This window comes from Glycine max, chromosome 5, assembly GCF_000004515.6.
Source record: "Glycine max cultivar Williams 82 chromosome 5, Glycine_max_v4.0, whole genome shotgun sequence".
NCBI classification, from domain to species: Eukaryota; Viridiplantae; Streptophyta; class Magnoliopsida; order Fabales; family Fabaceae; genus Glycine; species Glycine max.
In genome coordinates, this window is record NC_038241.2 from 17766562 (window position 1) to 17838650 (window position 72089).

The following is a 72089-nucleotide window of genomic DNA, read 5'->3' on the forward strand; positions in this document are numbered from 1 at the left end:
AAATTGTGACAAATGAATTTGTCTTATCATATTTCTTATTATGCTTTCAAAAGTCCAAAGAAACAAAACATAGTATATTACAAGGTAATCAACTAAAACATATCCAAACCAACAACATTTTTCATCTTCAGACATAAATGAAGAGACAATTCCGTCATAACATCATTTTAACTTCAAAATGAGTGCACCCAAAGCAATTCAAAGATAACATTCTCAAATAGCAATCATGTAGAAAATACGTAGTAATAGGTTGTAGGTCATTCCATACATTTCTATGATTCCCTATTCAACCCTATTCTACACTATCAACCTAGAAGCACCTAAAATAAAAATACAAACACAAAAAAATCAATTATAGTGACCAACAAAATAAATGAAATGACTCATCCGAGGCTGACATGAAATATAACATAAGACAATAGCACATGCCCCTTTCTTTTACCTAACACTACTACAAAATATAGATTTAAATCGATGTTAACAAAAATGCGGTGGCACAATTGTAAATAACGTGACTTCATTAATACCAGTTTTCTGAAAAACCAATGTTAACATGACTGAGTTAACATCAGTTCTTACTAAAAATTGATGTTAACTATGTGATGCTAAAAATCGATGTTAACATGACTGAGTTAACATTAACATCACTTAGTTAACATAAGTTTCAGTAAAAACCGATGTTAAAACCTACATTTAAAAATATTTGAATTGCCTCTACGAGTCCTATTTTCTCTCGCTCGCACTCTTCTTCCTCATGTTCTTGTCTATTCGCCTCCTCTTGCCTATTCACCTCCTCGTGCCTCTTCACCTCCTCGTGCCTCTTCACCTCTCTATCGTGTTTGCACCATTAGTAGGTAAGTTCGTCAGCAGGTAACTCCTCGCACATCCTCTTCCTTATGCCTCCTATTCCTCGCATTCTAATGTTCTGTCGTCACCACCTTAGTCGGGTTTCATCTTCTCCATACCTCGTGACAAATAAGCCCTATTTTTTTTCGAGAGGACAAAATGGGTGAGGTGGTGACGGCATCACAACACATTTGCTTTATGTCTGGAAATGTGCTCTCTGAAATTGATAATGGTGTAAATGTTAGTGTTGTTGTTATTGTGATTCTTTAATGAAGCTTGTGTTCATAAGATATGGTAGTGTTGCTATTTGTTTTTAATTTTTGCTTGGTTTGCGGTTACTACCATGGAAGTTAAATTATACATTTGTTTTTAAGCTATGGTAGTGCATCATGTTGTATATAGCTATGGCCTTCTGGGTCATGTATATGGTAGTAGCTTCATGTACAAACTTTAGAAAATAGGCTTTGGTTGCATAGTTTTGTTTCTGGTTTGCATGGTTCTGTGTGTATGTGCTTGTTAATGAGACTTTGTGCTGGCGTGAGAATTCTGTCATAGCCTTAGGCCCCCAAAATAGGAATATCATATTGGTATCATATTGGTATGTCAAGTGTATCATGCATATTAATGTCATATTTATATTATAAATGGAGTTTAGAAACCATGGATGAACATCAACAAAACTAGAAGGAAATGACTAACATAATGATGAAGATTAACAAAGAATCAGATGAAATGTGCAACACTGTTCATGTTATTGATCAGGTTAGAAATTATTTCAAGACTATTCTAAAATAAACATGACTTGATATATAATAGTATTTTTGCTTATATTAATTTGTTTGTTAAATGAATCCATATGGTGAATTGAGTAAGTCATTTGCCATAAGATGGAAGGTTGAACTAGAGCCTACATGGCATCTGCTACACTCTAGTGGCAACATGCACTCTGTCACATATAACCAAGATTTGGCAAGCCCAACTCTACTTGACAGATGGATGGAACTTAGAGTGTTCTATGGGCTCACTAGAAATCATCAGGTCACCTTGACCCACTATGGACAGAGCGTTTTCCTCCTCACCATCTTTGAAAGCAGCTTTGAACCAAAAAATTTCCCTAAATGGCACTCCTTGTACCACCAAGTTCCTAACTCAGTCACTTTTAAAGTCCTACTCATTGTAGCTTTTTGTTGAGTAATTAAGCACTCCTCTATGTATGTCAAATTTTGATATCATATAGTTATCTAATATGAATTTCTTTTGCATTTCAGGATGTGTCGAGTACCATGTACTTATTTATGGAAGCTGCAAGAGTCACTCATCTGAACTAGGAAGGGACATAGTGTAGAATGCTTTATAATCATCATAGGAAGACCACAAAAATTGGAAATGGATGGAGGACTTTTGCACAAATACAGAATTTGCTTCCTAGAACTCAAATTATATTTGAGTTTCCAAATGCAACTTCTAACTTTGTTTTATTCTGGCTTTGTTTGTAATTAAAGTACATTACTACTCTAATATATTATCAATTTGTAAATTTTTGTTTATAATATGTTATTTTGTTTAGAAATGTTTGTAACTACCCTTGCTGCATGATATATTGATATACTTTGTTTATAACTTTTGGTGCATGGCTGATGTTGTTGTTTACTGACAACATCAGTTTTTTTTTAAAAAATAGATGTTGGTAAGAATACAACAACATCGGTTATTCAAAAAATTGATGTTTTTTTTTGCTACAATAACATCGGTTTTTAAACAACCGATGTTAATGTTGATAAATTAACGTCGGTAGTTTCAACATCGATTAATAACCAATGTTGAAAATCTTTAATAACCGATGTTAAAAACCTATTTTCTAGTAGTGTAAGAAAATAATTTTTAAATTAGTAGTCATCTACATCTACATGATAAACATACTTGTTTTTGATGTAACTAAGTTGGCCTCATAGTTCAAAAGCAATTTACTTTCATTTTGTTATTAAATCAAAATTTTTGAGTTGACAATAAGCTAATATTTCCTAATTACAATATAAATACAGGCTTAAATGAACTTCATAAGAAATTAAAACGTATCCTGTCATCTTGATGGTAGATGGAGGGACGATAAAATGCATCGACAATATCTGGCACAAACATCATGAAATATTACACAACTCTAATAGGATCAAAGAAAGTAACAATTACCCGGTGCATGGTAGTACATCACTTAAATTTGAACACCTTGTATTGCCTATGCTTTCATAAACTCTTGTGCTTCAATTAAAACATCATTGGTAAGTACGATAAGTTTTTTTAGCAAGTGCTTATGGATAGGTGAACAATAAATCACCTATTAAATTTCTTGGTTCTAGCTCTAATTGTAATACTATGATGTATCTCTGTTGAATTTGGGTCAAGAGCTAGTTGAGATATCTCCAAACCTTCTCTCTTTATAATTTAAACACATCTAGAAAAAAAACTCTTTGATTTGATTAGACAAAAGCTTGTAAGAGATGTTACTGACTAGCCTTACAATTAGAACAAGTTTAAGAATATAAACCCAACAAAAAACCTCTATTGTCGGTTACCACCCTTGACAAGCAAAGATTTCTTAGCAACCTAATGTAAGCTTAACAAACCTAATAAGGATTAAGGATAATACAATCTTATAATGCATGGTAGAAAATTCAAAGTCAATTTTCATTCAGCTATCAAATTTTAAAATGGAAAAAAATAACATATCATCATGTAATAAATAAAATTGGATTCTTTTTTCATAAAATTAACACCAATATTGCATGTTCCCGGTAGCCTATATCAAGGCAGACTACACACTTGTATCAAAATAGTAGTAGTAGGAAAGCAAAGAGGCATACTGTTGGATTTCCCCTGCAGTTACTTTTTGGTCTACTTTTTCTTTATGCAAATATGTTCAAGGGAAATCCGGTTTGCCGGAAAGCGCATCGGATCGTTAAGTATTTAAAATTAAAACAGATGAATCCGAGTATCAAACTCTGGGAACTAGTCTTAGACAGGGTTAAATTCAGACATAAGGCATTGTTGAAAGAAACATTGATAATTGATGATTTAGAACAGAATTAAACTAAGTCTAGGCTAAAAATAGTAAAAAATGCAAGTAAGTAAGATTGACAACAGTATGTAAAGATGTTGGGTCTTTCTAACAAACCAGCTGATGTATATAAAGATGTTTCTCTAATCAATCATGCTTTAGTGTTCTATGTTGTAGCCTAAATTACTAAACCTCGATCCCTAGTTAGACTGAATCAATCTAAGCTTCGTCCTCAGATCCCTCTTGTTGGACTAGATTTTAGCTTAAATAGCTTACGAAAGTTTAGACTAATTTAGCCTAAGCTTTGTCCTTAGATCCTTCTTGTTGGACTAGACTTAAACCAAACAGCATTATTGTGACAGCATATTTAAAACCAAAACTTAATCCGCAAATCCCTCATTTAAGACTAAGTTTCAATCCTACTTCATTCACGTTCTAAGGCAACAATACATTTCCAAATGCTAGAGTCACCTAACCAGGCACACAAATGGTTGATCAGATCAAGAGCATACAGTATTTAAGCACTGAAAGAAGCATTGAACACAAGAAACACAATCAATTAGATATTAAAGTAATTACATCAGCTATTGTTTAGAAATCCCCAACAAGGGTGTTTAGCAAGCCATCTAGAGCTCTTTTCCTGAAATAGGAACTGTGGTGTGCTCTGGAATTTTACGCAAATCTTCTCCATTTAGGTGTCAAATCTGTTGTACCTTAATTCTGCACAAGACTGGCTTTAACTAGGCTTTGAATCCGTGATGTTGCGCTTAGCGCCACCCTCGCGCTTAGCGCGAGTAAGTGGATTTAAGCTTAGCGCCAGTTGTGCGCTGAGCCTGGCTGAAGAAAATTGTTGTGCTTAGCGCATTGATCTTGTGCTTAGCGCACGACCTTGATATTGATGCTCTGTCAGATTCTTCTGTTGCGCTAAAGCTGCGCTTAGCCCAACTGATGAGCTAAGCTCAACTGTCACTTTTAGCACTTCATGACTTAGCCTCTTTTTCACCTGAAATTGCACATATTTCATCATTAAATCCAATGGAAATATTCTAGAGACAACTTTAACAATAAAACAAGATTTATTTACAAAATCACTACAAAATAACCATAAATTGGGGGAACTATACAAGTTTTGGAAAATGTTTTCTACACAAAAGTTAGTCATATAAGACGACTAACAAACTCCCCTAAATTTACAGTTTTGCTTGTCCTCAAGCAAAGAAAGAACAGTTCACTTGTCCTGAAGTGGCAAACTGCAATGATCACTCAAAATGGTGTTTGCTTCATAGAGAAATTCAACCATATGAACTGAATATCATGGACTCCTTCAATCAATTGATTTTCACAAACATGCAGCTTTTCAAAGATAGGAACATACACATTAGAGTCACAACTAAAATAAGCTAGTAAGGATGGCAGACATCAAGGAAGGATCATCAACCAAAACCTCATAGTCATTGTTTCACTCAAGCTCAAGTGTTTAGGCTCATTCCATCATAAACAACTGTCATACCCTAATTTCGTCCGGGGACCTTTGCTTGATGACATGCAACTTTTGCTTGGTCCTTGTGAGGTGCTTGGCACCCATCATTAGGCAATTTGTGAAATTCCGGGACATGCCGGAAAGCAAAAGAAAATATTGATGCACAATCCGTAAGGTTCCGTGACACACCGGAAATCAAATGGAAGCATCGTTGCACAATTAGTGAGGTTCCGTAACGTTCCGTAAGTCAAAAAGGGGATGATTATGTAATCCACAAGGTTCCGTAACATTACGGAAAGAAAACAAGTATCGTTACGAAATTCGTAAGTTTCCATAACTTTACGAAAAAAGAATCACAAAAAAAAAGGCAGGGGGGTGTACTTAGTAAAAATGGGGGTGCAAATAGCAACCAGGCCCACTTGGCCCTCCAGAAGATTCCTCCAGAAGGTTGTTGCTTCTGGAGGAAGCAACCCTGCTCGCCTGGGCGAGCTGGGTGGCAAGCTTCTCCCCCAATTTCCTATAAATAGGGGGAGAAGTGAAGTGAAAAAGGGTTCTGGCCCTTAGGCACTTCTCTCTCTTTCGAATTTGCTTGGAAAAATTGTTTCCGTGAAGAAAATCCAAGTCGAGGCGCTTCCGAAACGTTTCCGTAACGTTTTCGTGAGGAATTTCGCGAAGGTTTCGACCGTTCTTTGACGTTCTTCATCGTTCTTCGATCTTCAATGGGTAAGTACCTTGAACCAAGCTTTTCGATTCATTCTATGTACCCGTGGTGGTCCACATTGTGTTTCATGTATTTTTATTCTCGTTTCATTTACTTTTTATACCCCTTTTTGACGTGCTTAAGCCATTTTATTTAAGTCATTTCTCGCTTAACCTAAAAATAAAATAAATTTCCACCGATCGTTTGAATTGTATTATCCGTTACTTCGATTAAAATGAATTCCGACCGTTCGGTCGTGCCGTAACCACGTTGGAAATAAAAAAAGAGGTAAAATAATAATATAATAATCAAAAAACGTCTTTTAGTAAAATAAAGCAAAAAATCAATCAGACGTTTTCTCTTTGGGATTTCTCATTCTTAATTGAACTGACTAATAACTAAAGTGAAACTAAGGCTAAAATCAACTCGCCTAGTCAAGCTCGTCCATAAAAATAGGTTTTTGAAGTTTATCATTTCAATTTCTTACTAAGTAAAATGGATCATTTTTAAGGTCCAACGCCTTAAAATGATCACCTTTCAAGTAAAAAAGAATCACTTGATAAAAAAAAAGAACTACGTAGGTCTGATTTCCTCATCGCAATTGAGGAATACATAGGAGCAAAGGGAAAGACCCTTGTCGACCACAAAAAGAGAAAAAATATAAAAAGGGTATAAAGGATATAAAGACATAAAAAGGGAACGTAAAAATCAAAGTCATGTTTGCACATTCGATTAAAGGCTGCCATCCCTTGGGACGGACGTGTGGGGTGCTAATACCTTCCCCGTGCGTAAATACAACTCCCGAACCTTTCACTTAAAAGTTCGTAGATCGCGTCTTTTCCGGTTTTCCTGACGTTTTCCTCAAATAAACGTTGGTGGCGACTCCGCGCATATTCCTTTCGTGGAACACGCATCCCGCGAGTCACGCGTCGCCCTCCCGCCGAAGGGTAGGTTGCAACAGTTGGCGACTCCACTGGGGACTGTTTTTAGAGAGTTAGGCCATTTAATCTTGTGCAAAGTTTTGCCATGACTTACTCCTTTGTTGGTTTCCCTTCATTATGTTCTTGTATATATAACTCTTTGATGCTTTTAGTGCATTTTTTATGTATGCATAAGGTAAATATTTATTCATTTGATGCACACAAACACCGACACCATTTGCACACACTGTGAGTTGAAAAAGGGCCCTATACCCGGGTTCATAGGAACATAAGGAGTGGAGGTGAATCTGTGATCATGCTAGGTCTCCGACTTGCTTGATTACAGTGAACCCTCATCTAGAGTTTCCCTCTTTGAAAACATATTGTTGCTAGTAGTCCCTACTGCTGCTGTATGTTCTTCGAAGGGGATAATACCTCTAGAAACCATCAAGAGAGATATGACTACCTTGGGGGTTATCACTAAATGCCTAGTTAGGTCTCTCCCTTATAGGTCCCTTAAATAGGGGCACGGAGCAAATACGCTGTGTGCCATTTTTCACACTGCCATGCATAAGTATCATGTTCCCTTTTGCTTATGTTCAGTGAATATTGTCATACTATGTACATTCCCGCTTTGCGCCTTTTGCATATGCATCGCATATGGGTTCTGTCCTGATCCCCTCTATAGACAAATCAACGGAGGGTCCGGGTCACCGTTTTAAATACATACGTTGGGGCACTTTGCTACCCCTAGACATTGTGTCTAAGAAGGAGACAATGTCCCGGGCACCCGCATTCTTAAATTACATCTGTGTCATATGCATTCCTTCATGCATTCATCCATTCCACCCATGAGATATCGGAGTTTTGATTTGCACCAGCTTTTTGTCTCACCTTAGTAAGCATGGGAACAAATCAAACCGACAAGAGGTTTTACCAAGTCAAGGTTAAAGGCCTAGATACCACCAGCATCAAGGAATTAGGGCGGTTGATGGAACCTCTCCAAATGCAAGCCTTCCGCAAGACTTACGGAAAGATCTTAGAGTTGACCATAGCAAAGGTATCCATAGAAGCCATTGCATCACTCACCCAATACTACGACCAGCCTTTGAGATGCTTCACGTTCGGAGACTTCCAATTGGTACCAACCATTGAAGAATTTGAGGAAATTCTAGGATGTCCTCTCGGGGGAAGAAAACCATACCTTTCTTCCGGGTGTCTCCCTTCTTTGAGCAGAATTGCAACTGTGGTCAAGGATTCAGCAAGAGGTTTGGACCGCATAAAACTGACTCGAAACGGCATAGCGGGCCTACCACGGAAGTACCTAGAAGACAAGGCGAGGGGTATGGCCAATCAAGGAGATTGGGTCCCGTTTATGGATGTGTTAGCTTTGCTAATTTTTGGGGTCGTCCTCTTTCCAAACGTAGATGGTTTGGTGGACCTAGCAGCAATCGACGCTTTCCTTGCATACCACCATAGCAAGGAAAGTCCGGTGGTAGCTGTCTTGGCAGATTTATTTGACACATTTAACCGAAGGTGCGAAAAGAGTAGCGCACGGATCATCTGTTGCTTGCCCGCCCTCTGTGTTTGGTTGGTTTCACACCTGTTCCAGCAAGACACGAGGCATCCATGTCCGCTCCAGAGCCATCGCTCGTGTACTAAAAAGAGAAGAATAGATTGGGACCAGCTTTTGGCTGGGATAGGAGGTAGAACAATCAATTGGTTCCCCCGATGGAAGGAAGGAAAGGAGGGAGTCCTTTTCTCATGTGGAGGGTACCCAAACATTCCGCTGATAGGAACGAGGGGTTGTATTAACTACAATCCCGCGCTCGCTATAAGACAACTAGGGTACCCCATGAGGGGAGCACCGACGGAAGAAAGCATGTCTCCTTTCCTTGTAAGGGATTTCGGCGCGCAAAATTTCAAGGCTATACAAAGAATCCATAAGGCATGGGAAATCCCGTTAAGGAAAGATCAAGAACTTAGGGGCATTCGTAACGGCATCATTGGTGGTTATCATGAATGGCTGAAAGTTCATATACGAGGTTTAGATTGGCTCGCCAAGTTAAAAGTCGTCAGCGAAGAGAGTTTCAAAGCACCGGAAGAAGACGAAGAAGTCCAAGCTCTCAAAAACGAGTTAGGAAAGGCGAAACTTGCCAAGGAGAAGTTCGAGTTAGCCGCTACACACATCCGGAAGGAATGTGCCGGATTACGGGAAGAGAATGCAACTACCGCAAGAGCCCTTGAGCAAGAGACCAAGAGGGCTCGTAAGGAAGAGTATGGCCGTAACAAATTTCGCGGAGCTCTGTGGGGTAGCAACAATGAACTCAAGCTGCGAAGGGAAGAGAGGGACCAGTCGCGAGCACATAGCATGGTCTTGAAAGAGGAGTTAGTTGCTTGTTCAAGGTCCAAAAGGAGCTTGTCTCAGCGTTTATGCGAGACGGAGACCAACATGCTAGCTATCATCACCAAGTACCAAGAAGAGTTAGGTCTAGCCATAACCCACGAGCATAGGGTCACGAACGAGTGTGCCCAAGTATACGCGGAAAAAGAGGCTAGAGGAAGGGTGATCGACTCTTTACACCAAGAGGCAATCATGTGGATGGATCGGTTTGCTCTTACCTTGAACGGGAGTCAAGAACTTCCCCGATTGTTAGCCAAGGCCAAGGCGATGGCGGACACCTACTCTGCCCCCGAAGAAATTCATGGGCTTCTCGGCTATTGTCAGCATATGATAGACTTAATGACCCACATAATTAGAAATCGCTAGGAAACTTGTATGGTCTCTCAGACCTTGACTAGATACGACTTTTTGAAATAAAATGAGTTGGTCCCATGTTTCTACTCCAAAAAAGCTTGTGCGAATCAAATCACTCCCGCATTTTATCTCTAGCATGCATTCTTTCTTTCTTTACCCACTCCTCACGTTTGGTTTTTTAGGGAAAAACACCATAACTAAACGCGCCACAAGGCATCCCTATCGCACCAGATCCAAATCTAGAACGATGGGTGATCAAGAGGAGACACAGGAACAGATGAAAGCCGACATGTCGGCTCTGAAAGAACAGATGGCTTCCATGATGGAGGCCATGTTAGGAATGAGGCAGCTCATGGAGAAAAACGTGGCCACCGTTGCCGCTGTCAGTTCGGCTGCCGAAGCAGACCCAACTCTCTTGGCAACTGCACACCATCTTCCCTCAAACATAGTAGGACGGGGAAGGGACACACTGGGGCACGATGGAAACCCTCATCTGGGATACAACCGAGCGGCTTACCCTTATGGATTGCCGCCCAACTACTCACCACCCGTCCTGCAAGACGATGCGGGCCATATTGCTTCTCCCGCCCTTGAAAGAGAACCTCCTCAACAGCCCGACGAGGTCCACAAAGACCCTCAAGACTATGCTCGAAGGGATGTCGAGTTCTATCCCCCGATCCCCGAAGGGCCGGCACCCAGCACGTTGCCTCAGCCCAACATCACGACACAACCAATAGTTTTGTCCACGGAAGGACCGCCCCTGGCAACTGAAGAAAGGAGGAAGCTCGATCTCCTCGAGGAGAGATTGAGAGCCGTGGAAGGATTTGGGGACTATCCGTTCGCAGACATGACGGATCTTTGCTTAGTACCCGATGTTGTTATCCCCCCGAAGTTCAAGGTACCGGACTTCGACAAGTATAAAGGGACAACTTGTCCCAAAAACCATCTCAAGATGTACTGTCGCAAGATGGGCGCACACTCTAAGGATGAGAAGCTATTAATACACTTTTTTCAAGATAGCTTGGCCGGAGCCGCGGTAGTTTGGTACACTAATCTGGAAGCTTCCCGTATCCGTACTTGGAAGGATCTGATTACTGCCTTCCTAAGGCAATACCAGTATAATTCCGATATGGCTCCCGATCGCACTCAGCTGCAGAATATGTTCAAGAAAGAGGGCGAAATCTTTAAAGAATACGCACAGCGGTGGAGAGACCTAGCGGCACAAGTGGCTCCTCCCATGGTAGAAAGAGAGATGATCACCATGATGGTAGACACTCTGCCAGTGTTCTACTATGAGAAGCTAGTAGGTTACATGCCGTCCAGCTTCGCGGACCTAGTGTTCGCCGGGGAAAGAATCGAGGTAGGGTTGAAAAGAGGAAAGTTCGATTACGTTTCCTCCACGAGTACGAATGCCAAAAGAATCGGGACAATGGGGGCAAAAAGGAAGGAAGGAGATGCCCATGCCATCTCTTCAACACTCGCGTGGGTCAAACCCCCGCAGACACCTCATGGTACCCATCAGTACGCGCAACATCACCCGAGCTTCTCGGCTCATACCGGGAACGCCTCTAGTTCAGCACCTGTGCAGCCTAAGGCACCCACCCAGAGGGAAGCTCCCCAAGTTCCAACTCCGAACACAACTCGCTCGGCCAGTAATTCCAACGCAACAAGGAACTTCCCTCCGAGGCCATTTCAAGAATTCACCCCACTCCCAATGACATACGAAGACCTCTTGCCGTCCCTCATCGCCAACCATTTGGCCGTGGTAACTCCCGGAAAGGTCTTCCAACCCCCTTTCCCAAAGTGGTATGACCCTAACGCAACTTGCAAGTACCATGGGGGTGTCCCGGGGCATTCCATTGAAAAATGCTTGGCCCTTAAATACAAGGTTCAACATTTGATAGATGTTGGATGGCTGACTTTCCAAGAGGATCGGCCCAATGTGAGAACCAACCCGCTCGCCAATCATGGAGGGGGAGCGGTTAACGCCGTTGAGTCCGATAGGCCGCGCAGGTCTAAACCTTTAAAGGATGTGGCAACCCCTAGGAGGTTTATCTTTGAGGCCCTACAAAAGGGAGGTGTGATTCCCCATAGTGGGCGTAAGGAAGATTCCTATTTGCTGCATTCTGGCGAGCTGCATGACATGGAAACGTGTTTGGGAGTAGAGGAATTGTTACAGCGGATGATAGATCAAGGTCGACTGGAAGTTGGCAGTGAAGGAAGAGAAGAGCAGCATATATGCATGCAGTCCACGGATGGGAGCAGTGTTGCGAAGCCCAAACCCTTGGTGATATACTTCACCAAGGGCACAGCTTCGCGAAAACCCGGACACCCCTTAGCAGCTAAACCTGTTCCTTTCCCATACCAAAATAGCCACACAGTCCCATGGAGATATACACCTCCGAGGGAGAAGGAAGAAGAAGCCACCGATGTCAGCTCGTTGTCGGCTAAGGTAACAAATATCACAGGACTGAGTTGTGTGACCCGTAGCGGTCGTGTGTTTGCGCCTCCGGACCTACCAGTCCAACCCGCGAACGTCAAGGGGAAAGGAAAAGTGGTGGAGGAACAAGATGGTGAAGCACCCCACGCTTCGAATAAAGATATTCCGGCGAAAGGTCTTCCGGAGAAAAAGGATGGTAAAAAGGAGGTATCACTAGAGGAAGCCAGTGAGTTCCTCCGTATAATTCAGCAGAGCGAATTCAAGGTTATTGAACAGCTCAACAAAACTCCGGCCCGGGTCTCGCTGTTGGAGTTACTCATGAGCTCCGAGCCTCATCGGGCTCTGCTAATAAAAGTTCTGAATGAGGCCCATGTGGCCCAAGACATCTCGGTAGAAGGTTTCGGAGGGCTGGTCAATAATATCACTGCCAACAACTATCTCGTCTTCGCCGAAGAAGAAATCCCCGTCGAGGGGAGAGGGCATAATAAAGCTTTGCACATATCAGTCAAGTGTATGGACCATATCGTAGCCAAAGTGCTCATCGATAATGGTTCCAGTTTAAACGTGATGCCTAAGAGCACTTTGGAGAAATTACCATTCAATGCTTCCCACTTAAAGCCGAGTTCAATGGTGGTTCGTGCCTTCGACGGCACCCGCCGAGAGGTTAGAGGAGAGATCGATCTCCCAGTATAGATAGGCCCCCACACTTGTCAAGTTACTTTCCAAATAATGGATATTAACCCCCCCTACAGCTGTCTGTTGGGGCGCCCGTGGATCCACTCAGTGGGAGTTGTTCCCTCTACACTCCACCAAAAGTTGAAATTCGTAGTGGAAGGGCATCTGGTCATCGTATCAGGCGAGGAAGACATCTTGGTGAGCTGCCCATCCTCTATGCCTTATGTGGAAGCCGCAGAGGAGTCATTAGAAACCGCTTTCCAGTCTTTTGAGGTGGTAAGCATTTCCTCCGTGGACTCCTTCTCTGGGCAAGCTTGTCTGTCCGATGCAGCAGTAATGATGGCCCGGGTTATGTTGGGGAACGGTTACGAACCCGGAATGGGTTTAGGCAAAGACAACGGCGGCATAACTAGCCTGATAAATGCCAAAGGAAATCGTGGGAAGTATGGTTTAGGCTATAAGCCCACTCAGGCAGATGTAAAGAGAAGCATCGCGGGAAGGAAGGACGGTGGTCAAAGCTCGCGGTTGAGACAAGAAAGTGAAGGAAGCCCGCCCTGCCACATAAGTAGAAGCTTTATAAGCGCGGGTCTGGGAGACGAAGTTCAAGTGGTCGCAATATACGAAGATGATGTTCCGAGTACATTGGATTTGGTACGACCTTGCCCTCCTGATTTCCAACTTGGGAATTGGCGAGTGGAGGAACGCCCCGACATTTATGCAGCGAGCATAATGTAAACCTTTACGGTTTTAAAAGCTCTATAGTTGGGCCTAGGCTTTAGAGTTTTTCTTTTGGTTAAGGCTTTGTGTATTTTGTTTTTTAAATTTATAATACAAGGATCTTTCTTCATCTGTTCCTACGTCTCTACCCATTCTCATCCATTTGCATGTTTACTTCTTTTCTGAAATGGCAGATCCGATGACGAGTCCCCCGAAGGTACTAATACCTGGGACCCGCCTATCAACTTCGAGCAAGAAACGAATCAAACGGAAGATGAAGGGAACGAGGATGTGGGACTTCCCCCAGAATTAGAAAGGATGGTCGCCCATGAGGACCAAGAAATGGGGCCTCATCAAGAAGAAACAGAACTAGTAGACTTGGGAATTAGCAGTGGAAAAAGGGAAGTAAAGATAGGCATAGGTATTACCGCACCTATCCGTGAAGAATTAATAATCCTGCTAAGAGACTACCAAGACATCTTTGCTTGGTCATACCAAGATATGCCCGGTTTGAGTTCTGACATTGTACAACACCGATTACCTCTAAATCCTGAGTGTTCCCCGGTAAAGCAGAAACTGAGAAGGATGAAGCCCGAAACATCCTTGAAGATAAAAGAAGAAGTGGAGAAGCAATTTGACACTGGTTTTCTGGCCGTCGCTCGGTATCCAGAATGGGTTGCCAACATTGTACCGGTCCCTAAGAAAGATGGGAAAGTACGAATGTGTGTGGATTATCGGGACCTGAATCGGGCCAGTCCCAAGGACAATTTTCCTTTGCCACACATCGATATCCTCGTGGATAACACGACCAATTTCGCTTTATTTTCCTTCATCGACGGTTTCTACGGTTACAATCAGATAAAGATGGCGCCAGAGGATATGGAAAAGACTACCTTCGTCACCCTGTGGGGGACGTTCTGTTACAAGGTGATGTCCTTTGGACTCAAGAATGTCAGGGCAACTTATCAACGGGCCATGGTAGCTTTGTTCCATGATATGATGCATCAAGAGATCGAGGTCTACGTGGACGACATAATTGCTAAATCTAAATCCGAGGAAGAACACCTTGTCAACCTGCGGAAGTTGTTCGAAAGGCTTAAGAAATATCAATTAAGGTTGAACCCCGCCAAGTGTACCTTTGGGGTCAAATCAGGGAAATTGCTTGGTTTCATCGTGAGCCAGAAAGGAATAGAGGTAGACCCCGAAAAGGTGAAGGCCATCCTTGAGATGCCAGAACCCCGTACTGAGAGGCAAGTCCGGGGCTTCCTGGGACGCTTGAATTATATTGCCAGATTCATATCGCAGCTCACCGCCATTTGTGAGCCGTTGCTCAAGCTCTTACGCAAAAACCAAACTGATCACTGGAATGAGGATTGCCAGGAGGCTTTTGGAAGGATCAAGAAGTGCCTTATGAATCCTCTCGTGCTTATGCCACCAGTACCTGGAAGGCCTCTCATCTTGTACATGACAATCTTAGACGAGTCAATGGGGTGTATGCTGGGGCAACATGACGAATCCGGAAAGAAAGAGCGCACTGTTTACTACCTAAGTAAGAAGTTCACGACCTGTGAAATGAATTACTCCTTGCTCGAAAGAACGTGTTGTGCTTTAGTATGGGCATCCCATCGCCTAAGGCAGTACATGCTGAGCCATACTACTTGGTTGATATCCAAGATGGACTCGGTTAAGTACATCTTTGAAAAGCCAGCTCTCACGGGACGAATCGCCCGGTGGCAAGTCCTGCTATCCGAGTTTGATATAGTTTACGTCACCCAAAAGGCGATAAAAGGAAGCGCCTTAGCAGATTATTTGGCTCAACAGCCTCTTAACGACTATCAGCCCATGCATCCTGAATTCCCGGATGAGGACATCATGGCCTTGTTTGAGGAAAAAATGGACGAAGATCGGGACAAATGGACCGTAAGGTTTGATGGAGCGTGAAACATTCTAGGCCATGGCGTTGGGGCAGTATTGGTCTCTCCGGACAATCAATGTGTACCTTTCACAGCCAGGCTAGGATTCGACTGCACCAACAACATGGCCGAATATGAAGCATGTGCCCTGGCCGTCCAGGCAGCGATTGACTCCAATGTCAAACTACTCAAGGTGTACGGCGACTCAGCATTGGTAATCCATCAGCTGAGAGGGGAATGGGAAACTAGAGATCCCAAGCTGATACCCTACAAAGCCTATATCAAGGAATTGGCTAAGACCTTTGATGAGATCTCCTTCCATCATGTTCCCCGCGAGGAAAATCAAATGGCGGATGCGCTTGCTACTTTGGCGTCTATGTTCCAGCTGACGCCGCACGGGGATCTACCCTACATTGAATTTTGGTGTCGTGGCAAACCCGCGCATTGTTGCCAAGTAGAAGAGGAACGGGACGGAAAGCCTTGGTATTTCGACATCAAGCGATATGTCGTAAGCAAAGAATACCCGCCAAAGATTGCCGACAATGATAAGAGGACATTGAGAAGGTTGGCAGCCGGTTTCTTCATGAGCGGAAGCATACTGTATAAGAGAAATCACGACATGACACTCCTGCGGTGTGTGGATGCCAGGGAGGCAAATCACATGATCGAGGAAGTCCATGAGGGCTCGTTTGGAACGCACGCCAACGGGCATGCTATGGCCAGGAAGATCCTAAGAGCAGGTTATTACTGGCTTACCATGGAAAGTGATTGTTGTGTCCATGTGAGGAAATGCCACAAATGTCAAGCATTCGCAGATAATGTCAATGCTCCACCACATCCTCTGAATGTCATGTTCGCCCCTTGGCCTTTCTCCATGTGGGGAATAGATGTCATCGGGGCCATTGAGCCCAAGGCCTCGAATGGTCATCGCTTCATCCTCGTAGCGATAGGTTATTTTACCAAGTGGGTCGAGGCGGCCTCCTACACCAATGTCACGAGGGGTGTGGTGGTCAGGTTCATTAAGAAAGAAATCATCTGCCGATATGGTTTGCCAAGGAAGATTATCACGGACAACGGCACCAACCTGAATAACAAGATGATGGGGGAAATGTGCGAGGAGTTTAAAATCCAGCATCACAATTCCACACCCTACCGGCCAAAGATGAATGGAGCCGTGGAAGCGGCCAATAAGAATATCAAAAAGATTATCCAAAAGATGACCGTGTCATACAGAGATTGGCACGAAATGCTCCCATTCGCGTTACACGGTTACCAAACTTCAGTGCGAACGTCAACTGGGGCAATGCCGTTCTCATTGGTATATGGGATGGAGGCTGTGTTACCGTTTGAGGTAGAAGTCCCGTCATTAAGGATCTTGGCAGAATCCGGATTAAAGGAGTCAGAGTGGGCTCAAACGCGCTATAACCAGCTCAACCTCATTGAGGGTAAGCGCTTAACGACCATGAGTCATGGGCGCTTGTACCAGCAAAGAATGAAGAGTGCATTCGACAAGAAGGTACGCTTGCGCAAGTTCCATGAGGGAGACCTTGTGCTAAAGAAAATGTCCCATGCTGTCAAGGACAATCGAGGAAAATGGGCCCCAAACTACGAAGGGCCTTTTGTTGTGAAGAGGGCTTTTTCCGGAGGAGCCCTGGTGCTTACCAACATGGATGGCGAAGAGCTACCTTCACCCGTGAATTCTGATGTCGTCAAGTGATATTATGCTTAGAATCTGGGGCAATTAAGGATGTCGCTGCATGTTCTTTATCTTTATGTGTTTTCTGGATTTCCCCCAGGGATTCCCCGTCTACTGTATCTCTCGTTACAATCTTTCAAAGAAATGAACGTGGATTCGAGGCTTTAGTCCTCCCGTTGGTTTCAAACCTTGCGTTAATTAGTGATCACCTGAGCCCTTCTGCTCAGTTCATGGGATGCCCCAAGCGCTTAATTAAAATTGAACCTAAACCAACTTTCACTAAAATTTGCTGCGTTTGAAAACATTCATGCATACGCATACGCATGCATATTGTTGTGGTAAAACAGGGGCAGGATCATCTTGAGCTACCTTCTGGGGTGGGGACAAAACATGAACAGCAGAAACCAATCAAGGTAAGACAACGACGCGGTCAAGATTGGCCATACCTGGTTTATTACTTGCAGGTACTTAGGAACGGATGCAAGTGGGGATGGGGTCACAACCGACCGATCGTTGCCCCTTCTCTGCGCTAAACAAGCAGAGAACGCCGCGCAAGGCAGCCCAGTATCCTTTGGATTCGCAATATTTTACTACCATTGTTTGTTTTTAGTAATTAACGCCTAATTCTAACTTGAGTAGGCTCAAATAGGCAAAACACTAACCCATAAGGAAGGAGGGGACATGGTTAATGTTCCTCTCAAAAAAAAAAAAGTGCAGGTTAGCTCGCCTGGGCGAGCTGAGCTCGCCTGGGCGAGCCACCCCTGCACCAAAATATAAAAGTGACGAAAGGGGGGACGTTTTTGCATTCAAAAACTTCTTTTCCCCCCTTTCAAAAGCCATACCCACGGAATTTACGAGTTTGCATCCCTAGGATCTCTACTTTTCGCATTCTTCGATTCCGTTTTGCGCTTTTATTCATCACCAACAAGTAAGTATTCCATCCTTAAGCTTTCTAGCTTTTCCTTGGTGTATTTTGATCTCCTTTTGGTGCTCTAAATTGTGGGAATGTGCTCAAATATGTGGGGCAATTTTGGTTTGTTTTCTTGCTTGATTGGGTTGAATTGGGGGTTTGTATGAGATGGCCCTAGGCCTATAATGCATTTTGAAGCAATGGGACATGCCACATTGTCCCCTTTCTCTTGCTATTAATGCCAAAACGCGCGCCCACCAAGTGTTCGGTGAAATGCCTCAATGGCATTAGCGCGTGATTTTCATAGGGAAACAACCCATGGGGCATTTTGGTTTGCACATATTTTCTATTTTTTGGGACATGCATTCAGTTCCGAAAGGGCTAGAGTAATTGCCCCACATATATCCTAGGCCTAGGAACCAAAGTTTTTATGCAAAAGAACACAAGAGGGGGTGCATATTGGGTAAAGTTACTCTTTTTGGCCAGCAATCAGCTATGAGCCACGCTACAATAATTTCCCTACGCCTAGATGTTTAGGAATTTTGCTCATCATAAATGTGTAGGTTTAGAATAGGTAGCAAAATACCTTTGGCAATTTACACTTTGGGTGTGGTAGCAAAATACTTGGATGTATGTACATGTAATTTTTGGTAGTCAAAATGTCTTACAAAAAAATATATATATGTTGCATGTTATGTAAAGAAAATACCTTACAAAAATACCTTTTAATTTGAATGCAATTTTAGTCAGCAAAAGGAAATATACTTGAATTTGCATGCGGCTTTAGGTAGCAAAAACACTTGAATAAAGCATGAAATGTAGCACCTTATTGTGTAGATAGCCAAGATTCATCACAAAGTTTGTATATGCATAGGTATTAGAAATACCAGAATGTGCACGTGTGCAATTTTTGGTAGCCAAGATGCTTTGAGTATGCATGTATGTAAATTTAGCCAAGGAAGTGCATGTGATGTAGGTAACAAATACACCTTGGAAGTACATATAAATAATCTAGGTAACGAAGGTGCCTTGATTGTGCATGGGTGCATTTTTCTTAGTTAGAAGAATATCTTGTGCGAGTGAATGTTCGTAAGGAAGTATGTGCATGAGTTTGCTCTAAATTTACATTGATGTTTGTGTTTATTGGAGGAGGTTGTATGCCATTTTTGTTTTAAGAGTAGCATTTCTTGGTAAAACTAACTTTCCAAATGATTTCCTTCGCAGAAAATGGCCCCGAGGAAGCTTGCCTCAAAGAGGTCTAGGAAAGACAAGGCGGCCGAAGGATTTAGTTCCGCTCCTGAGTATGACAGTCACCGCTTTAGGAGCGCTGTACACCAGCAGCGCTTCGAGGCCATCAAGGGATGGTCATTTCTCCGGGAGCGACGCGTCCAGCTCAGGGATGACGAGTATACTGATTTCCAGGAGGAGATAGGTCGCCGGCGGTGGGCATCACTGGTTACCCCCATGGCCAAGTTCGATCCAGAAGTAGTCCTTGAGTTTTATGCCAATACTTGGCCAACAGAGGAGGGCGTGCGTGACATGAGGTCCTGGGTGAGGGGTCAGTGGATCCCGTTTGATGCAAATGCTATCGGCCAGCTCCTGGGATATCCGTTGGTGCTGGAAGAGGGCCTGGAGTGCGAGTATGGCCAGAGGAGGAACCGGTCTGATGGGTTCGATGAGGAGGCCATCGCCCAGTTGCTATGTATACCGGGGCAGGATTTTGCCCGGACTGCTGCAGGGAGGCGAGTGCGAATTATGCGCACCAACATGACCACCCTGACCCAGATATGGATGACCTTGCTGCTCAGCAACATCCTGCCCAGCGATCATAATTCCGACCTCCCTCTGCCGAAGTGTCAGCTGGTGTACGCCATCCTAACACAGATGAGTATTCACGTGGCTCAATTGATCGCTGATGCCATCTATATTTTTGCAGGTATGGCGCCTACCAGGCACCCTTTGGATCCAGATAAGTCCAACAGGGCCCTGGGATTTCCCGCGCTGATCACAGGACTCTGCCAGTCGTTTGGAGTCCCCGTGGCACCTACCAAGGTGATTCGGCCGCCCATCACCTGGGCTTTTATTGAGAAGTACTGCACCTATAGACAGGCTCAGGGTGATGCTCCACAGGCCGCAGGCGCGCCACCACCACCTCATCAGGCTAGCCCGGCTGGGTCGTTTGACATGGAGCAGTATTTATGGCATTTGGTTCGCCAGTAGGCGGCCAACCACCGGGCACATGTACAGACCCATGACTGTCTATACCAGTTGAGCCTCAGCATGCAGAGCCAGGGCTTCGCTTCTTTTTCATGCCCTACTCCAGACCAGTTCAGGGCAGAGGTCGCATGGCCCGGGGATTGGCCCGAGGCCCAAGCAGGAGAGGCACCCCCAGAAGCTCCCGGCGATGGAGAGGAGGCCCACGAGGACGAAAAGATGGCTGATTTGCTTGACTTCTTGGGAGGGAGTGGAGCTACATGACTAGGAGATCCCCAGATTCATGTTTTCTTTCATATTTCTTTTATCATTTTTATGTTATGTTTTGACTTGAGAGACTAATGTTTGTTTTTGTTGTTTCGATTGTCATTTGTACAGCGCATACATTTTTGTTTGGATTGTTGCGTTAGTGTTTATATCATTACTATCAATGATGTTTGAAATTCTGGAACCGTGTAGAGTTCTTCGTTTAGGAACATCGTCCAAAATAAATAAATAAAATAATAATAAAACAAACAAAAAAAACAAAAAAAAACAAAAAAAAAAATAAAAAAAGGGAAAAAGAGAGCAAGTAAGAAAAAAGAGAGGAAAAAGGAAAAGGAAAATAAGTTGTTTAGCTGAAAAACCGACATGCTTTTGAAAAGAGATGACTTCCAACTTTTCTTTGAAAAAATCACTGATCATAACTAGTTTTTGGAAAAAAAATGTGTGTACACCTGAAGGGTGAATGCTGTGAAATTTTCCCGAGTACCCAAGATGGACTCGGATGAATGCACAAATTGATAAAAGAACATATTTTGGAAACATTGGGTTGATTTAAAATAGAGGAAATGAATCCTGAGCCCTAGCATCACATGACCATAAAAATTTGACACTTGAGTGTCCACATAGGTGCATGCATGACCAGTTTTGCATAAAATTTCCAAATCATCATTTTTGCATTTGTGTCATGGAAATAATGTGGGGCATCCCTTTTTATCCTTGAACCAAACCCAAACCCTAACATGTATCAGGACTAGCCATTCTACAAGCCTTGAGCCAAAATCCTAACTCACCATAAACCTTGACCCAGGGTGAGAATGTCAATCCTTACCCTCGGAAGAGAAAAAAGGAGAAGGAAAATTTCCAATCAAAGAGAAAAAAAGAGAGAAGGAAAATTTCCAATCAAAGAGAAAGCAAAAAAGGAGAGAAGGAAAATTTCCAATCAAAGAGAAAAAAAGAGAAGGAAAATTTCCAATCAAAGAGAAAGCAAAAAAAGGAGAGAAGGAAAATTTCCAATCAAAGAAAAAAGAAAGAAAGAAAATTCCCAACCAAAGAATGGGAGAAAGTAAAAAGGAAGGAAAGAAAGCTCCTGATCAAGGATCGAAAGAAAACAGAAGAAATGTGCAGAAAGGTCTTTGGACCAGACAATATCTGAACAATACAGAATTGTCACCAAATGAACAAAAAGAAGGAAAGGAAACCACGACCTAAAGTGGTCTTCTCCCTTTAATTACCAACCAAAATCCTTTGCGTCGGCGACTTTTTCGCCCCGCACTAAACAAAAACAGAAAAGGAAAAAAGCCAAAAAACACACAAAAGCCGAAAAAAAAACCACCAAAAGAACCCATTCCCAAGGGAAGTCCTATTGATCCATGATCACGCATGTAATTTTTGATTTGATAGGAAATAATTTGCAAAGTCAAGTCATGACATATCTATGGTTCGGAATTAGGATGAAACACTTACCTGTGCGAGATTGATACACTTTGAGTGATTTTGTTCTATTTTTGTCGAACCCGGTGTTTCCTCTAAATGGTCATTTAGAAACGAAATGCTAACATCCAAAATCTCATTTATGGTTATGGGGGGTTTCATCAGCAGACTCTCCTTCCCCGGTAGACGCATTGTTTTTCACTCAAAAAAGCATATGCTACTCTAATCAGTTGGAATATTTGTCTCTTTGCTAAAGCATGTCTACATTTTAGTGGAGAAAACACCGAGACTTTTTCAAGTCTCACAAGTTATCCAGAACTACGTAGGTCTGAGTTCCTCATTGGAGGATACATAGGAGCAGGAGCCTCGCTTTTGTCGACCGCACCGCTTTTTGTTACCATGACCCAAAAGCTGGTAGCCCGCGGAGACACCTTACGGTTATCCGCACCTCGTCATTCAGTGACCCCAAGTGTGATTGACGAGCGGGGGCCAATGTGGTCATCTGCACCTTTTCCGGAGGTGTCAGCATTTTCCGGTGGAGACTTTTTCAAGTCTCACAAGTTATCTAGAACTACGTAGGTCTGAGTTCCTCATTGAGGATACATAGGAGCAAGAGCCTTGCTTTTGTCGGCCGCCCCACAATCTCTGTCATACTGACCCTGAGGTCATGTGACATGCAGAGACAAATTACGATCATTCTGCACACCTTTTGCCATTCAGACACAGTTGTGTCCGATGGCACGCAGAGACAAATTATGGTCATTCTGCACCCTTTTGTCATCCAGAGGCGGCGGGCCCGGTGACATGCGGAGACAAATTATGGTCATTCCGCACACCTTTTGCCATTCAGACACAGTCGTGTCCGATGGCACACAGAGACAAATTATGGTCATTCTGCACCCTTTTGTCATCCAGAGGCGGCGGGCCCGATGACATGCGGAGACAAATTATGGTCTTTCCGCACACCTTTTGCCATTCAGACACAGTCGTGTCCGATGGCACGCAGAGACAAATTATGGTCATTCTGCACCCATCGTCAATCGCGGCCGACAAGCCCGTTGACACGCGGAGATTTACATCATCTTCCGCACTTACAAGATCTGTCATACTGACTTTTGAGTCACGCTGACGGGCGGAAATACCCGAGTGGTTATCCGTATAAACATTCTTTTGCTATCTGTAAGACAGAACGCTTGATAGCATGCAGAGACTGACATCGTCTTCTGCACCTTTTGTTCCCCCGAGAACAACAAGTCATTTGCATGCGGAAATTTTATGGTCACCCGCGACTCTCGTCAACCGAGAGGAACAAAATTAGTGTCTTATCTTTACTTTCCTTTTATCTCCAATAAAAGACAAGTAAAGAGGGGCAACTGTCATACCCTAATTTCGTCCGGGGACCTTTGCTTGATGACATGCAACTTTTGTTTGGTCCTTGTGAGGTGCTTGGCACCCATCATTAGGCAATTTGTGAAATTCCGGGACATGCCGGAAAGCAAAAGAAAATATTGATGCACAATCCGTAAGGTTCCGTGACACACCGGAAATCAAATGGAAGCATCGTTGCACAATTAGTGAGGTTCCGTAACGTTCCGTAAGTCAAAAAGGGGATGATTATGTAATCCACAAGGTTCCATAACATTACAGAAAGAAAACAAGTATCGTTACGAAATTTGTAAGTTTCCGTAACTTTACGAAAAAAGAATCACCAAAACAAAAGGCAGGGGGGTGTACTTAGTAAAAATGGGGGTGCAAATAGCAACCAGGCCCACTTGGGCCCTCCAGAAGATTCCTCCAGAAGGCTGTTGCTTCTGGAGGAAGCAACCCTGCTCGCCTGGGCGAGCTGGGTGGCAAGCTTCTCCCCCAATTTCCTATAAATAGGGGGAGAAGTGAAGTGAAAAAGGGTTCAGCCCCTTATGCACTTCTCTCTCTTTCAAATTTGCTGGGAAAAATTGTTTCCATGAAGAAAATCCAAGCCGAGGCGCTTCCGAAACGTTTCCGTGAGGAATTTCGCGAAGGTTTCGACCGTTCTTCGACGTTCTTCATTCGTTCTTCATCGTTCTTCGATCTTCAACGGGTAAGTACCTCGAACCAAGCTTTTCGATTCATTCTATGTACCCGTGGTGGTCCACATTGTGTTTCGTGTATTTTTATTCTTGTTTCATTTACTTTTTATACCCCTTTTTGACGTGCTTAAGCCATTTTATTTAAGTCCTTTCTCGCTTAACCTAAAAATAAAATAAATTTCCACCGATCGTTTGAATTGTATTATCCGTTAACTTCGGTTAAAATGAATTCCGACCGTTCGGTCGTGCCGTAACCACGTTGGAAATCAAAAAAGAGGTAAAATAATAATATAATAATCAAAAAACGTCATTTAGTAAAATAAAGCGAAAAATCAATCGGATGTTTTCTCTTTGGGATTTCTCATTCTTAATTGAACTGACTAATAACTAAAGTGAAACTAAGGCTAAAATCAACTCGCCTAGTCAAGCTCGTCCATAAAAATAGGTTTTTGAAGTTTATCATTTCAATTTCTTACTAAGTAAAATGGATCATTTTTAAGGTCCAATGCCTTAAAATGATCACCATTCAAGTAAAAAAGAATCACTTGATAAAAAAAAAGAACTACGTAGGTCTGATTTCCTCATCGCAATTGAGGAATACGTAGGAGCAAAGGGAAACACCCTTGTTGACCACAAAAAGAGAAAAAATATAAAAAGGGTATAAAGGATATAAAGACATAAAAAGGGAACGTAAAAATCAAAGTCATGTTTGCACATTCGATTAAAGGCTGCCGTCCCTTGGGACGGACGTGTGGGGTGCTAATACCTTCCCCGTGCGTAAATACAACTCCCGAACCTTTCACTTAAAAGTTCGTAGATCGTGTCTTTTCTGGTTTTTCCGACGTTTTCCTCAAATAAACGTTGGTGGCGACTCCGCGCGTATTCCTGTCGTGGAACACGCATCCCGCGAGTCACGCGTCGCCCTCCCGCCGAAGGGTAGGTTGCGACAACAACTAACAGAAGTCTTAACCTTTGCATTTCATCTCATATGATACAGCAATGAACACACAAAATGAATCCGAAGGACTTTCTAAGTTTGTAATGGGGTTAGGCTGCCAACAAAATCATGGTTTTTCTTAGGATTCAAAAGCTTAGGTTCTAGGAGAGCATTCATCCATAGATAAACCTTCACTTTTTCATTCATTCACCCCCCATACTTGCCTTTTGTTTATGCACTCATCTTCATTTCATTATTTTGCAACATACATACTCATTAATCAATCAATAACACTGTATAGGCTCAGGGTTCAATCAATCAATAATTCATTAAGCTCAAATTGGGTGCAAGGGATAATTCATTCAAGCACATGGTCAGCTTTGTGGCTAAGTGGCTATCACAATCAAACATGGCCTTCATCATTCTCAATTTCATGCATTCAGTCCATACTTCAGAGATTCACGCAAAAATCAGTACTAAATGATAGTCGTTTCTCTCAAAATTTAAGCATTACACTCTCACTGGGATACAGTTAATACATTCCTTCACAATCAATCTGACAAACTGACTAACATTTTGAGTCATACTTCCAATCACATGCTCATTCTCTTCTAATGGCTACAAGCTTGATCAAAACAATTATCTAATCATTCCAATCCACTCAAATCATACAATTGCTCATTCAAATCATTCTCAAACACTCATTTCATACAAAATAATCCACTGTATATCATTTTCAACCAATTCACTGTTGAAACATGCTTTTTGTACAAGCAAACAACTCAAAGTAGTGAAATTTAAAGAACTGAAACATAGAACTGAAATTTAAATGACTAAACATAAATCATAAAATAACTGAAATAAACTAAAATGTTCAAAATGCACAAATTTAAATGTCCTACTCCTGTGGTTGCTCCTGTGCATGCTCATTAAGATCCAACACCTGAGCAGCTAGTGAATCGTGAGAGATAGGCTGCTCTAACTCAGATGCTAGTGCAGATGGTATGGCATCATTAGGTATGGGTGCTGGGGATGGCTTTGGGATCTGGTCTGTGGAAGTCTCCTCCTCTTGAGCCATGTATACACCTACATCAAAATAAAAGGCCTCAAGAGGGGTGAGCTCATCCTCCCCCTCTGTTGCTGCTGCTGCTGGCTCCTCTGGCTCAGGCTCCTAGGTTGCGGAGGTCCCACCCCCTCCAGAAATAGAATGTTGGGCTCTTGGCCAGGCCACCTGCGCATCAAACTCATCCATGCTCATGATGGATTACAAGCCCAAGCCCTGAAGGCTCTGCATGATAATGGACTGCCCCCTGTGTAAGCTCTGGAGCATGGAGTGCAGCATCTGTGGTGTAAATGAAAAATCTTAAAGTCCTACAGATAAAGGAGCTGGAAGTGGTATCTGTGTAGATGCTGGAGGAATAGCTGGAGTCTGAATGGGAGGTACTGGAGCTGTGGAAGAAGAAGAAGTTGTTATCTCTGGTGGTGCTGAAGTAGTGGGACCTCTGATCTCTTACCCCTGGCCTTCCTTGGCCCTCTAAATGTCACTATTGGACCATCAAGATTCCAACAGTTCTTCTTAATATATGCCAAGTTAATAGCAAGGCTCAAGTTCTCCAGGGATCTAGAATCTGATTGGACTCCTCTGGCCTTGCATATAGTTGTGATCAAGGCAGGGAATCCAAGTCTGGATGTATCATGTTGTGCAGTCAGAGAGATCTGGTGGGAGATGAGGTACCCCAAATTCATATCCATCTTCATAATGATACCATAAATCAACTTGGCTCTGTCCAAGGTGACATCAGATGTGTGGGAGGTAGGAATCAGGTTAAAAAAGTAAAGAACGTTCCATGTCTGAGCTAGAGTGGTCATGTTCTTCCTCAATATCTTCAATGGCTGCCCATCAGCATTTAGCTCGAATCCCCTCCCTAAGATATAGAGCTTAGCAGCCAACTCCTGAGGATCAGGCCTCAGGAGTGCAAACCTGGAAAAAGAACACAAAATTTCCCCTTCTTCTAGAATCACTACGGTCTTCAGGAATGTGTTCAAGGTATCCTCATCAAATTTCACTAGATGACCTCTCACCCTCACCTGCTTAGGTGGTTTATCCTTGGGGTCATAGAGGTTGGCGTAAAATTCCTTGACAATAGCAATGTCCATGTTGTTGTTAGCAAAATCAGTCAACTTCTCATCCCAGTGTCTTCTCTCGAGTTCCTCCTTGAACTCATCAAACTTAGTGTAATAAACTACCACATTCCTATCCGGTAGTAGTTTCCTAGGCACCACAATATCTGTATATCTCTCCCAAGCTTCCTGAGATGAACCTGGATCTGTCATATCTGGCCTGGGTAGGTGTAGAAGAAGCCTTCCTTTTCTTAGATGCCATCTGTAAAATATAAGACAAAACACAAGAGATTAGCACAGGTTATTTTCACAAAAACATAAAAATAAAACTGAAATTTTGACTGGGCACTTAGCGCAGTAGGCTGAGCTTAGTGCGCCTTATGAAATTTTACTCAGGCACTAAGTGCAATAGACTAGCGCTTAGCCTGAAGACACAAAAAATATTTTTTTTGCAGATTAAGCTTAGCGCAACAACCGAGCTTACCCTAAGTCTACAATTTTCAAAACTAAAGAGAGTTGGAGCTTAGCGCAGCATGGCGCGCTTAGCTCAGGCTCATCAGAATGACACTCAGACTTAGCGCACCGGGCGCGCTTAGCCTAACTACAAAAACTTAAAAGATAGTGAGAGAGTTGAGCTTAGCACAAAAGGGAGCTTAGCTCAACACATAACAAGGGCTTAGCGCATAGACGCGCTTGGCCTTATTCAGAGGAAAACTTACAGAAGCAAAGTGGTGCTTAGCCTGACAGGTTAGGCTTAGCGCTGAACAAAAATTCTCAAATTCTTAATGTCTGAACACTAGTCTCGCTTAGTGCACAGACGTTCCTAGTGGGCTCATCACTTATGTTTATCATCAGGGATGAACACGCTTTGCGCGACATGGTCCGTTTAGCGCGTTCATCTAGAAATCCAAAATTTTAATAGTTGCGATGAACCGACTAAGTGCAACAGGCGCGCTTAGCACATTCATCACGATTTCCAAATACAACCACAGGGGTCTTCAACCCTTTCAGCCACATTGCCCTTAATGGGCTTCTATGCTACCTAAAATCCTACATTGACTAACCCTAAAACTAATAACCTTAACCTAATAACATACAACTAAGAAAACAAGAAGTCATGTATGCTAAGGTTTGAAGAATGGAAAATGAAAATGGAAATGTATCCATTTACTTGGATTGTTCTCAAAATGAAGCAAAGAGGATGCAGACAAGCAATACGCAAGCAGCAAAAATACACACTTGCTCAAGGTTAGGAAGGTGCAGAGGTTTCGGTTCAAAGGTAGCACCTAAAGTGCCTCTGCCATTGATTTTTAAAAATTGAAATTTGTATGGCGTGCTTAGCGTAGAGCTGCACTTAGCGTGCCCACGTGACGTTTGAGTTTAAAACCCAAGCGCTTAGCCTAGCCTCGCGCTAAGCCCAACTTGAAGTTGTAAAGTCCCGTGAGCATTTGGGGCTTAGCACAGCAGGCTGGGCTTAGCGCTTTCTGCAACACAAAATTTTTCTGCAATATGTGCTTAGCCTGAGATGTGAGGCTTAGCATACCATCAAGCTTCAACTTACAAAGAGTAGTTCAGGCTTAGCGCAACAGGCACGCTAAGCGCACTTCCAAGAATTCAAAACTCGTAAGAGATTGGCGCTTAGCGCTTCCTGCCCTGCTAAGCCCAGCTTAAAAACTCAAGTTACAGAATGGATCTGGGGCTTAGCACAAGATAGCACGCTTAGCACTGCTACAATAAATTTTTTCTAGAGAAGAAGTGGTGCTTAGTGCATCATCCATGCTAAGCCCACTGGTTAAGGTTCAATTACCATGAAGATGTGGGGCTTAGCGCAGTGATGTGCGCATAGCTGAACTATTCAGCCAACCAATCAGGGGTCGATGCGCTTAGCACGAGCAAGCTCAACTTAATGCGTGAAGACTGAGCGCTTAGCGCATGGTCTGCACATAGCAGATAGACAATTGCAAGAATTTTCTAATTCTTTTTCTGTCTATCTCTTCAAACAAGCTCAAAACCCCTTGTTCATTACTAAACAAGCTGAAATTAATCACAATCACAAGCAAGGTATCCTAATTACATGCAAGAGATAAGAATGAAAAATAGAAAAGGGAAAGAAAAGCTGGGATGCCTCCCAGTAAGCGCTCTTTTAACGTCACTAGCTTGATGCATCGTCCTGTTATCCAGGATCCAACAGAGTTCCTACTTCAAGGACCTTCTTCTCAGGTCTCCTTTCCTCCATCACATGTACTTTAAGATAGACATTTTGGCTAGGTGGATCTTTGTCCTCATGGAACAAATGAAAGCTGATCTTCTGATCTTCTACGCCCATCAGCAACATCTTCTTCCCCATGTCTACCATGCAACTTGCAGTAGACATGAATAGGCGGCCAAGAATGACTCCATATGACAACGAAATCAGCTGGAAATAAAAGGTGTTTAACCTTCACCAAAACATCTTCAATGACTCCATATGGCCTTTTGATGGAGCGGTCAACTAACTGGAGGGTCATGCGTGTAGGCATTATCTCTATCTCTCCAAGTTGCCAGCACATGGAAAGAGGCATTAAATTGATACTAGCTCCCAAGTCTATGAGAGCTTTTCCTACAACTACCTCACCAATAAAACATGGTATCGTGACAACTCCAGGATCTTTGTGCTTGGGTGGAAGAATGCGTTGAATCACAACACTACAGTTACCTTCCACAACAATTCTGTCACTATGGATGTACCGATTCTTTTTGGTTAACATATCCTTCAAAAATTAGGCATAGAGGGGCATTTGCTGAAGTGCTTCTCCAAATGGCAAAGTAATTTCTAGTTTCTTGAAGATATCAAGAAATCTGGCCAAATGTCGCTCTTTATCTTTTCGGGAGGGTACCAACGGATAAGGTACCTCCTTGCATTCAATAGGAGTAGCCTCTTTCTTCCTTTCTAAGTTAGCCTCACTCTTGCCCTTCTTCTTTTTAGTCTCAACAACCTTCTCTTTTTGTTTTTCATTTTTCAACTTTTTTTCTTTTTTTTCTTTTTCTTTTATTTCTTCTTCTTTTTCTTTTTCTTTTTCTTCCTTCTTCTTTATTTTCTCTTGACAGTCTCTTATTGGTGTCTCTCATTCTTCATCACCTTCTTCTTCCTCAACAATTTCTTCAAGTTCAACTAAATCATCAACCAGTTCCAGCGCCAACTCATCAGCCAGTTGTTGTTTAAATCCCTCCACCTTCTAATCAGCTCTACTTTGCTTGAATCACCATTTTGCTCCTAGTCACCACAACCTTGCACTCTTCTTTAGGATTTTTCTCTGTGTTTGTTGTAAAGCTGTTGGATGGTCTTTCAGCTAATTGTTTTGCAAGCTGGCCCGCCTGGACTTCCAGATTCTTAATTGCAGACTTGGTGCTCTTTTCGTTAGACATTGACACTTGCATGAATTGAGCTAGAGTCTCTTCCAGCTTTGTGGTTCAGTCATAGAGACTTGGCATCTGCTGTTGTGGCCTTGTAGATGAACCACCCTGGTCTTTGTTGAATTGGTTACCAGGGTGATTTTTCCACTGTCTCTGCTATTGATATTGTTGGTTATTTTGAAATCCTAGAAATCCACTTGTATTGAAATTGCCTTTGGGCTGATTCCCCATATAATTAACTTCATGTGCAATTTGCTCTTCATTAGGGATACAACATCCAGATTCATGAGCTCCAGCACAAATTGTACATCCTGCAACCTGCAAAATAGAAGAATGTGAAGTTTATGCAGAATGAAGCTGAGTTGGCAACTTCCTGAGTGTTTCTGTTAATGTCTCTAGTTGCTTGGACATCAACTTGTTTTGTGCCAACAGAGCGTCCTGTGAGGTTAGCTCCAATAAACTCTTCTTGGTAGGAATGTGGGCTTGGTCTCTCAAAATGGCAATGTCACTAGCAGCCATGCATTCAATTAAGTCCATTGCTTCGTTGGGGGTCTTCATTTTGATCTTACCCCCATCTGAAGCATCCAAGAGCTGCTAAGATTGTGGCCTCAACCCATCTATGAATATGTTGAGCTGTATTGGTTCTAAAAACCGTGAGTGGGAGTCTTCCGCAATAAACCTCTGAATCTTTCAAGTCCCTCACTCAAGAATTCATCTGGAAACTAGTGGAAAATGAGATGGCAGCTGATTCAGGAAAGTACTTCTTCAAGAACTTTTCTACTACTTCATCCCATGACTTCAGACTGTTTCCTTTAAAAGAATGAAGCCATCTCTTAGCTTCTCCAGATAAAGAAAATAAGAATAGACTCAACCTGATTGCATCCGCAGGCACACCCGCCAACCTAATAGTATTGCATATCTCTATATAGGTGGCTAAGTGAGCATAAGGGTCTTCATTGGGTAGACCATGAAACATATTATTTTGAATCAGCTGTATCAAAGAAGAAGGATATGTAATTGTCTGAGCTTGAACTTTTGGTTGTGCAATACTAGTGAAAAATTGTGGCATAGTAGAACTTGAATAATCCTCCAGGGTTACTCTTCTTGGCTCTTCAACCATAATTGGGTCTTCAACAGGTTCTATATGAGAATGCCCTGCAATAGAAAAACTAGAAGATGCCTCGGAAGATTGAGGTTCTTCTTCAAGAGTTGCTGCTGCTTCTAAATCCTGCAAAAATTTTCTGATTCTCTCTGAATTACACCTTCTACAAGTGGCATTAATTTCCAAATCAATGGGAATCAAATCACCTACAGTAGATCTTCTTTGTATAAAAGAAAATAGAACAACAATTATCCAGTTCAAAAGAACATTGAATATACGGTAACTAAAATATGAACAAAAAGAACCAATGAATCAAAGAGAAAAATATAAAGCAATGTTGTAAAACTGAACCAAAATCTTCTTGAATATAGTTCCCCAGCAACAACACCATAAATACTTTGTTGGATTTCCCCTGCAGTTACTTTTTGTTCCACTTTCTCTTTATGCAAATATGTTCAAGGGAAATCCGGTTTGCCGGAAAGCGCACCGGATCGTCAAGTATTTAAAATTAAAATGAATTAATCCGAGTATCAAACTTAGGGAACTAGTCTTAGACAGGGTTAAATTAAAAAATAAGGCATTTTTGAAAGAAACATTGATAATTGATGATTTAGAATAGAATTAAACTAAGTCTAGGCTAAAAATAGTAAAAAATGCAAGTAAGATTGACAGTAGTGGGTAAAGATGTTGGGTCTTTCTAACGAACCAGCTGATGTATATAAAGATGTTTCTCAAATCAATCATGCTTTAGTGTTCTATGTTGTAGCCTAAATTACAAAACCTCGATCCCTAGTTAGACTGAATCAATCTAAGCTTCGTCTTCCGATCCCTCTTGTTGGACTAAGTTTAATTTAGACAGCCCTCCTAGGTTTAGACTAACTTAAACTAAGCTTCGCCCTCAGATCCCTCTTGTTGGACTAGACTTAGCTTAAATAGCTTACGAAAGTTTAGACTAATTTAGCCTAAGTTTTGTCCTTAGATCCCTCTTGTTGGACTAGACTTAGACCAAACAACACTATTGTGACAACATATTTAAAACCAAAACTTAATCCGCAGATCCCTCATTCAAGACTAAGTTTAAATCCTACTTCATTCAAGTTCTAAGGCAACAATACATTTCCCAATGCTAGAGTCACCTAACCAGGCAAACAAATGGTTGATCAGACCAAGAGCATACAGAATTTAAGCACTAAAAGAAGCATTAAACACAAGAAACACAATCAATTAGATATTAAAGTAATTACATCAGTTGTTCTTTAGAAATCCCCAACAAGGGTGTTTAGCAACCCATTATAGAAAAACCCTAACAATAATGAGATTAACAACCTAGGTATCTCTACAAAAGATGCTCTTCTTGCTGCCTCCAGAGCTCTTTTCCTTAAATAGGCATAGTGGTGTGCTCTAGAATTCTGCGCAAATCTTCTCCTTTTGGGTGTCAAATCTGTTGTACCCTAATTCTGCACAAGACAGGCTTTAAATAGGCTCTGAATCCGCGACATTGCGCTTAGCGCCACCCTCGCGCTTAGCACGAGTAAGTGGATTTGAGCTTAGCGTCAGTCGTGCGCTGAGCCTGGCTGAAGACAACTGCTACGCTTAGAGCACTAATCTCGCGCTTAGCGCATGACCTTGATATTGATGCTCTGCCAGATTCTTCTGTCGTGCTGAAGCTGTGCTTAGCCCAACTGATGAGCTAAGCTCAACTGTCACTTTTAGCACTTCATGACTTAGCCTCTTTTTCACCTGAAATTGCACATATTTCATCATTAAATCCAATGGAAATATTCTAGAGACAACTTTAACAATAAAACAAGATTTATTTACAAAATCACTACAAAATAACCATAAATTGGGGAAACTATACAAGTTTTGGAAAATGTTTTCTAAACAAAAGTTAGTCGTATAAGACGACTAACACATACTTAATACTTTGAAAGTGAAAAATGCTCTACAACTAGATCCTCATCCCAGAGAAAGATATAATCATAAATAGAGACTATATATGGATGTAGAAATCTTTTTGAAAACCACCAGACAAAGAACTCACGAATTAATATGTAAGTTTGAAAAAAAAAATCAACTACATATATAAGTGAGTATGCATGCATATAAATATAAAATTAGAAATAAAACTACAAAACTTGGGAAACTATCACAAGAGGACCTGTAGTCTGATGTGCACAGAGTTACAACACACTGAATACAAATACCATAACAAAGCCAAGTTAAAAGAGCCTAGGGTGAAACAGTGATACATTGCCCAATTCATCATATATAACCAGAAGATTCCCAATCCAATAGCCTTTCCTAGGCCTTAACATGATATTGTTATCTAATACATTTTTCATTTTAGTGGTGGTTCCAAATACAAAAATGGAAAGAGAAAAATAATTAAGACTTTAATTTTAATACATTGAGAGCAGCCACAATGTTTACGAACTTTCCTTGGCATTTACATAGCCTAACTGACTCATCCTCAGTCAAAGAGACATTTTTTGTTTTCAAAAAACCATTTACTTAATGAAGATATAGTATACCCCATTTATTTATCATTATAGTTTTCTCTAAATAATTAAAGCAAACTCCCTCTAATGAACATACTTCAGACACAAAAAAAAAGACATCAGAGTGGTTGGTCCCATGCTTAGCAACAATGCATATGGTCTTGCTACTCCAATCAAGATTCCACCATCTGTCCACATTGCCATCATAATGGAATAAAATAATTGTGGAGTTTTCTCGAAGAAACTGGAATAAATGAAATTAGTTAAAGAATGTCGATTCAAATAATTTGAATAATCTAAGCAACCATCAAAAATACCTTTGGCACCATACCATCAACATTTTGCTTTTGTTAATACCAACTGGAACTGCCAGTAAGTTAGAGTTAGAGTAAACAACCTGCAAATAAACAACCCCAAACAATCATTACAAATTCCCAAATTTAACTTATCTTTTGACAGTTTCAATAAAACCAAATACAGAAGAATAATGCAAAAATTCTGACCTTTGATCTTAAGCTACTTCTCGACCATAATGGTCTTAACTCCAAATCAAAATATCATGTATTATACCTCATGGCAAGCCTTTCAACTTGGTGATAATGATACTTTGTAGTTCTATACACAATGAATAACATTATTGTGCACAAAACTTCCAAAAAAGGCAATTGTTTCATCTTGAAACTTGATCTACCCTGCCCATACAACTACTGTTAAAACAATGATGTTACACATGAATCTTAATATCTAAATAATGTTTTACAACAGACTCTCCTAACAAAATCCAAAGTAATGAGATTAGATGAAAACAACCACATAGAAAAAGGAAATAAATTGTTACAACCAGAAATTTGATTACAAAATAAAAACAATAAAACAGTGTGTGTTAGTAAAAGCTCAGAAAGCTTGAGTACGTTAAACATATTTGTTTCCTTGATTTCATAATTTTTAATCATATACATAGTCTATAATATGTTAATGCAGAAAGGGGTCTAACATGAATCTTATCTAACAAGATACTTAAAATCTAAAGTTTATAATATATATTTACTTACATTTTTATAAACTCAAATTTATAATGTATAACTATGTATTTAAAATTTCAAACCAAATTCAAGGTCTGTCATACAAAGATTAATATGATTTTTTACCATACAACATATCTACAAATTATATTTTATTTCTCGTGGAGACCTGCAGATGAATAGTTGTAATTCACTTAGTCTGTGTTTGAGTGAAGCTAATGTAGAAAAAAGAAAATTAGTTTTGCAAAATTAATTTCAGTTAAAAATTAATTTTAAAGTGAAGTGATTTTATGCTTGACTGTTTTTATATTCAACTCAAAATTGAATTTGGACCTAGAATTAATTAATTCTTCAACATGCAACCAAAAACATGAACAATTTACCTAAGAAAATAAAATTAGTTGGAACCTCCACATGATTTTATCTAATATAACAAGAATCCAAACATGACTTTAATCAACATGATACCGACTCTTAAATGATTAATAGTGTGCTTGGATTAGATTCATAGCGAGAAATAATCAAATTTTTTCATGGTGAAGGTAAAGCAACAAATATTTCCTTCCATTCTCCATGGTATCACCATGATTTTGTGAGTTAGAATTGATTTTTGACACATTAAAGAGTTTTGAAAAGATAACATGTTGAAAACTGTGAATGTATGAATACATGATTTTGATGATGCCAAAGAATAATCAAACAAAGTTGCTTTCAAGATTACTTCAACAAACATTCAAAGGTTAAGCATTGCTTCAAGATTAATACAAGGTTGCTTCAACAAACAAGCATTGCTTCGAGATTATTCAAGATCAAGCTTTTGCCTTAAAACAAAGTGTTTCCAAGAGATCAAGGCTCTGGTAATCAATTACCAGGCAGCGTAATCGATTACCAGAAGACAATTTTGAAAAAAAAACTTTTAAAAAGGGTTTTGAATTTGAATTTTGAATCATGTAATCAATTACTAGATGTTTGTAATTGATTACTAGCAACGACACTTTGAAAAGACATGACCCTTCAAAATATAACTGTGTAGTCGATTACCAGTGAAGAATTTCAGAAAAAGCTTTTTGAAAAGACACATTTCTTCAAACCATTTTGAAAAGGCACGATGGGCCTATATATATGTGTATCTGACTTCAAAAAGCAAGAGAGAGATATTCTAAGAGAACTTATTGCCAAATGCTCTCTCAACAACTCTTGGGCAAACACTTCTAAATCTATTGAGAATTCATCCAGGAACTTCAAATTGTATTATCATATCTAAAAGAGAGAAATTCCTCTAGAATCTTCAATTTGTATCATCCACTCTAAAGGAGAGAAATCTTTCTGTTCATCTCAGAAAGTCAGTTGTAATCAAGAGACTAGTTGTCTCTTGGATTGTGAGAATTGTAATCAAGAGACAAGCTGTCTCTTGGAGAATCTTGAACACAAGGGTGACGATCCCAAGGTGTGTTCAATAAAGGATTTACAGAGATAGTGAAAAATCTCAAGTGGGTTGCTTGAGGACTGGACGTAGGCACGGGAAGTGGTCGAACCAGTATAAATCGAGTTTTCATTTTTCTCTTCTATTCTCTTATTTATTTTATTGCAATCAATTTAGTCTTTCACGTTTAAAAAACATTATTAAATTGATTGTTGCTTCTTCTTCTGCATTTTGAGCCTATCATATATCATTTAAAAGGGGAATAAAACTTGTTAGTGGGAATTTTGTAAGACTTAATTCACCCCTCGCTCTTAAGTTATTCAGGCCACTTGTCCAATAAAAACAAGTAACAAAAGTATCAAAATTGAGAGGATCCTCCAAGAAAAGCTTCAACTATGCAGCTCTCTTGGCAGTGGAGAATCTAGTAGGTGCCCTCGACATGCAATCCCTCAAAACCACACTATTGGCCCCACACTATTGGCGAGAATCTATTGGTACTCGCCACGAGGCACCCTTACATGGTGGCAATCGACATAGTGTATTCGAATTCATCCAACAACAACGAACCTGTCACCCCTACTACAATCTGCACATACCCTACTGGCATTTTTGTAGCACTGCCCTAAAATGGAGTCATAGTCAAACCTCTCTAGCTATAGGCCCTCAAGCGATTGCCCCGTCAGGCATTGCAGCACCATGCATGAGGGCAATTTGGTAGTTTTGAGCGAGGGAGAGGGAGAATCTGTAATCGCGTCGTTGAGGTCCTAAACATCGTTGGAGGCACGTGAGATGAAGGACTAGACGGAGTCGATGTCGAAGAAGCCGAGGAAGTAAATGAAAGAGGTAATGAGGGAGATCGATCTTGGAGAGAGTGACAACGTGGAGAGGGGTGTGGTTGCGAATCTTGTCGCACCAACGGTGGAAGAGCAAGTACTCAATGAAGAAGAACAGTGTGAATAAGATCTCATTGGTGAGTTACAGAAGGAGAGGAAGTATCCCTCTGTCATACCCTAATTTCGTCCGGGGACCTTTGCTCGATGACGTGCGACCATTCTTTGGTCCTCGTGAGGTGCTTGGCACCCATCATTAGGCAATTTGTGAAATTTCAGGACATGCCGGAAAACCAAAAAATATTGATGCACAATCCATAAGTTTCCGTGACACACCGGAAATCAAAAGGAAGCGTCGTTGCATAATTAAGTGAGGTTTCGTAACATTCCGTAAGTCAAAAAAGGGATGATTACGTAATCCGTAAGGTTTCGCAACATTACGGAAAGAAAACAAGTATCGTTATGAAATTCGTAAGTTTCCGTAACTTTACGAAAAAAGAATCACCAAAAAAACAGCAGAGGGGGTGAACTTAGTAAAAATGGGGGTGCAAATAGCACCCAGGCCCATTTGGGCCCTCCAGAAGATTCCTCCAGAAGGCGGTTGCTTCTGGAGGAAGCAACCCTGCTCGCCTGGGCGAGCTGAGCTCGCCTGGGCGAGCTGGGCGGCAAGCATCTCCCCTATTTTGCTATAAATAGGGGAGAAAATGAAGAAGAAAAGGATCCCAGCCCTTTAGGCACTTCTCTCTCTTTGGAATTTGCTTGGAAAAATTGTTTCCGTGAAGAAAATCTAAGCCGAGGCGCTTCCGAAACGTTTCCGTAACGTTTTCCGTGAGGAATCTCGCAAAGCTTTCAACCGTTCTCCGACGTTCTTCATTCGTTCTTCATCGTTCTTCGATCTTCAACGGGTAAGTACCTCGAACCAAGCTTTTCGATTCATTCTATGCACCCGTAGTGGTCCACATTGTGTTTCGTGCATTTTGATTCTCATTTTGTTTACTTTTTATACCCCCTGTTGACATGCTTAAGCCATTTTACTTAAGTCGTTTCTCGCTTAACTTAAAAATAAAACAAATTTCCACCGAACGTTTGAATTGTATTATCCGTTAACTTCGGTTAAAATAAATTCCGACCGTTCGGTCGTGCCGTAACCACGTTGGAAATCAAAAAAAGAGGTAAAAATAATATAATAATCAAAAAAAAAAAAATATCTTTTTAGTAAAATAAAGCGGAAAATCAATCGGACGTTTTCTCTTTGGGATTTCTCATTCTTAATCGAATTGATTAATAACTAAGGTGAAACTAAGGCTAAAATTAACTCGCCTAGTCAAGCTCGTCCACAAAAATAGGCTTTTGAAGTTTGTCATTTCAATTTCTCACCAAGTAAGATGGATCATTTTTAAGGTCCAACGCCTTAAAATGATCACCACTTAAGTAAAAAAGAATCATTTGATAAAAAAGAACTACGTAGGTCTGATTTTCTCATCCCAAATTGAGGAATACGTAGGAGCAAAGGGAAACACCCTTGTCGACCACAAAAAAGGAAAAATATAAAAAGGGTATAAAGGATATAAGAACATAAAAGGGAACATAAAAATCAAAGTCATGTTTGCACATTCGATTAAAGGCTGCCGTCCCTTGGGACGGACGTGTGGGGTGCTAATACCTTCCCCGTACGTAAATACAACTCCCGAACCTTTCACTTAAAAGTTCGTAGATCGCGTCTTTTCCGGTTTTTCCGACGTTTTCCTCAAATAAACGTTGGTGGCGACTCCGCGCGTATTCCTTTCGTGGAACACGCATCCCGCGAGTCACGCGTCGCCCTCCCGCCGAAGGGTAGGTTGCGACAGTTGGCGACTCCACTGGGGACTGTTTTTAGAGAGTTAGGCCGTTTAATCTTGTGCAATGTTTTATCATGACTTTCTCCTTTGTTGGTTTCCCTTTATTTGTCTTATGTTCTTGTGTGTATAAACTTTTTGTTGCTTTTAGTGTGTTTTAGAACGTATGCATGAGGTAAATATTTATTCATTTGATGCACACAAACACCAACACTATTTGCACACACTGTGAGTGAAAAAGGGCCCTATACCCGGGTTCATGGGAGCATAAGGAGTGGAGGTGAATCTGTGATCATGCTAGGTCTCCGACTTGCTTGATTACAGTGAACCCTCATCTAGAGCTTTTCTCTTTGAAAACCTATTGTTGCTAGTAGTCCCTACTGCTACAATATGTTCTTCAAAGGGGATGATACCTCTAGAAACCATCAAGAGAGATATGACTACCTTGGGGATTATTGCTAAAAGCCTAGTTAGTTCTCTCCCTTATAGGTCCCTTAAATAGGGGCACGAAGCAAACACGCTGCGTGCCATTTTTCACACTGCCATGCATGAGTATCATATACCCTTTTGCTTATGTTCGGTAAATATTGTCATACTGTGCACATTCCCGCATTGTGTCTTTTGCATAGGCATTGCATATGGGTTCTGTCTTGATCCCTACTGTAAACAAACCAATGGAGGGTCCGTGTCGCCTTCTTAAAAACGTGCATTGGGGCATTTCGCTACCCCTAGACGTCGCATCTAAGAAGGGGACAAATTCCCCGGACCCCCGCATTCCTAGATTGCATCCGTGTCATATGCATTCCTTCATGCATTCATCCATTCCACCCATGATAGATGTCGGAGTTTTGATTCGCACTAGATTTTATTTCACTTTAGTAAAACATGGGATCAAGTCAAAAGCCTTCGCTTAAAAAGAGGTTTTATCAAGTCAAAATCAAGAGCTTAGAGGTCACCAGTTTACGAAAGTTGGGGCAATTAATGGGTCAACTTCAACGGCAAGCCTTCCGCAAAGCCTATGATAAGCATTTTGGGACCTAGCTAGGGTAGAAGTCTCCATGGAACCAATTGCCTCCCTCGCCCAGTATTATGATCAGCCGTTGAGGTGCTTCATCTTTGGGGACTTCCAGCTATCACCAATGGTGGAAGAATTTGAAGAGATCCTAGGATGTCCTCTAGGGGGAAGGAAATCATACCTCTTCTCAGGGTTCTACCCCTCGTTGGCCAGAATTTCTAAAAAAGTCCAAATCTCGGCGCAGGAATTAGACCGCCAAAGGCAAGTCGAAAATGGGGTGGTCGGAATACCGAGAAAATATTTGGAGGTAAAAGCAAGAATCTTGGCAGAAAAAGGCGAGTGGACCCCATTCATAAATATTCTCACACTGTTGATTTTCGAGGGAGTCCTCTTTCCAAATGTGGATGGGTTGGTGGACCTGGCAGCGATCGACGTTTTTCTCGCCTATCATAACCACAAGGAAAGTCCGGTTGTCGCTATGCTAGCCGACCTATATGACACCTTCGACCGAAGATGTGAAGAAAGCAATGCAAGGATTGTTTGCTGTACTCCAGCTCTCTATGTGGGGCTGGTTTCACACCTTTTTCTCCAAGAAGGTAGGCCCGTCTATCCGCTACAAGGTTACCGCTCGTGCGTCGAAAAAGGAAAGGCGAATTGGGACCAACTCTTGGCTAGCATGGGGGGGCGTCTGTTAATTGGTTCCCTCGCTAGAAGGAAGGAAGAATCAGGATTCTATCTTCATGCGAAGGATGTCCAAATGTTCCCTTGATGGGAACAAGGGGTTGTATTAATTATAATCCCGTCCTCGCCATAAGACAGCTTGGCTACCCCATGAGAGAAGCGCCATTAGACGAAAGCATCACGCCTTTCATCGCACGGGGTTTTAGTGACCACAACGCGAGGGTACTCCAAGGAGTTCGCAAGGCATGGGATGCGGCGTGAAGAAAGGACAGAGAGCTTAGGGGAAGCAGTAATGGGATCATCGGCGACTATCATAAGTGGCTGAGAGTCCGAACACAAGGATTGGATTGGCTCCCAAATCTAAAGACTGTGAGGGACGATGAGGTTAAAGCTTCAGAAGAAAGTGATAAGGTACAAGCTCTAAAGGCAGAGCTTGAAAGAGCCCGAATAGTCGAAGAGAAGTTCAAGTCCATAGCCATCAAAGTCTGAAAAGAGTATGATGAACTAAGGGACGTCAATATGGCCACCGCTGAAGCCTTGGAACGAGAAACCAAGAAGGCCCGAAAGGAAGAACACGTGCAAGCAAAGTTTTGAGGGGCTTTATAGGGCAGCAATGGTAAGCTCAAGCTCCGAAGAGGTGAAAGGAATCATCACGGGTCAAAGGCATGATCTTGAAGGACGAGCTAAAGGCTTACCTTAGGTTGAAAAGAAATTTGTCCCAACAGTTAAGCGAGACTGAAGGGAATATGTGGGCCGTCATCGATGAGTGCAAAGAGAAGCTAAATCTAGCGGCGACTCACGAGCAAAGGCTAGAGGATGAGTACGCCAAGATATCAGCAGAAAGCGAAGCAAGGGAGAGGGTAATTGATTCATGGCACCAAGAGGCAACAATGTGGACGGACCGATTTGCTCTTACTTTGAACAGGAGTCAAGAACTTCCCCCATTGCTAGCCAAGGCCAAAGCAGTGGCGGACACCTACTCCGCCCCAAGGAGATCCACGGACTTCTCAGCTATTGTCAGCATATGATAGACTTAATGGACCATATGATTAGAAACCGCTAGGAAGTTTGTATTGTCGCTCAGATCTTGACTAGTTATAACTTTTTGAATAAAATGAGTTTATCCCACGTTTTTACTCCAAAAAATCAGTGCGAATCAAGTCACTCCCGCATTTTATCTCTAGCATGCATCGTATGTTGGTCTCGTCCTTTGTCACGGGAAGCCGGAAGGTCCATATCACCTTCTTAATTGTACACATGGGGCACTGCGCCCCCAAATGCACAAGTAAGAAGAGATAATTTTCCGGGCTCTCGTGTCCGTAAAATGCATTCATATCATGCATCGCATAAGCATCTCTTCATAACATCATAATGGACATATCCTGCATTTGTCCGTTATCATATTCCAGCCTCACATTTTGCATGAGTCATGGCATCATCATGCATATGCGTTCAACAAACTTTTTGGTCTGCAAAATTGCATACCATTTGTTTCATGTTTGCTCATCCTTGCGTTTTCCTCTACAAAACAAAAACAAAAAAGGGGGAAGCGTGAAACTTCACACTACATTCTTAGTTTCATGTGTTAGGCAACACAAGTCAACCATGTTGGGATCATAAACCCGTTTCACTTAAAAACAAAATAATTGAACATGGTACCTAATGCATGGTTAACTAGGAAATGGTGTTTCTTCGGGCATCTCAATTTCATAATTACATTTTCCATGCATAAGCTTAAAGTATGCCCGAGTCATTCATATGAGATGTTGTTGAAGTATTGGCGATCAGAATTGCCATTCCTTGGATTATAGGGTTGAACCAAGCTCATGCTTTTATAAAAAGGTTCATCAAGTCAAGTTGAAATATGGAAGTAACCGTCTTGCAAAATTGGGGCAAAAGATGAATCGAGTCACATCACTGCTTCGTCTACTGCCAAACATATTTAGGATTATTGATGTCCTTGTTACTTCCAGTTTCACCTTGACAAAGATGTCATGGACCATGTTGAAAATCTAAATTGATTCAACCCCATATCTTGCGTAAAAATTCGCAATACTTCAACTGTACATCATTCGCATGCATCCATGCTTTTCATTGGTTGCATTGCTCATTGCATTCTTTCCTTGAAAAATAAAATAAAATAAAATGAACTTATCAAAAAGAAAAGGAAACGCTTTACGGCGCCCTTACCGAACTCGTGCTAGAGCTAGAGTAATGGGTGAAGCAGAGAAGGTGCAAGAGAAGATGAAGGCCAAAAATGGAGGCCATAAAAGAGCAGATGGCCACAATGATAAAGGCCATGATGAGCATGAAGAAGATAATGGAAGCCAATGCGGTTATAGTTGCCGCTATTAAGCGCTGTCGCTAAGGTGAACCCAATGCTCCCATTTGGCCTCAAGCAAATGAATCATCCAACCTCAAATATGGTAGGCAAAGATTTAGGAAGTACGGGCGGCCCCCATGATGTGCAAATTCAAAACAAGCACGCCTTCCCGTCATATGGCTTGCCTCTCAACTATACCCCACCCAACGTGGCGTACACTCTCAATGAAAATCTCAATAACTCTACTCCGATACTCATTGAGAACCAATAACCTCAATCTGATCAGGCACATATCTCTCAAACCATGGGGGAGACACATGAAATTCCCCACCACAATCTAGCTGACTTCGAGCCTTGGCTCGGATATGCCACTGAAGGGCAAGCAGTTGGTGGTATACCCTTTGAAAACACTTTGGAGGGCCCTCAGTTTCGCCCACAACCACAACCATTGCATTTTGCGGTGGGAAGAGCCCCTCCTGCTATGGCAGGAATGGGAAAGTTGGATCATCTAGAGGAAAGGCTCAGGACCATTGAAGGAGGTGAAGATTATGCCTTTGCTAACCTAGAAGAGTTGTTCCTAATACCCAAACATGGTCATTCCCAAGTTCAAAGTGCCGGACTTCGACAAGTACAAGGGGACTACTCGCTCCAAGAACCATCTAAAGATGTACTGTCGGAAGATGGGGGCATACGCAAAAGATGAGAAACTGCTGATACATTTTTCCTGAGAAAGTCTTACTGGGTAGCTGTTACCTGGTACACTAACTTGGAATCTTCCCGAGTCCATTCTTGGAAGGACCTAATGGTTGCCATTGTTAGGCAGTATCAATACAATTTTGATATGGTTCCGGATAGGATGCAACTACAGAACATTTGCAAAAAGGGGGACGGATCTTTCAAAGAACACGCCCAAAAGGTGGAGGGACTTGGCAACTCAAGTAACACCCCCAAAAATAGAGAAAGAGATTATCACAATGATAGTAGACACGTGACCGGTGTTCTACTATGGAAAAAATGGTGGGTTACACACCTTCAAGTTTTACAGATTTGGTCTTCGCCAGTGAAAGGATCAATGTGGGTCCGAAAAGAGGCAAATTTGATCATCATACTAGGACGACTGAGAAAACTGGGGCAAATAAAGAGGGTGAGAAAGAGGGAGAAACCCATGCTGTGACTGCCATTCCTGTACGGCCAAGTTTCCCACCAACCCAACAATATCTTTACTCAGCCAATAACAAACCTCCTCCTTACCCACCACCCAGTTATCCACAAAGGCCATCCCTAAATCAACCACAAAGTCTGTCTACCGCACTTCCAATGACAAAGACCACCTTTAGCACAAACCAAAAAAAAAAAAAAAAAAAAAAAAAAAAAAAACACACCAACAAGAAGTGAATTTTGCAGCGAGAAAGCCTGTAGAATTCACCCCAATTCCAGTGTCCTATGCTGACTTGCTCCCATATCTACTTCAATGGTAGCCATAACCCTAGCCAAGGTTCATCAACCTCCATTTCTCCGAGGATACGACTCGAACGCAACGTGTGCTTGTCACGGAGAAGCCCCGGGGCGTTCCATTGAGCATGGTAGGGCTCTGAAGTGTAAGGTGCAAGGTCTAATTGATGCGGGCTGGCTGAAATTTGAGGAGAATTGCGTGTAAATCCTGACATTGACAAGAGGTGCCACACATGGGGCAATTTTGAAAGTTGTTGTTAGGTGTCCCTAATGACTCATCAGGGTTTCCAAGTTTATGCCATTATTGTAAACCACAGCTACAATGTTAAATGAAATGGATAAAGTTGATATCTTTGTCCCTCATCCTCTCACAAACGCATGTTTGCTTATTCAACTTTCATCGGAATGTGGGTGTAAGCCATTGGTCTGTTTGCTCAAGCAACCCACGCTCCTGAGTGTTGACTTCCAAGACCGTTCAATCAGAGATTACTCATCTTGCACGTTGGTGGGGGTGCCGTAAAACAACGAGCAAAGTTCAAAACAAATAAGTTTCAAAATAAAAAATAAAAAGGCATTTGATTGACTGTGTTTTCAAGTAAAAATATAGACGTTCATGTGACCTCATTTTGTCTTTTTAGAGAGAAGTGAGTTATCAAGAATAGGATGTTGGACAAATGGCCTCAGTTACCTTAAGAAAAAGGGGGGGTTAAATTAAGATGCAAAGACTATTCCCCAATTGAACTATCAATCTCTCTTTTCGGATTAACAATGCACACAGGGATAACCCTTCCCTTGTGTTCAAAAATCCTCTACAACAAGAGACTCTCAGTCTCTTAATCCCTTTTCAGAAGTAAGAAGAAGAGAAGAAGAGGTCTCTCGTAAAAGAGGTAGATTGTAAAATGAAGACCAATCAAAATTCATTATTGAATATGCAAGTGGTTGACCAAGGAATCTTTTTGAGAGGATAAGACATTTCAGTTCAGAAAAACTCTTGATCTTTCGAGAGGATAAAACTGTTTGGGCAATGAAAACTCTCTTTAAAACATTTGAATGGCCGTTCATAAAACATTTGAATAGATATGTCTCTTGGAAATTATTTTCTGAAAATCCCCTCTGGTAATCAATTACAAGACTTATGTAATCGATTATAGGTTTTAAAAATTTGAATTAAAACATTTTGAAACTGCTGGTAATCGATTACCAGAGAGAAAATCTCAATTTGAAAGGATAGAATTCCTTGGTCAAACCTTTTGCTTCTTCAGTTTGGAAACTTCTTCCTAAGATTCTAGAGATCAACTTGATCATATATCTTGATTTTCTTGGATTCTTGTCTTGAATAAAACTTAGAAGCACTTGATCCTTTAGCATCATCAAGACATCAAAACATCTTGCTTCTACATAGGAGTCATTTGACTTAATCCATCAACTGAAAGATCCTTCAACTATTTCTCGTCCTTGGAAAATTCTTTTTGCAAGAATCAACTGCTTCTTTCATTCTTCCTCACTACGAGGTCATGAAAACAAGACAATAATGGTTACCTCATAACCTTACACTGGGGCAATGAGGGGCACCGTGCATGAGCCTCAAGCGAACCTAGGGGCAGATTAGAAGTTCTCACCCAATAGGTTCCCTCCTACAAGGTCATGACGAAAGGCAACGATTGGTACCTCAAAGCCTTACACTGGGGCAATGAGGGGCACCGTGCATGAGCATCAAGTGAACATAGGGGCCCATCAAAAGTTCTCACCCATCGATGTTTCTAACAAAAAAGGGAGGACAAACCCTAGGATTTCAATGGATTGATTAAACATCAAACGACTCCATTGCCGTCACTCCAAAATGGTCAAGTGACTAAATCAAACAGAACACACACTCTGAGGGAGTTCCCGGAGAGATTTGCAAAAAAGATAGGATGAGGTTGCATGAATTATCACCTCTTTCAAAAGGACAGTCAATCTGTGTTTTCCAAAAAAATTAAATCAAAATCAAAATCACAAAATAGGGAAAGAATGTCATGAACATTGTACAAATTTCCATTACATTGCATTGTTTCATATGAAGTCCGCATTTACCAAATTTCACGACAAAGGTTGCATGCATCTGCATCCCTAAAAATCATGTTAACTGCATAGATTTCCTACATCTAATGTCCAAATCTTGTGGATTTGGGATGACCAGCCCTCTCGATGAGTCGATCTCTTGCTTTCTCATAAGGGTGGACCCTTGGATACTTGTACCTATCACCATGAGAGGACTACACGTCCTCGCCTTGAGAGGGCTACACGCCCTCATCTTGGGTACTAGTTACCCTCACCGTCAGAGGACTACACGTCCTCGCCTTGAGAGGACTACACGTCCTCACCATCAGAGGGCTGCACGCCCTTACCTCCAGAGGACTACATGTCCTCGCCTTGAGAGGGCTGCACGCCCTCACCTTGGGTACTAGTTACCCTCACCGTTGAGAGGACTACACGTCCTCGCCTTGAGAGGACTACACGTCCTCACCATCAGAGGGCTGCACGCCCTCACCTCTAGAGGACTACACGTCCTCGCCTTGAGAGGGCTACATGCCCTCACCTTGGGTACTAGTTACCCTCACCGTTGAGAGGACTACACGTCCTCGCCTTGAGAGGACTACACGTCCTCGCCTTGAGAGGACTACACGTCCTCACCATCAGAGGGCTGCACGCCCTCACCTCTAGAGGACTACATGTCCTCGCCTTGAGAGGGCTACACGCCCTCACCTTGGGTACTAGTTACCCTCACCGTTGAGAGGACTATACGTCCTCGCCTTGAGAGGACTACACGTCCTCACCATCAGAGGGTTGCACGCCCTCACCTCCAGAGGACTATAAGTCCTCGCCTTGAGAGGGCTACACGCCCTCACCTTGGGTACTAGTTACCTTCACTTTCAGAGGACTACACGTCCTCGCCTTCAAAGGGTCATGTGCCTTCACCTTTGTAGGGCTACAGGCCCTCACCTTCAGAGGACTACACGTCCTCACCTTTAGAGGACTACACGTCCTCGCCATCAGAGGACTACATGTTCCCCATTTTCAAAGGGGGCCATGCCCTCACCTTTAGAGGATTGCACGTCCTTGCCATCATAGGACTACACTCCCTCGCCTTCGAAAGGCGACACATCCTGAACTTCAGAGGGCTACACGCCCTCGCCTTTAGAGGACTACGCGTCCTCACTTTCAGTGGGCTCCATATCCACACCTTAAGATAATTTAAGGTCCTCTGTCCTTAAATGCTTAACCGAGACTTGCACTCCCGGTTAAGGGACCAGTAGTTTCCTTTTAACGGTTCCTGGGCCACCCCCTGATATTGGAGGAGGGCCAACTGTGCGAGCACAACTAGAGAGGGAGGCTAGCACACAGCTACTATGCATACCGGGGCAAGATTTCACCTGTGCCGTTGCAAAGAGACGAGTGCGGATCATGCGCACCAACATGACCACTCTTACACAGATATAGATGACATTGCTACTTAGCAACATTCTGCCCAGCGACCGCAATGCCAATCTCCCCCTGCAAAAGTATCAGTTGGTCTGTGTCGTCCCGACATGGGTAAGTATGCATATAGTTCAACTGATTTCTGATACCATCTATTGTTTGCAGGGATCGCACCCACAAGACACCCAGTGGACCCGGAAAAGTCCAACAGGGCCCTGGGGTTTCCAGCTCTGGTTACGGGCCTCTATCAGTCCTACAGGGTGCCCGTACCCCCCCGGCAAGGTCACGTCATCATAGGTAAGTATGCACATCGCTCAACTGATTTCTGATTTCATCTATTGTTTGCAGGGATCGCGCCTGCAAGACACCCAGTGGACCCGAAGAAGTCCAACAGGGTCTTGGAGTTGTCAAGCTCTAATTACGGGTCTCTGTCAGTTCTACGGAGTACCTGTCACCTCCAGCAAGGGCATCAAGCCCCCTACTAATCGAGCTTTCATCAAGAAGTACTGCGCCCCAGACAGGCGCAGGGCGAAACACCACAGCAGCATTGGGATGGCCGGTAGCGGGCAATAGACACACCGCCACCACCTCTAGAGTTAACCTCAGCTCATCCGCAAAAAAGTTAGAGCGTTGCCTACGACACATGGCCGACCAGCAGGCGACCAAATCCAAAGCCAAAGGTAAGCAAAGTACTAGGTCCGTGACCTACACGCCATCATGCGTCCAGCTCAAGACGTTAAAGAAGCGCTGCTAGGAGGCAACCTAGTACCTTTTGAATCTATGCTTGTTATTTGATCACTTTTTATAGTAGGACGCACCTAGTTGCTCATGATCCTGGGGATTTAAATAAAACAAGCGCAAGCTCGAAAGGTAGTCATACCTCACAAAATATATATATGTATGTTTAGGTAGTGAAAATACCTTAGATATGCATGTAGGTAAACAAAAAAAACACTTCACAAAATATATATATGTATGTTTAGGTAGAAAGATACCTTAGATATGCATGTATGTAAACAAAAAAAACACTTCACAAAATATATATATGTATGTTTAGGTAGAAAGATACCTTAGATATGCATGTATGTAAACAAAAAAACACTTCACAAAATATATATATGTATGTTTAGGTAGAAAGATACCTTGGATATGCATGTATACAGCAAAAATACCTTACAAAACATATATATGTATGTTTAGGTACCTTGGATATGCATGTATATAGCAAAAATACCTCACAAAACTATGCACATGTTTAGGTAGCAAAATACCTCATGAAAAAAAAAGAAGAAAAAAAAAAAAAACAAACAAGAAAAAGAAATAAACAAATGATAATGATAAAAAAAAAGAAGGAGAAAAAAGAAAAAATAAGTTGTCAAGCTGAAAAACCAACATGCTTTTGAAAAGAGATGACTTCCAACTTTTCTTTGGAAAAATTCACTGATCATAACTAGTTTTTGAAAAAAACGTGTCTACACCTGAAGGGTGAATGCTGTGAAATTTCCCCGGACGCCCGAAATGGACCCGGATGAATGCACAAATTGATAAAAGAACATATTTTGGAAACATTGGGTTGATTTAAAATAGAGGAAATGAATCCTGAGCCCTAGCATCACATGACCATAAAAGTTTGACACTTGAGTGTCCACATAGGTGCATGCATAACCAGTTTTGCATAAAATTTCCAAATCATCATTTTTGCATTTGTGTCATGGAAATAATGTGGGGCATCCCCTTTTATCCTTGAGCCAAACCAAACCCCGACATGTATCATGTCTAGCCATTCTACAAACCTTGAGCCAAAATCCTGACTCACCATAATCCTTACCCTCGAAAGCAAAAAGAAAAGAAGGAAAATTTCCAATCAAAGAAAAAAAAGAAGGAAAATTCCCCAATCAAAGAGTGGGAAAAAGCAAAAAGAAAAGAAAGGAAATTCCCAATCAAAGAGTGGGAGAAAGCAAAAAGGAAAGAAAGAAAATTCCCAACCAAAGAATGGGAGAAAGAAAAAAAAGGGGAGAAAAGAAGGAAAGAAAGCTCCTGATCAAGGATCGAAAGAAAACAGAAGAAATGTGCAGAGAGGTCTTTGGACCGGACAATATCTGAACAATACAGAATTGTCACCAAATGAACAAAAAGGAAGGAAAGGAAACCACGACCTAAAATGGTCTTCTCCCTTTAAATTACCAACCAAAATCCCGTGCGCTAGCGACCCTTTTTTTCTCGCCCCGCACTAAACAAAAAAACAGAAAAAGAAAAAGCCAGGAAAATCAAAAGCCAAAAACACACAAAAGCCGAAAAAAAACCCACCAAAAGAACCCATTCCCAAGGGAAGCCCTATTGATCCATGATCACGCATGTAATTTTTGATTTGATAGGAAATAATTTGCAAAGTCAAGTCATGACATATCTATGGTTCGGAATTAGGATGAAACACTTACCTGTGCAAGATTGATACACTTTGAGTGGATTTCTTCTATTTTTGTCGAACCCAGTGTTTCCTCTAAATGGTCATTTAGAAACAAAATGCTAACATCCAAAATCTCATTTATGGTTATGGGAGATTTCATCAGCAAACTCTCCTTCCCTGGTAGACGCATTGTTTTTCACTCAAAAAATCATATGCTGCTCTAAATCAGTTGGAATATTTGTCTCTTTGCTAAAGCATGTTTGCATTTTAGTGGAGAAAACACCGAGACTTTTTCAAGTCTCACAAGTTATCCAGAACTACGTAGGTCTGAATTCCTCATTGGAGGATACGTAGGAGCAAGAGCCTCGCTTTTGTCGACCATACCGCCTTTTGTTGCCATGACTCAAGAGCTGGTAGCCCGCGGAGACACCTTACGGTTATCCGCACCCTTTTGTCATCCAGAGGCGGCGGGCCCGATGACAAGCAGAGACCAAGTTTGGTCATTCTGCACCCAAGATACGCGGAGATACCTTACGGTTATCTGCACCCCTTTGCTAGGCAGACACAGTTGTGTCCGATGGCAAGCAGAGACCAAGTTTGGTCCTTCTGCACCCAAGATACGCGGAGATACCTTACGGTTATCTGCACCCCTTTGCTAGGCAGACACAGTTGTGTCCGATGGCAAGCAGAGACCAAGTTTGGTCATTCTGCACCCAAGATACGCGGAGATACCTTACGGTTATCTGCACCCCTTTGCTAGGCAGACACAGTTGTGTCCGATGGCAAGCAGAGACCAAGTTTGGTCATTCTGCACCCAAGATACGCGGAGATACCTTACGGTTATCTGCACCCCTTTGCTAGGCAGACACAGTTGTGTCCGATGGCAAGCAGAGACCAAGTTTGGTCATTCTGCACCCAAGATACGCGGAGATACCTTATGGTTATCTGCACCCCTTTGCTAGGCAGACACAGTTGTGTCCGATGGCAAGCAGAGACCAAGTTTGGTCATTCTGCACCCAAGATACGCGGAGATACCTTACGGTTATCTGCACCCCTTTGCTAGGCAGACACAGTTGTGTCCGATGGCAAGCAGAGACCAAGTTTGGTCATTCTGCACCCAAGATACGCGGAGATACCTTACGGTTATCCGCACCCTTTTGTCATCCAGAGGCGGCGGGCCCGATGACAAGCAGAGACCAAGTTTGGTCATTCTGCACCCAAGATACGCGGAGATACCTTATGGTTATTCGCACCCATTCTTTTGCTATCTGTAAGACAGAACGCTTGATAGCATGCAGGGGCTGACACAGTCTTCTGCACCTTTTGTTCCTCCGGGAACAACAAAGTCATTTACATGCGGAAATTTCATGGTCGCCCGCGACTCTCGTCAACCGAGAGGAGCGAAATTAGTGTCATACACTGATTTTCGGGGACCTTTGCTTGATGACATGTGACCATTCTTTGGTCCTTGTGAGGTGCTTGGCACCCATCATTAGGCAATTTGTGAAATTCTGGGAACAACAAGTCATTTGCATGTGGAGATTTTATGGTCACCCGCGACTCTCGCCAAGTCGAGAGAAGCGAAATTAGTGTCTTATCTTTACTTTTCTTTTATCTCCGATAAAAGACAAGTAAAGAGGGGCAACTGTCATACCCTAATTTCGTCCGGGGACCTTTGCTCGATGACGTGCGACCATTCTTTGGTCCTCGTGAGGTGCTTGGCACCCATCATTAGGCAATTTGTGAAATTTCAGGACATGCCGGAAAACCAAAAAATATTGATGCACAATCCATAAGTTTCCGTGACACACCGGAAATCAAAAGGAAGCGTCGTTGCATAATTAAGTGAGGTTTCGTAACATTCCGTAAGTCAAAAAGGGGATGATTATGTAATCCGCAAGGTTCCGTAACAATTACGGAAAGAAAACAAGTATCGTTACGAAATTCGTAAGTTTCCGTAACTTTACGAAAAAAGAATCACCAAAAAAACAGCAGAGGGGGTGAACTTAGTAAAAATGGGGGTGCAAATAGCACCCAGGCCCATTTGGGCCCTCCAGAAGATTCCTCCAGAAGGCGGTTGCTTCTGGAGGAAGCAACCCTGCTCGCCTGGGCGAGCTGAGCTCGCCTGGGCGAGCTGGGCGGCAAGCATCTCCCCTATTTTGCTATAAATAGGGGAGAAAATGAAGAAGAAAAGGATCCCAGCCCTTTAGGCACTTCTCTCTCTTTGGAATTTGCTTGGAAAAATTGTTTCCGTGAAGAAAATCTAAGCCGAGGCGCTTCCGAAACGTTTCCGTAACGTTTTCCGTGAGGAATCTCGCAAAGCTTTCAACCGTTCTCCGACGTTCTTCATTCGTTCTTCATCGTTCTTCGATCTTCAACGGGTAAGTACCTCGAACCAAGCTTTTCGATTCATTCTATGCACCCGTAGTGGTCCACATTGTGTTTCGTGCATTTTGATTCTCATTTTGTTTACTTTTTATACCCCCTGTTGACATGCTTAAGCCATTTTACTTAAGTCGTTTCTCGCTTAACTTAAAAATAAAACAAATTTCCACCGAACGTTTGAATTGTATTATCCGTTAACTTCGGTTAAAATAAATTCCGACCGTTCGGTCGTGCCGTAACCACGTTGGAAATCAAAAAAAGAGGTAAAAATAATATAATAATCAAAAAAAAAATATATCTTTTTAGTAAAATAAAGCGGAAAATCAATCGGACGTTTTCTCTTTGGGATTTCTCATTCTTAATCGAATTGATTAATAACTAAGGTGAAACTAAGGCTAAAATTAACTCGCCTAGTCAAGCTCGTCCACAAAAATAGGCTTTTGAAGTTTGTCATTTCAATTTCTCACCAAGTAAGATGGATCATTTTTAAGGTCCAACGCCTTAAAATGATCACCACTTAAGTAAAAAAGAATCATTTGATAAAAAAGAACTACGTAGGTCTGATTTTCTCATCCCAAATTGAGGAATACGTAGGAGCAAAGGGAAACACCCTTGTCGACCACAAAAAAGGAAAAATATAAAAAGGGTATAAAGGATATAAGAACATAAAAGGGAACATAAAAATCAAAGTCATGTTTGCACATTCGATTAAAGGCTGCCGTCCCTTGGGACGGACGTGTGGGGTGCTAATACCTTCCCCGTACGTAAATACAACTCCCGAACCTTTCACTTAAAAGTTCGTAGATCGCGTCTTTTCCGGTTTTTCCGACGTTTTCCTCAAATAAACGTTGGTGGCGACTCCGCGCGTATTCCTTTCGTGGAACACGCATCCCGCGAGTCACGCGTCGCCCTCCCGCCGAAGGGTAGGTTGCGACACCCTCCTTTTCTTAGGGTGGTGGCGAATTGCTCTATTGTTAGCGGTGGGCGACAGGAAACAAAGGGGATGACATCTGATGGTGCCGCCGGCAATGGGAGCACTCATTAGGAGAGGTAAAGCGCGCGTGGCGGAACTGACCATGGTCAACCTTTGATAACGACAATGGTTTTAATAAAAACAATGTTAACACTACTAGAAAAATGCAATTTAGCTACCAAAATTAGCATCTGAAAATGTTCAGTCACGATTAGCAACTGAGATCACAACTGAACAGTTTATGTTGCAACTTGTGGCTGAATTTACAACTGAATTTTATCCTTGTGGCTAACTTGAGTCAGCGACTGAATTAGCAACCGAAATGAAGGGTTGCTGAAACATTTGGTTGCTATATATCTAAAAATACAAAAGTATCGGTGACCAAAATGGTCTCGAAGATAGCAACCGAAATCAGTTCGGCCGCTATGTTATGATGACAGCGACCAAAAATGTTTCGATCACTATAAGACAAGTATTTTGAGGTTAGCAACTTAATGTATTTTTTTCTAAAAAAAATTAAGAAACTAAATTTTGAATTTATTATAAATCATAATAAATATATAATTTACATAAATACATTTTATAGTTGAAAAGTATTGAAATTAATATGTTAGTAATATTTTTAAATTAACAAACCAATATTTACTATACTTTGTAAATCATAATAAATAATATATAATATTTTTAATTATACTATGATAATTTTTAAAGAAGTTTACAAAACAATATTTACGTTATTTGATTAAGATAAATAAGTCATGCTTATCATTAATCTTTTAATTTGTGTTTTGTACAAAATAAATTTTTATTTTATATAATTATTTTAAAATTATAATAAATAAATACCCTTTATATTATTAAAATATGTCATAATAAAATTTTGTAAAATTAAGTATTTTAAAATATGAGTATCCTTATATTTCAAAATTCACTATTCGAGTCGTTGATTTTAACCATTAACATTTAAATTTTAAATCTTAACTAGACTAGAAAGTTGACTAACACTTTCTTACAAAATAACTTTGAAAATGCTATATTTCATAATTTACTATGAGTCGCTGATTTTAATTATTGAATGTTAAATTTTAAACATTGACTAGACTAGAAAATTGACCAACATTTTCTTAAAAAATAAGAACTTAAAAAATGCTTAAGAAGGAACTGAAACCATGGCTCTTAGAATGAAAAGCACACTACTTTACTACTAAAACAAGTGCTCATTTGAATATTTGGTGCAAAATATAATATTAATATAAGTTTTATATGAAAATATTTAAAAATTAAAATTTTATTATTTTTTAATTTATTATATTTTTATAATCTTATATATTATCTTTTAAAATATAATATATAAGATTAAATTCTATTTTCACATTAATTAAAATATGTATATTTATATAAGTTTTATTTTTATTTTATATATTATATTTATCTTTTAGAATAATGCTTGTAATTTAGTGATAACTTTTTTTTATCTAAATTAAGATATTCATGTTATTTATTGTAATATAGATAAAAATACCCTCAACAAATCATATAAATAAATATTTAAAAAAATAGAAACTACTATTATTTTATTTAATTACATATCTTTATTATATAATTCAATTTTTTTTAATTAGATATCTAATTAAATAAAGTTAAATATAAATAAAAATACTATTATAATAAATAACAAGAATATGGTGTTCTTTGCATATTTATAGAGTTCCTACACTGATCATAGTAAGACTATTTACAAATATTTAATATTTAGTTCAATCTAAAATTATTACTTCCAAAAACATTAGATTATTCTGGTATATGTGTCATACCCTAATTTCGTCTGGGGACCATTATTTCATGGCATGTAACCTTTGTTTGACTGCTTCGAGGTACTTAGCACCCTTTGTTGCACAATACGTGAAGTTCCGAGACATGCCGGAAATCAAAAGGAAGCATCGTTACGCAATCCGTGAAATTTCGTAACGCGTCGGAAATCAAAAGAAAGCATTGATGCACAATTGGTGAGGTTTCGTGACGTTCCGGAAGCCAAAAAAGGGATGATTACATAATCCGTGAGGTTCCGTAACATTACGGGAGGAAAACAAGTATCATTACGGAATTCGTAAAGTTCCGTATCGTTACGAAGAAAGAATCACCAAAAAAGCAAAGGGGAGTGTATTTAGTAAAATGGGGGATGCAAATAGTAATTTTCGAATCTGGGCCATTCTAGAGGTTTCTAGGAAATTTCTTGCTTAAGGTGGAAGCAACCTCGCCCAGCGAGCTAGGTGGCAACCACCTCCCCCATTTTGTTAAAAAATGGGCTTCTGGGACACCTGTAATGCTTCCGTAAAATTCCCATAACCATAAATAAGCATATTTCACTTAATATGGGTGAGAAGGAAGAGAAAACAGAAGAAAATCAAGTCCTATAGGCTTCCATAAATTTTCCGTAAATTACGAAAGAAGGGGGGTGATCTTATCAAAAATGGGGGGTGTAAATAGCAATTTTGAAATTGGGCCTTCCAGAATATTTTCGTAGTTGGATTGCTTCTGGAGGAAGCAATCCAGCTCGCCTGGGCGACAACCTCCTCCCCCTTTTTCCTATAAATAGGCTGAAGGGGGTTGTTCTAAGGGTCCCGGATCCCCCTGGTGATGTATTTTAGCTGTTTTGGGTGAAAAAAATTGTTTCCGTGAAGAAAATCCAAGCCGAGGTGCTTCCGTAATGCTTCCGAGATGTTTCCGTAAGCAAATCCGTGAAGGTTTTCCTCTGTTATTCACCGTTCTTCATCTGTTCTTCGTTCTTCAACGGGTAAGTTTCCAAATCCGAGACTTTTAATTCATTTCTTGTTTCTTGGCTTTCATTTTTATTTCGTTCAATTTCGGTTTCTTTTCTTCGGTTTTTGACGAGCTTTAACCGATCGTTTAAGCCGTTTTCTCGCCTAATCAAAAAATAAAATAAATTTCCACCGATCATTTGAATTGTAATATCCGTTAATTTCTGTTAAAATGAAATCCGACCGTTCAGTCATGCCGTAACCACGTTGGAAACCAAAAAGAGGTAAAATAGTAATATAATAATCAAAAAATATCTTTTAGTAAAATAAACCAAAAAAAAGCAATTGGACATTTCTCTTTTTTAATTGAATTGACTAATAACTAAAGTGAAACTAAGGCTAAAATCAACTCGCAAAGTCAAGCTCGTCCGCGAAAAATCACTAAAAAAGGATTTTAAGATTCAATACCTAAGTTTTTCTTACCAAGTAAAAAAGGATCATTTTTAAGGTCCAACGCCTTAAAATGACCACCTTCCAAATAAAAAGAATCGCTTGATTCACTCTTAAGAAAGAACTACGTAGGTTTGATTTCCTCTTCGATGGAGGGTACGTAGGAGCAAGAGCCCCACATTTGTCGACCTCAAAAAATAAAAAGAAATAAAAGTTTAGATACACAATTTCACACAATTCTAATTTAAGGCTGTTGTCCTTTGGGACAAACGTGAGAGGTGCTAATACCTTCCTCAAACGTAAATACAACTCCCGATTCTGGAATATTCTTTATGACCGGTTTCCTTCGGTTTTTCTGACGTTTTCCACAAATAAACATTGGTGGCAACTCCGCGAATTTTCCTCCTTTGGAAAACGCACCCGAGATCCTCGCCTCGCTCACCCGCAAAAGGGTAGGTTGCGACAGTTGGCGACTCCACTGGGGACTGTTTTTGTGAGTTAGGCCTATTTTAGGAAATTGTGGAATTGTGAAACTTTGTGTGTGCATTTTGAATTGTGTAAATATAATAAATGCTGTCTTTCCACATTTTTACACCGCATTCTAAGCACCCTTTAAGGAGTGGAGGTGAATCTATGGTCATGCTAGGTCTCCGACTTGCTTGATAATAGTGAAACTTCGTCTAGAGCTTTCTCTCTTTATAATGTGTTGTCGCTGGTATTCCATACCACCGCAATATTATTATCTTGAGTGATGATACCTCTAGAAAACAGCCATGTGAGATATGGATCGTTGGGAGTAGTTATTAGAGACCCCTAGATATTATCCTATAGGTCCCTAAAGTAGGGGCACGAAGCGAACACGCTGCGTGCTTTTTAAACACTGTCATGCATATAACCTAAATGTCATGTACGCCTTTGTTGTATGATTATTTGAGGATATTGCCATGCTGTGTAAATCCCCCTGTTGCGCTTTTGCGCATCTGCATCATGCCGTCACACATGTGTTGTATGTGGGTCTCGTCTTTTGTCATGGGAAGTCGGAAGATCCATATTGTCTTCTTAACTGCACACATGGGGCACTGCGCCCCCAAATGCGCAAGTAAAGAGAGATGATTTTCCGGGCTCTCGTGTCCGTAAATGCATTCATACCATGCATCGCATAAACATCTCTTCAGCATCATAATGAACATATCGTTCCTACATTTGTCCGTTATCATATTCCAGCCTCACATTTTGCATGAGTCATTGCATCATCATGCATATGCGTTCAACATACTTTTTGTTCTACATGTTTGCTCATACATGATCCTTGTGTTTTCCTCTACAAAACAAAAACAATAAAAAAAGGGAAGCATGAAAATTCATGATGCATTCTTAGTTGCATGTGTTAGGTACCATGAGCCAACCATGTTGGGATCATAAACCCATTTCTAAAATAAATAATAAAACACAAACAACAAAACAAAATGATTGAGCATGGTACCTAATGCGTGGTTAACTAAGAAAGGATGTCTCTTCGGGCATCTCAGTCTCATAATTACATTTTCCATGCATAGCATACGTATTCCCGAGTCTTTCATCCCTATGAAATGTTGTTGAAGTATTGGCGATCAAAATTGCCATTCCCTGGGTTATGGGGTTGAACCAAGCTCGTGCTTTTACGAAAAGGTTCATCGAGTCAAGTTGAAGAAAGGAAGTAACCATCTTGCAAAATTGGGGCAAAAGATGGATCGTGTTACATCATTGCTTCGTCTACTGCCAAACACGTTTAGGATTGTTGATATCCTTGTTACTTCCAACTTCACCTTGACAAAGATGTCATGGACCATGTTGAAAATCTAAATTGATTCAACCCCATGTCCTGCGTAAAACTTCGCAATACTTCAACTATGCATCATTCGCATACATCCATGCTTTTCATTGGTTGCATTGCTCATTACATTCTTTCCTTGAAAAATAAAATGAACTTAATCATTGTTATATATAAAAAAAACATGCTTTACGGTGCCCTCACCGAACCTGTGCTAGAGCTAGAGTAATGGGTGAAGTAGAGGAGGTACAAGAGAAGATGAAGGCCGACATGGAGGCCATGAAAGAGCAAATGGCCACGATGATGGAGGCCATGATGATCATGAAGAAGATAATGGAAGCTAGTGCGGTTGCAGTTGCCGCTACCAGCACTGTTGATAAGGTGAACCCGATGCCCCCATCTGGCCTCAACCAAATGAATCATCAATTCTCGACTATGGTAGGCAAAAATTTGGGAAGTACGGGCGGCCCCTATGATGTGCAAATTCAAAACGAGCACTCCTTCCTGCCATATGGCTTGCCTCTCAACTATACGCTACCCAATGTGGCGTACACTCCCAATAAGAATGTCAATAACTCCACTCCTATACCCATTGAGAGCCAACAACCCCAAACTGATCATGCACATGTCTATTAAACCGTGGGGGAGACACATGAAATTCCCCACCACAATCTAGCCGACTTTGAGCCTTGCCTCGGATATGCCACTGAAGGGCAAGCAGTTGGTGGTATACCCCTACAAAACCCTTTGGAGGGCCCTCAGTATCATCCCCAGCTACACCTCTTGCATTCCCCAACAAGTAAAAAGCCTTATGCTATGGCAGAAATGGGAAAGTTGGATCATCTAGAGGAAAGGCTCAGGGCCATTGAAGGAGGTGCAGATTATGCCTTTGCTAACCTAGAGGAGTTGTTCCTAGTACCCAATATCATCACCCCTCCCAAGTTCAAGGTGCTAGACTTTGACAAGTACAAGGGGACTACTTGCCCCAAGAACCATCTAAAGATGTATTATCGAAAGATGGGGGCATACGCAAAAGATGAGGAATTGCTGATACATTCCTTCCAAGAAAGTCTTACTCGGGTAGCTGTTACCTGGTACACTAACTTGGAACCTTCCCGAGTCCATTCTTGGAAGGACCTAGTGGTTGCCTTCGTTAGGCAGTGTCAGTATAATGTCTTCGGATAGGATGCAACTACAGAACATGTGCAAAAAGGGGGCACGAATCTTTCAAAAGAATACGCCCAAAGGTGGAGAGACCTGGCAGCTCAAGTGGCACCTCCATGACGGAGAAAAAAATGATGACAATGATAGTAGACACATTACCAGTATTCTACTATGAAAAGATGGTGGGCTACACACCTTCAAGCTTTGATGATATGGTCTTCACCGAAGAAAGGATCAAAGTGGGTCTAAAAAGAGGCAAATCTGATCATCATGCTTTGATAAATGCCAAAAAAAAACTAGGGCAAATGAAGAGGGTGAGAATGAGGGAGAAGCCCATGCTGTGACTGCCATTCCTATACAACCAATTTTCCCACCAACCCAACAATGTCATTACTCAGCCAATAACAAACCTTCTCCTTACCCACCGCCCAGTTATCCACAAAGGCAATCCCTAAATCAACCACAAAGTCTGTCTACCGCACTTCCAATGACGAACACCACCTTTAGCACAAACCAAAAACACCAACCAAGAAATGAATTTTGCAGCGAGAAAGCCTGTAGAATTCACCCCAATTCCAGTGTCCTATGCTGACTTGCTCCCATATCTACTTGATAATTCAATTGTAGCCATAACCCTAGCCAAGGTTCATCAACCTCCATTTCTCCGAGAATACGACTCGAACGCAATGTGTGCTTGTCACGGAGAAGCCCCGGGGCATTCTATTGAGCATTGTAGGGCTCTGAAGCGTAAGGTGCAAGGTCTAATTGATGCGGGTTGGCTAAAATTTGAGGAGAATCGCGTGTAAATCCTAACATTGACAAGAGATGCCACACATGGGGCAATTTTGAAAGCTGTTGTTAGATGTCTCTAATGACTCATCAGAATTTTCAAGTTTGTACCATTATTGTAAACCACAGTTACAATGTTAAATGAAATGGATAAAGTTGATATCTTTGTCCCTCATCCTCTCACAAACGCATCTTTGCTTATTCAACTTTCACCGGAATGTGGGTGCAAGCCATTGGTATATTTGCTCAAGCGACCTGTGCTCCTGAGTTTGGACTTCTAATTTCGTTCAATCAGAGATTACTCGTCTTGCACGTTAGTGGGGGTGCCGTAAAACAACGACTAAAGTTCAAAACAAATAAGTTTCAAAATAAAAATAAAAAAAAAGAGTTCAAAAAGAAAAAAAAAGCATTTGATTGACTGTGTTTTCAAGACGTTCATGTGTCCTCATTTTATCATTCCGGAAAGTTTGTCTTTTTAGAGAGAAGTGAGTTATCAAGAATAGGATGTTGGACAAATGGCCTCAGTTACCTTAAGAAAAAGGGGGGTTGAATTAAGATACGAAGACTATTCCCCAATTAAACTTTCACTCTCTCTTTTCGGATTAACAATGCACCCTTAACATGAATTACTCAAAAGACAATTCAAAATAAACTTCTTTAAAGCAAAAGATAAATAGCAATAAATAAAAGAAGTTTAAGGGAAGAGAGGAATGCAAACTTGATTTATACTGGTTCGGCCACTTCCCGTGCCTACGTCCAGTCCTCAAGCAACCCACTTAAGATTTTCCACTCTCTTTGTAAAACTCCTTTTACAAAGTCTGAACCACACAGAGACAACCATTCCCTTGTGTTTAGGAATCCTCTACAACAAGAGACCCACAGTCTCTTAATCCCTTTTCAAAAATAAGAAGAAGAGAAGAAGAGATCTCTCTTAAAAGAGATAGATTGTACAATGAAGATCAATCAAAATTCCTTATTAAATATGCAAGTGGTTGACCAAGGAATCTTTTTGAGAGGATAAGACATTTCAGTTCTGAAAAACTCTTAATCTTTTGAGAGGATAAAACTTTTTGGGCAATGAAAACTCTCTTTAAATTCGTGTTTCCAAGTCACATATAAATAGACCTTTGATGGCCATTCATAAACCATTTGAATAGATATGACTCTTGGAAATTATATTCTAAAAATCCCCTCTGGTAATCAATTACAAGACTTGTGTAATCGATTACAGGTTTTAAAAATTTGAATTAAAACGTTCAATAAACTGCTGGTAATCAATTACCATCCATGTGTAATCAATTACACGTTATAAATTTTGAATTCAAATTTCTAGTGACTGTTATAAACATTTTCAGTTGCTGGTAATTGATTACCAGAGAGCAAATCTCAATTTGAAATGATAGAATTATTTGGTCAAACCTTTTGTTTTTTCAATTTGGAAACTTCTTCCTAAAGATTCTAGAGATCAACTAGATCATATATCTTGATTTTCTTGGATTCTTGTCTTGAATAAAACTTAGAAGCACTTGATCCTTTAGCATCATCAAGACATCAAAACATCTTGCTTCTACATAGGAGTCATTTGACTTAATCCATCAACTGAAAAATCCTTCAACTATTTCTCGTCCTTGGAAAATTCTTTTTGCAAGAATCAACTGCTTCTTTCATTCTTCCTCACTACGAGGTTGTGAAAACAAGACAACAATTGGTACCTCTAAGCCCTACACTGGGGCAATGAAATGCACCATGCATAAACCTCAAACAAACCTAGGGGCTGATTAGAAGTTCTCACCCAATAGGTTCCTTGCTACAAGGTCATGACGAAAGACAACGATTGTACCTCAAAGCCTTACACTGGGGCAATGAAAGGCACCATGCAAAAACCTCAAGCGAACCTAGGGGCAGATTAGAAGTTCTCACCCAATAGGTTCCCAGCTACAAGGTCATGATGAAAGATAACAATTGGTACCTCAAAGCCTTACACTGGGGCAATGAGGGGCATTGTGCATGAGCCTCAAGTGAACATAGGGGCAGATCAAAAGTTCTCACCCGTCGATGTTTTTAAACAAGAAAAAAAAATGGGGGAGACAAACCCTGGAATTTCAATAGATTGATTAAACGTCAAACGACTCCATTGCCGTCACTCCAAAATGGTCAAGTGACTAAATCAAACAAAACATACACTCTGAGGGAGTTCCCGGAGAGATTTGCAAAAGATAGGATAAGGTTGCATGAATTATCACCTTTTTCAAAAGGACAATTAATCTGAGTTTTCCAAAAAAAATTAAATCAAAATCAAAATCACAAAATAGGGAAAGAATGTCATGAACACTGTACAACTTTCCATTGCATTGCATCGTTTCATATGAGGTCAGCATTACCAAATTTCACGACAAAGGTTGCATGCGTCTACATCCCTAAAAATCATGTTAACTACATAGATTTCCTACATCTTGTGTCCAATCTTTTTGGATGACCGGCCCTCTCGATGAGTCGATCTCTTGCTTTCTCATAAAGGTGGACCCTTGGGTACTAGTACCTATCACCTTTAGAGGACTATATATCCTCACCATCAGAGGACTGCACATCCTCGACTGCAGAGGGCTGCACGCCCTCGCCTTTAGAGGGCTACGCGTCCTTATTTTTAGTGTGCTCCATATCCACACCTTAGGAGAATATAAGGTCCTTTGCCCTTAGATGCTTCACCGAGACTTGCGCTCCCAGTTAAGGGGCCAGTAGTTTCCTTTTATCAGTTCTTGGGCCACCCCTGATATTGGAGGGCGACCAACTGTGCGAGCACATCCAGAGAGGGAGGCTATCACGCATCTACTATGCATACCGGGGCAAGATTTCACCCGTGCCGCTGCAAAAAGACAAGTGCGGATCATGCGCACCAACATGACCACTCTTACATGGATATGGATGCCGTTGCTATTTAGCAACATTCTGCCCAGCGACCACAATGCCAATCTTCCCCTGCAGATGTATCAGTTGGTCTGTGCCATCATGACATAGGTAAGTATGCACATGGCTCAATTGATTTCTGATGTCATCTATTGTTTGTAGGGATCACGCCCACAAGACGCCCAGTGGACCCAAAGAAGTCCAACAGGGCCCTGGGGTTTCCAGCTCTGGTTACGGGCCTCTGTCAGTCCTACAGGGTGCCCGTCCCCACAGCGAGGTCATGCCATCGTGACATAGGTAAGTATGCACGTGACTCAATTGATTTCTGATGTCATCTATTGTTTGCAGGGATCGCGCCCACAAGACACCCAATGGACCCGAAGAAGTCCAACAGGGCCCTGGGGTTTCCAGCTCTGGTTACGGGCCTCTGTCAGTCCTACAGGGTGCCCGTCCCCTCAGCGAGGTCATGCCATCGTGACATAGGTAAGTATGCACGTGACTCAATTGATTTCTGATGTCATCTATTGTTTGCAGGGATCGCGCCCACAAGACACCCAATGGACCCGAAGAAGTCCAACAGGGCCCTGGGGTTTCCAGCTCTGGTTACGCACATCTGTAGTCCTATAGGGTGCATGTTCCCCTCGGCAAGGTCACATCATCATGACATAGGTAAGTATGCATATCGCTCAACTGATTTCTGATGTCATCTATTGTTTGCAGGGATCGTGCTCCCAAGACACCCAGTGGACCCGAAGAAGTTCAACAGGGTCTTGGAGTTGCCAAACTCTAATTACGGGCCTCGGTCAGTTCTACGGAGTGCCTATCACCCCCAGCAAGGACATCAGGCCCCCTACTAATCGAGCTTTCATCAAGAAGTACTGCGTCCCCAGGCAGGCGCAGGGCGAAACACCACAGCAGCCTGGGGATGGCCGGCAGCGGGCAACAAACGCACCGCCATCACCTCTAGAGTTCACCTCAGCTCATCCATAAAAAGGTTAGAGCGTTGCTTATGACCCATGACCGACCAATAGGCGACCAAGTCCAAAGCCAAAGGTAAGCAAAGTACTAGGTCCGTGACCGACAAGCCATCACGCGTCCAGCTCAAGACGTTAAAGAAGCGCTACTAGGAGGCAACCTAGTACCTTTTAAATCTCTGCTTGTTATTTGATCACTTTTGTTTCTCAAGTCATAGCAGGACACACCTAGTTGCTCATGATCCTAGGAATTTAAATAAAACAAGCACAAGCTCAGAAGGTAGTCATACCTCACAAAAAAAAAAATATATATATATATATATATATATATATATATATATATATATATATATGTTTAGGTAGAAAGATACCTTGGATATGCATGTATGTAGCAAAAAATACTTCACAAAATATATATATGTATGTTTAGGTAGAAAAATACCTTGGATATGCATGTATGTATTAAAAATACTTCACAAAATATATATATGTATGTTTAGGTAGCAAGATACCTTGGATATGCATGTATATAGCAAAAATATCTCACAAAACATATATATGTATGTTTAGGTAGCAAGATACCTTGGACACGCATGTATATAACAAAATACCTCACAAAAATATACGTATGTTTAGGTAGCAAAATACCTCATGAAAAAAAAAGAGTGAGCAAGAAAAGAAAAAGAAGGAAGAAAAAAAAATAGAAAAAAGATAATAATAAAAAAAATAAAAAGTTGTCTAGATAAAAAACAACATGCTTGTGAAAAGAGATAATTTCCAACTTTTCTTTGAAAGATTTTACTAATCTTAACCAGTTTTTGAAAAAAATGTGCATACACCTGAAGAGTGAATGCTGTGAAAATTTTCCGAACGCCCAAAATGGACTCGGATGAATGCATGATTTGATAAAGGAACATATTTTGGAAACACTGGGTTGACTTAAAATAGGGAAAATGAATCCTGAGCCCTAGTGTCACATGACCATAAAAACTTGATGCTTGAGTGTCCACATGGGTGCATGCATGACCAATTTTGCATAAAATTTCCTAATCATCATTGTTGCATGTGTATCATGGAAATAATGTAGGACATCCCCTTTATCCCCGAACCGCTGGCCAAACCCTGACATATATCATGACCAGCCGTTCTACAAGCCTTGAGCCAAAATTCCAACTTATCATAAACCTTGACCCAGGGTGAGAATGTCAATCCTTGCCCTCGAAAAACAACAAAAAAAAGAAAAGAAAAATTCCCAATCAAAGAGTGGGAGAAAGCAAAAAAAGGAAAGAAAATTCCCATTCAAGGATCGGAAGAAAACAGAAGAAACATCCAGAAAGGTCTTTGGACCAGACAATATCTGAACAATATAGAATTGTCACCAAGTAAACAAGAAAAAGGAAACCAAGACCTAAAGTGGTCCTCTCCCTTTGATTGCCGACAAAATCCTGTGCGCTACCGACTTTCTCGCCACGCATTAAACAAAAATAGAAGAGGAAAAGGCAAAAACACTCAAACTCAAATTCCCCACCTAAAAACCATTCCCAAAATAAGTCCTATTGATCCATGATCACGCATGTAATCTTTGATTTGATAGGAAATGATTTGAAAAATCAAGTCATGACATATCTATGGTTTGGAATTAGGATAAAACACTTACCTGTGTGAGATTGATACACTTTGAGTGATTTTCTCCTATCTTTGTTGGACCCAGTGTTTCCTCTAAATTGTCGTTTAGAAAAGAAATGCTAACATCCAAAATCTCATTTATGGTTATGAGAAAATTTCATCAACATACTCTCCTTCCCCGATAGACACATCATTTTTCAAAATAAATAAATAAATAAATAAAAGCATATGTTGCTCTGATCAGTTGGAAGTTTTGTCTCTTTACTAAAGCATTATCGCATTTTAGTGAAGAAAACACCGAGACTACTTTTAGTCTCACAGTTATCAAGAACTACGTAGGTCTGAGTTCCTCATCACAAATTGAGGATATGTAGGAGCAAAAGCCCTACTTTTGTCGACCACCCCACTTTTTGTTACCGTGACCCAAGAATCCGGTGGCATGCGGAGCCACATGACCGTGGGATCGCCAGATTCATGTTCTTTTTATGTTTCATCCTTTATCATTTACATGTTATTTTATTTCTATGACTTGAGGGACTAACATTTGTTTTTTGTTGTTGCGATTGTCATTTGTTTTGTGCATATATTTTGTTTGGACTATTGCGTTAGTGCTTACTTCGTTATTGTCGATAATGTTAGTTCAAATTCCGGAACCGTGTAGAGTTTTCATTTAGGAACGTCGTCCTAAAACGAAAAAAACATCATGATAACACCAAAAATAGAAAAAGAATGGGGCGTTGTGAACAAATGTCATATCTGTATATAAAAAAAGAAAAGAGTTTTTGTATATAAAAAGTGTATGAAAAGACTTTGTGTGAAAAGAAATTCTTGTGTGTGAACAATGAGTGTATATAAAGAAATTTTTTGTATAAACAACGAGTGTATGTTGAAAAAGGGAAAAAGAAATCTTTGAAAAGGAATAGAGGTTTTATAGACCATGTTGATATAAAGAGAAAGAGTTTTTAATGCGCGTGTGTACAAAAAAAGTTTGTCGTGTATAGGAATGTAGGTGTACAAAGAAAAAGCTTTTCTTATAGATAACGATGGATGTATAGTTTTTGCAAACACAAAAAATGAAACAAAAAGAAAAGAGAAAGAAAGACCTCGAAGGTCGGCATGTTATGATCATAGGAAGCATAAATCATTCATAGAGAGCAAACATATCTTTTGGAAACAAGGGACTGACACTAAGAGTTTATTTTCCGGAATAACCGAGATAAGAATGGATGGATTCATTGAACTGATGAAAGAACATAATTTGGAAATATTGGGTCTACTTGTGTAAATCCCAAGCCTTAGTATCACAATGCCATAAACTGGATGCTTGAGTACCCACCTAGCTATAGCCATGACTAATTTTGCACGTGGTTCCCAAATCATCAATGTTACGCGTGCCTCATGGAAATAATATGGAAATTCAACCCGAGACCGACACCTCGACACGCGAATTTGTTTTGCCCCAGATATCAAAATCGGGCTTGTGCGATGAAAAGGCCATGTTGAGACACAACCTTAAGCTACTTTGAACCTTGGTCTGTGAAGTGAATCCTCACCCTTTCCCCCGAAGAGAAGGACACAGAATCTCCTCAAGGGAGAGCGAATAACGAATGTTAAAACCTGAATTCCCAAAGAAAGAAATGGAAAGGGAGAAATGAAAAGAAAGAAAAGGAAGAAATGAAAAGAAAGGAAAAGAAGGATTCCCGATCAAAGATCGGAAGAAAGTAAAAAGGAAAATATCGGAAGAAAGTGAAAAGGAAAAGGTCGGAGGAAAACAGAATAATTCCCGATCAATCTTCTGACCAGATAAATTTTTCGGCAGGGTAAATGACTACCGGCAAAGGAAAACCCATTTTTAAGTGGTTCTTCCTTTGGGATTGCCATTCAAAGTCGTTCTCGACTGGCGGTATCCCGCCCCACATAAACAAAGAGGAAAAGACCGAAACACCCATCTTCCTCTCCAAAAACACTACCCTCGAGAAAATCCTATTGATCCGTGATCGTCCGTGTGATCTTTTGGTTCGATAGGAAATCGTGCGCAAAATAAAGTCATGGTGCAGTTATGGTTTGGGATTAGGGTAAAACACTTGCCTGTGTGAGTTTTTATACACTATGAGTAATTTATTCCCAGTTTCAGTTTGACCCGATGTTTCCCCTGAATGTTCATTTAAAAGCTAAATGTTGACATCCTGCCCTTCATTTTCGGTTAATGGGAAAATTACCTTTGGCATGGGTATATTGTTTCTCTAAGATATGGTGCTCTCGCGAATGATTTATTTTTCTTTGCAAAAAGCATGTTTGCCTTTTTAGGTGGAAAAAACCCGGTGGACCATTCGGTCATGCCAACAAATCTTATTCGGAGACCCATGAATTGATTGCCTAGCACTGTTCATGTGTCCTCCACCATCGAGTCTGGAGCCCTGCGAATTGATTGCCTAGCGCTGTTCGCCTATCCTCCACCCTCAAATCTTATTCGGAGACCCATGAATTAATTGCCTAGCGCTGTTCATGTGTCCTCCACCATCGAGTCTGGAGCCCCACGAATTGATTGCCTAGTGCTGTTCGCCTATCCTCCACCCTCAAATCTTATTCGGAGACCCATGAATTGATTGCCTAGCGCTGTTCATGTGTCCTCCACCATCGAGTCTGGAGCCCCGCGAATTGATTGCCTAGCGTTGTTCGCCTATCCTCCACCCTCAAATCTTGTTCGGAGACCCACGAATTGATTGCCTAGCGTTGTTCATGTGTCCTTCACCATCGAGTCTGGAGCCCCGCGAATTGATTGCCTAGCGCTGTTCGCCTATCCTCCACCCTCAAATCTTATTCGGAGACCCATGAATTGATTGCCTAGCGCTGTTCATGTGTCCTCCACCATCGAGTATGGAGCCCTGTGAATTGATTGCCTAGCGCTGTTCGCCTATCCTCCACCCTCAAATCTTATTCGGAGACCCATGAATTGATTGCCTAGCGCTGTTCATGTGTCCTCCACCATCGAGTTTGGAGCCCCACGAATTGATTGCCTAGCGCTGTTCGCCTATCCTCCACCCTCAAATCTTGTTCGGAGACCCATGAATTGATTGCCTAGCGCTGTTCATGTGTCCTCCACCATCGAGTCCGGAGACCCATGAATTGATTGCCTAGCACTGTTCATGTTGTCCTCCGTTATCAAGCGTGGAGCCTCCGGTGACCGGGAAATGTGTTTTTTGTTATTTCCCCGATCGGTTCCTTCGCCAAACATGTGTATATGTGTATATTATCTTATTGGTGTTTTTGTTGTTTGTGTTTGTTTTGTGTTGTGCAGAAAAAGAAGAAGGAGGGACGGGAGTCGTCATAGACTAATCACAGAAAGGGCGAAGACGACGAAATCAGTGTTTTATCTTTGCTTTCCTCTTATCTTCGATAAAAGGTAAGTAAAGAGGGGCAACTGGCATACCCTAATTTTGTCCGGGGACCATTGTTTCATGGCATGTAACCTTTGTTTGATCGCTTCGAGGTACTTAGCACCCTTTGTTGCACAATACATGAAGTTCTGAGATATGCCGGAAATCAAAAGGAAGCATCATTGCGCAATCCGTGAAATTTCGTAACGCGTCGGAAATCAAAAGAAAGCATTGATGCACAATTCGTGAGGTTCCGTGACGTTCCGGAAGCCAAAAAAGGGATGATTACGTAATCTGTGAGGTTCCATAACATTACGGGAGGAAAACAAGTATCGTTATGGAATTCGTAAAGTTCCGTAACGTCACGGAGAATGAATCACCAAAAAAAGAAAAGGGGGTGTATTTAGTAAAATGGGGGTGCAAATAGTAATTTTCGAATTTGGGCCCTTCTAGAGGTTTCTGGACAATTTCTTGCTTAAGTTGGAAGCAACCTGGGCGAGCTAGGTGGCAACCACCTCCCCCGCTTTGTTAAGAAATGGACTTCCGAGGCTTCCGGGACACCCGTAATGCTTCCGTAAAATTCCCATAACCCTAAATAAACATATTTCACTTAATATGGGTGGGAAGGAAGAGAAAAAAAGAAGAAAATCAAGTCCTATAGGCTTCCGTAATTTTTCTGTAAATTACGAAAGAAGGGGGGTGAACTTATAAAAAATGGGGGAGGGTGCAAATAGAAATTTTGAAATTGGGCATTCCAGAGTATTTTCGAAGCTGAATTGCTTTTGGAGGAAGCAACCCAGCTCGCCTGGGCGAGCTGGGCGGCAACCTCCTCCCCCTTTTTCCTATAAATAGGCTGAAGGGTGCAGTTCTAAGGGTCCCGGATCCCCCTGGTGATGTATTTCAGCTTTTTTGGGTGAAAAAAATTGTTTCCGTGAAGAAAATCCAAGTTGAGGTGCTTCCGTAACACTTCCGAGATGTTTCCGTAACCAAATCCGTGAAGGTTTTCCTCCGTTATTCACCGTTCTTCGTTCTTCAACGGGTAAGTTTCCAAATCCAAGACTTTTAATTCATTTCTTGTTTCTTGGCTTTCATTTTTATTTCGTTCAATTTCGGTTTCTTTTCTTCTGTTTTTGACGAGCTTTAACCGATCGTTTAAGCCGTTTTCTCGCCTAATCAAAAAATAAAATAAATTTTCACCGATCATTTGAATTGTAATATCCATTAATTTCTGTTAAAATGAAATCCGACCGTTCGGTCATGCCATAACCACATTGGAAACCAAAAAGAGGTAAAATAATAATATAATAATCAAAAAATATCTTTTAGTAAAATAAACCAAAAAAGCAATCGGACGTTTCTCTTTAGGATTTCTCTTTCTTAATTGAATTGACTAATAATTAAAGTGAAACTAAGGCTAAAATCAACTCTCAAAGTCAAGCTCGTCCGCGAAAAATCACTAAAAAAGAATTTTAAGATTCAATATCTCAGTTTTTCTTACCAAGTAAAAAGGAACATTTTTAAGGTCCAACGTCTTAAAATGACCACCTTCCAAGTAAAAAGAATCGCTTGATTCACCCTTAAGAAAGAACTACGTAGGTCTGATTTCCTCTTCGATGGAGGGTACGTAGGAGCAAGAGCCCCGCTTTTGTCGACCTCAAAAAATAAAAAGAAATAAAAGTTTAAATACACAATTTCACACAATTCTAATTTAAGGCTGTTGTCCTTTGGGACAAATGTGAGAGGTGCTAATACCTTCCTCAAACGTAAATACAACTCCCAAATCTGGAATATTCTTCATGACCGGTTTTCTTCGGTTTTTCCGACGTTTTCCACAAACAAACGTTGGTGGCGACTCCGCGCATTTTCCTCCTTTGGAAAACGCACCCGAGAGCCTCGCCTCGCTCGCCCGCAAAAGAGTAGGTTGCGACAATATGTAATCTAGAGCTATCATGTTACATACTTATTACACGAAAACATTATAGAAAGTTCTAAAAATTTGTACCTATTATCAGCGTTCGTGCATCACCCGAATGAATATAAATAAAACAATTTAATAAAAAGAACTTATAGAGTGATTCTTGGTGGTGCTTTTGTAGTAAATGGCAATGTGAAACGAACTATTGAAACCAGCGTGAGTATTTCCATCATGTATTCAAATTCTTAATCTTCCATATAAATATTATATCATTCACAACTCAATCTGTCTAACTCTTTGGTTGGATTTGTTCCAGATATTTGGTGATCCAGAGGCTGCAGACGTTGTATTTACAAGTGGGGCAAATGTACTTGCAGTGG

General features: G+C 41.2%; 1 pseudogene; it reads right to left on the minus strand.

Moving 5' to 3' along the window:
- Positions 1-3029: 3029 nt before the first annotated feature.
- LOC102661621 (uncharacterized) lies at positions 3030-37188 on the minus strand (annotated as a pseudogene).
- Between the last annotated feature and the right edge of the window lie 34901 nt (positions 37189-72089).